This window comes from Muscardinus avellanarius, assembly GCF_963383645.1.
Source record: "Muscardinus avellanarius genome assembly, chromosome: 16".
NCBI lineage: Eukaryota > Metazoa > Chordata > Mammalia > Rodentia > Gliridae > Muscardinus > Muscardinus avellanarius.
Genome location: NC_137802.1, coordinates 36,315,069 through 36,386,118, shown reverse-complemented (window position 1 = coordinate 36,386,118; position 71,050 = coordinate 36,315,069). Strand labels below are relative to the sequence as shown.

The window sequence follows — 71,050 nt, the reverse complement described above, 5'->3', positions numbered from 1 at the left end:
GCTGAGGCTGTCCACTAATTGTGATCCTCCTGTCTCAGCTTCCTAAATGCTGGGATTACAAGCATGCGCCACCACGCCTGGCTTTGGAGATTTCTTAAATAGTATGAAAAAGCCATATTGGCAATGTGTACATCTCTGCTCAGTGTGCTAGGCTTGGTTCTCTATTAAGTCTACCTGTTGTTCCCATAAAGAGAAGAAATTCAGAAATTTTACATCCTACAACTTTCCTGTCCCTCACTCAGTTAATGGCACCACTAGATGATAGTTTAATAATTTCTAAAGAGCCAGGCCCTACGACTTAGCAAGGCCCCATTTCAAAACAAAAAAGGCTGAGATGTACCTCAGTGACAGTACTCCTCGGCTCAATCCTCGATACTACATTAAAGAAAGAAAAGATAACAATTTCTAAAATAAAATACATTCATCTTTGGGCTGGTAATGGTTGAGTAGTTAGACAGACAGCCAGCCTTTTGCCTCTTCCCCTTTTGACTCATGATTTTAGAAAGTCTGATTTCCAAATTCGAATTGTGGAAAGGCAGGACCCAGCCGCAGATACCAGAGTCTAGGGCCTGGGATTTATTTGAATTGGGAGAGGAAAGCCAAGGGCAGGCTGAGCGCTGAGCAAGGGGCTGTGCAGCAGATTTGGAATGGAGGGTTTGTACTTAGTTGGGGCCCCGGTGGTACCCTGGGGGTGGTACCCTGGGGGACTCGCTGCTCAAGAGGAATCAAGGTCACACAGTGCCCCTAGTCCAAAACCTTAATTTATTCAGCAGATATTTGAGTTTGGGGAACATAGAGACAGTCAAATCATCATCTCAGTATAAGTAAAAATGCAGCTGTCAATATTGCTGAATGTGTGGTATCGGGCCTGACTTAGTGGGAGAACCCCTGATCCCTGTGAGATAACTTCTGAAGATAGGCCATATTGCTAATCTTATTTTTTTTTTTTTAATAAGAACTGCTAAATGTCTGTTTTTCATTGTAGTTCAAGATAGCCCTGCCTGGGGTAGAGGAATAGGCCAGGTCTTTCTTTGGGTCACATACCACAAAAAATGTGATTCTTTTTCTTTTATTTTCCCCTCTCTTCTTCCTTTCTTCCTATCCTTTTTTCTTTCTTGGATTGAACCTGGGGGGTCTGAGCTACACCCCCACTCCTTTTTATCTTTTGTTTTGGTCTCTGTAGGTTGCTGAGAGTCTCACTAATTTACCAAGGCTGTCCTCTAACGAACCTGGCATCTTCCTGTCAGTAGTTAAGGCTGTGAACTGGGATTATCACCCCTGAGCAGGTCAGAGACAAAAGGACTGATGACTGAAAGGCACAGTCCCCTGGGGTTATAGGAAAAGGGCAGATTTGTTCCTCTCCCAGGTAGCGCAGAGGAAGGCTGAGGGAGTCTTTCCTCTCCTTGGCCTGAACCAAGTCTGGTCTTTTTTCTCTGAGTCTTGCCTAGAGCGGCAGTTCAGACGGCCCTGGGGATTTTGTGGGGACCACCCTGCAAGTACATACCCAGGCCAGAAGTCTGGGTACTTCTCGAGGGGTCTAGAAGTCACTGTGAGCCTCAGTAGGGTCACTTGGGAAGATACCCTACTGGGTACTGTAGAGTGTAGGGGCTAGGGGAGGCAGAACAGGAAATGTTTGTGATGTCAGACTGCAGCCAGGTAAAGCCATCAGAGGCTCCTGTGGTGAGAGGCTCCTGAGACAGGACCCCACAGCAGAGCTTCAGAGCCACCCACCAGCACCAGTGAGTAGGCATCATTGTAGTTTATTGGCTTTTTCTTCTTTTAAGAAAAAAAAAAAAAAACCACCTTTTTAGGGGTTGAACTCAGGAACATTTTACCTTTGAGCTACACTCCCAGCCCAATTTTAATTTTTTTGTTATTTTATTTATTTATTTATTTTTGGTGGTACTGGGGTTCCTGGAAGCCCTTCTACCTCCGGGCTACACTCCCAGACCTATTTTTACATTTTATTTGGAAACAGGGTCTCCTAAGCCAGCGCGCTCGGCTGGCTTCGAACCTGCGCGATCCTCCTGTCTCTGCCTCCCAAGTGCGGGGATTACAAGCGTGTGCCACCACGCCCGGCTTAATTTTTTGTTATTTTGAAATAGGGCCTTGCTAAATTGCTGAGGCTAGCCTCAAATTCACTATCTCCTGTCTCTCAGCCTCCCAAATTCTGGGATCACAGGTGTGTACTACATGCCTGGCTGGTTTACTGGTTTTTAACTTTGTGCAGTGTTAGTATAATGCTCAGAATTGGGTATTTTAAATGTACTGGATAGTGGCAAAGTGAGGGTGTGTGTGAGCGTGTGTGCGTGCACACGCGTGTGTGTGGTACCAGTGATTGAACCCAGGTGCATCTAACTCTGAGCTATATTCCCAGCCCTGATTTCTTTTTAATCCTTTATTTTAAAGCGGGGTCTCGCTAAGTTGCGAAGGATCTCACTAAGTAGCTGAGGCTGGCCATGAACCTGTGATCCTCCTGTCTCAGCCTCTCAAGTACTGGGATTACAAGCACGTGGCCACCATGCCCGGCTAAAGTGGGGAGCTTTTAAAAAGTACTGGCTTTATATGGAGCATGCTTTCACTGGTGGTCACTCATCTCAGTTAACTTTTTTTTTTTTTTTTCAATACTAGGAATTGAACCCAGGGACATTCTACCTCTGAGTACATCCCCAGCCCTATTTTATTTTTTTATATTGAAACAGGGTCTCAGTTAACATTTTTCAAGACTCTTCAATATGCTGGCTACCGAGTCCTGAGGAAAACACTGTGCAGGTGGGCCCTAAGACTGAATCTTGGACTGCAGAAAGTTGCCAGTTTGGGAAGACAGTCATGAACATTGAAATAAAACGCCATTCCAGAGGCAGTCTTTTGTGTGCTGGGAGAAGAGGCCACCAGCTCTGCTTTGGGTATTATGTGAATTGGATATTAAGGGATGAGCAAACTGGGCGTGGTGGCGGCACAGGCCTATAATCCCAGGCTTTGGGAGGCTGAGGCAGAAACATCACAGGTTCAAGGACACCCTCAGCAATGTAGTGAGACCCTATTTTTTTTTTTTTTTTTTTTTGGGTCTGGGGATGGAACCCAGAGGCATTTGACCTCCGAGCTACACCCCCTGCCCAATTTTGTATTCTTTATTTTGAAACAGGGTTTCACTGAGTTGCAGAGGGCCTCACTAAATAGCTGAGGCTATCAGCCAACCGCAGTCCTCAGGTCTCAGCCTCCTAAATGCTGGGATTACAAGCGTGCGCCCCCACGCCTGGCTGTGAGACCCTATTTCTGTACAAAAAAATAGCTCAGAGGTAGAATGTCCCTGGTTTCAGTCCTTAGTACTACACACGCACACAGGGGTGAGGGGGGATGAGCAAGCATTTGCCAGGCTTAAAAGATAGGTTAAGACACGGAAGGGGGCCAAAACAACTTGAGAAAAAGCACAGGCTAGTGCTGACTTGGTCTGTTGGGGGAAACAGGTGTGGAGTGGAGTAGGGATGGAGAGGGAGAATGTAAGGAGAGTTGGGCATGGGCTATGGTGCCACCTGAGGGTTGGACCACGTCCTGCCGGCTGCTAGGAAACCACTGGAGGTTTTGAAACACGAGAGAGATGTGATCAGATTGTGTTTTATAAATAGAATTCTAGAATGGGCTGGGAAGGTTGGAGCTGAGTCAGGGCGTCCAGTCAGGAAGCGAGCGGTAGTCGGCAGTGGCAGAGGATGGGGCTCCCACAGCACTGCTGGGGACTGAGGTCAGCTCTCTAGGGGCACAGGAGGCATGATGTAGAAGGGAGGGGGAAAGGGTGGCTCCTGCTTGGGCAGTGATTCCTTCAAGAAGGAACAGAGTCAGGGCAAAGGTGCGGGGAGCAGTGGGAGAGAAAGGATGCTGGCTCAGGAGGCCCAGGGTGGAGGTACATGCCTAGAATCCCAGCACTTGGGAGCCAAGACCTGAGGATTGCAGGTTCAAGGCCAGCCCCAGCAATTTACCAAGGCCCTGTTTCAGAATAAGCAAAAATGGGGCTGGGGTATAGCTCAGAGGTAGAATATCCCTGGTTTTAATCCCGAGTACCCAAACAAAACCAATCTACATGAATCTGTGTGTGTGTGTGTGTGTGTGTGTGTGTGTGTGTGTGTGTGTGCCAGTTGACCCCAGAGCCCTGAGCAAGCTAGGCCAGCACTGGCTTTGGGTGTGTTTAGGGTGCTTTCCTAGCTGCTTGATAGAGATGACTCTTGGCAAGGGGTCGCAGGTCTAGCAGCAGAAGGCACAAGTTTAGAAGGCTCGAGTGCCTAGAGGAGGATGTCCAGGGGAATGGGCTCAAGGTAGAAGCACCTGCTGGAAGGGCAGCTATGAGACTGAGGCTCGGAGAGTTAGGAGAAGGAGCGGGACGAGCATGGTGAAGCCATGTTTTGGGAGCGGCAGCTGAATCCTCACCGGGCTGTGTGGTGTTAGCCCTCAGAAGTGTCAGCGTTTGGACTTGCTGTGTTGCATACGGCCTCTAACTTTGTTACTCAAGATCCCGGTTGCAATAAATGATATTCCCAAGGTTTTGCCGGCAGCCTCTAGCTGGCCTGCTCCTCTCCAGAGTCTGTATTTTATCTCTGGGTCCAGCAGGATCCTCCGTGGTCCTTGTTTGTGATCCTGAGAACCCCTTTTACTCAGTTGTACTTGGATGTCTGTTATGCTGCGAGATTTTCACCTGGTTGGAATTCTGGAACGTTCTGTGTATCTCATCCACTGGGTTCTCATGGCCTCTTCTACAGCCATGAGAAATTTCCACAGGAAAATTTTAGAAAATCTATTCTGAACAACCAAGGTGCTTGTGTTTATAGAAAATAATAAACTCATAAGTGCCAACATTTTTTTTTTTTTGCTGATATTTTTTCTTTTTTCCTAGGAGCTCAAAGTCAAGGGGAACTTGAGTAATTATTTTGCAACTTAACAGCATACCTGTCTATGTCCAAACTTCCTTTTCTGTTACTAATTTTATTTTGCCATTCTGATTTCTTTTTTTTTCTTTTTCTTTTTTTTTCTTTTTTTTTTTTTTGCGGGTCTGGGGATGGAACCCAGGGGCATTTGACCTCCAAGCTACACCCCCTGCCCTGTTTTTCTTATTTTTTAAATATTTTGAAACAGGGTCTCACTGAGTTGGAAAGGGCCTCACTAAGTAACTGAGGCTATTTGGGAACCGCGGTCCTCTGGTCTCAGCCTCCCAAATGCTAGGATTACAAGCGTGCACCACCACGCCCAGCTCCATTCTAATTTCTTAATCAACTTTATTTTTATTTTATTTTTTGTGGTAATGGGGATTGAACACAGGGGCATTGTACATCTAAGCTATACCCCAGTCCTTTTTTTATTTTTATCTTAAAATAGGGTCTTGCCAGTTGGGTATGGTGACGCAAGCTTGTAATTCCAGAGCTTGGGAGGTTGAGACAGATCGCACAGGTTCGAAGCCAGCCTCAGTTACTTAGGCTCTCAGCAAGTTAGTGAGACCCTTTTTCCAAATAAAGTATAAAATAGGTCTGGGAGTATAGCCTGGAGGTTGAAAAGCCCCTGGGTTCCACCCCCAGTACTACAAAAATAAATAAAATAGGGTCTTGCTAGGTGGCTGAGAGTCTTGCTAAATTGTTGAGGGTGTCCTTGAACCTGTAAATCTCCCAAGAACTAGACTGCAGAGGTGCATCGCTCCATTCATCTTCTTGGTCTATTTTAAATCTTACCCTGTGTGTGTGTATTTGTAAGTAATCCTAAGGCTTGTTAGAGCTGAGATTTGTATCAGGAAACAGAAGGAAATCCACTGGTGAACTTTATTTAGCCAGCTGTCCTTACTAACCTACCCAGATAGATGGTTTGGGTCTTTTACATTATTATTTTTTTTTAAATTGAAATTGTAGGCAAATCTTTAGTAGTTGATTCTCTTGGTAGCCAGCCAGCCAGCTACTTTCTTATGTCTGCTGTAGGCCCTTCGAGGAGCACTGCCTCTTTTCCATGTACATGTTCTAACAGATGCAGGCCTCACGCGGAGGCCTCTTCAGGTACAGTACCAAACTGAGGGTCATGTAGTAAACACACAGCTCTGCGAGCAGATGTGACAGAGGCACTGTTCTCCGAATGGACTCTAAGGCAGGCGTGTTTCGTGAACTCACTAAAACCTAGGTCTTAACAGAATAAAATTGGTGGATGGGTACTTCACTCTGGGGCAGGATTCAGCTGGCAGACATCATCGCAGCACGGAATCAGGACTTTAAAGAGCCCAAGGAATCCTGGAGATCATGTAGGATTATTGTCCAACAGATAATCTCCCTGAAATCAAGACCAGACCCCGTATCCAGGGTCAAGGTGAATGGTCGGCTTTGTCTTTTAAGGAGATTGCCTTCTTGACTATCCAAGCTGGATTTTTATTATCGGCTAGGTGGATTTGAAGTGCCACCTGGGTCCAGTGCTGTAAAAGACGTATCTATAAAATGATGATATTGATTTTTCCTGCGTGTCTTGCACCTCAGCTTGTGGCAGTTTTAATAGGGGATTTTGAGCAGGGCCCCATCCTGAGATTAGTCAAGTCAGGACGGACTACTGAGGTAACTTCTGCAGTACGCTAAGTGATGGCGTATTTTGTTGTCTGGAATGACAGCAATATCAGGCCCCCAGCTAAACCACAAAGCCTCCTTAAGCCACAATGTGCCTTTAAGTGGATTAGTTGAGGCCCTAACCTCCTGACCACCACGTATTGACCCGGGGCCTGGGAGCACGTCCCGTTGCTCTCGTACGTAAGTACAAACACGGCACCTTCTCTCCCTGGCTGGGCAGGCTGATCGTAGCTTATGGAGATCACCGAGTATTTATTAACCAGGTGCCAGGTGCAGTGTTTGAGTGTCACACATGATCTCATCTGGTTTGTCTCCTCCAGGAGGTAGGCACCACTGTTGCCTCCTCTCAGGCAGTGTTCCCAGTGGTGATGCAGTTAGCATGAGGCCAGGGAACCTGGGGCTCTGGGTGCTGCCCTCTCTGGGCTCAGGGTTCTGATGTGATTAGGCTGGGTAAAGAGGACAGATCTCCTGGGATGAAGGCCTTCATCGCTCACTCTGTTTTTCTGATGTCCAGTCCCAGAATGGCTTGTCTGCTCCCTTTCCATGGCCACCACCATTTGTCAGGGCTTTTCTCATTCCTCATGGATGGTTGAACAGAACATGGTACTCAGTCATGTCCTGCTCTCCTGTCCTAAAGCTAAAGACCTTTCTGGCTTTCTAATGCTTGTTTGTTTTTGTGCTACTGGGAACTGAACTCAGAGGTGCTCTACCACTTAGGTACATACTCAATCCTTTGTACTTTGGGGGTGCAGTGCCTTGCTAAGTTGCGAGGATGGCATCCATCTCAGCCTGCTTTAGCCTCCCAAGTCGCTGGGATTTCAGGCTCGTGCCACTGTCATCTTCATCTCTTCCTTCCCCCCACAACAATGTAAAGAATAGATATGGGTGCTAATGACGAGCCTCTTTCTTATTCACACCCAGAATTGAAAAGGTCCTCTGTAGTCCACAGGAATCATGGTCTTCCTGGACATCTAAGCACAGGCGCTGAGTGAGGTTGTGAGGAAAGAATTGGACCCAGGGCCACTTTGCCTCCATTCTCAAGACTGGGGCGAGGGAGGGGCCTCTGGCACGCGTGCTACCTGCGCAGGTAGGTCACAGGTGCAGCCAGCAGCCCAGTGAGTAGCAGAGGGGCTCCGTCCATGATGTTGCTTGGCTCTTCATGTCCTGTGCTCCTGAGCTCGGGGGGAATCGAAAATGACAACACATTCTACCTGCTCCCTGAGCTTGTCTCCTCTACAGAACAGAGAGTCAGACAAACAGCGGGCCAGAGTCAGTGGGATTAAGATAGAAGAAAACACAGAAGGGGCCACTCTCACCACATGGGATGTGTGAGCTGATTTGTGTAGGACTCTGGGAATTGAACCCAGGAGTGCTGCTCCACCTCTGACCTACATCCCCAGCCTCCTTTTAAAAACATTTTTTTTGGCAGTTTTGGAGATTGAACCCAGGGGCATTTTACCTCTGAACTATACCCCCAGCCTTACTTTTTATTCTTTATTTTGGAACAGGGTCTCAGTAAGTTGTTGAGGGCCTCACTAAGTAGTTGAGCCTGGCCGCAAATTTGTGATCCTCCTGTCTCAGCCTCTGAAGTACTGGGATTACAAGCATGAGCCACTACACCCAGCTTTTTATTTATTTACTTTTGGGGGTACTGGAGATTGAGTTCAGGGGTATTCTACCTTCGAGCTATACCCCCCAGCCCTATTTTTTATTCTTTATTTTGAAACAGGGTGTCACTAAGTTGCAGAGGGTCTCACTAAGTAGCTGAGGCTGTCCATGAACCTGTGATCCTCCTGTCTCAGCCTTCCAAGTACTGAGATTACAAGTGTGCACCACCAGGCCCGGCTTTTTCTTTTCCTTCTTTCTTTCTTTCTTTCTTTTTTAATTTTAAGACAGGATTTCATTAAGTTGTCCCTGACCTCAAACTTGTGATCCTCCTGCCTCAGCCTCTCTAGTGGCTGGGATTACAGATGTGCATCACTGTGCCTGACACAGAGATGAGGTGTTTTTTTTTTTTTTTTTTTTTTTTTTTCTTTGTACTGGGGATTGAACCCAGGAGTATTCTACCTCTGAGCTACACCCCTCCAGTCCCGTGTGTGTGTGTGTGTGTGTGTGTTACTAGGGATAAAACCCAGGGGCATTCTACTTCCAAGCTACACCCCCAGCCCTATTCTTTATTTGGAAACAGGGTCTCACTAAGTTGAGAAGGGGCTCACTAGTAGCTGAGGCTGTCTGCGACCTGTAATCTTCCTGTCTTAGCCTTCCACGTACTGAGATTACAAACATGTGCCACCACCCCTGGCCCTTTTTAGTTTTTGTTTTGAAGTGGGGTCTTGCTAGGTTGCTAGGAGACTTACGAAGTTGCTGAGGCTGTTCTCGAACATGAGCTCCTTCTGACTCAGATACTTAGATTATAGGTGTGTGCCATCATGCCTGGCTTTTGTACTGGGGATTGAACCCAGAGGCTTTCTACTTCTGAGCTACACCCAGCCCTTTTCACTATTTTAGTATTGGGGTTTGAACCCCAGGTATTCTACCTCTGAGCTACTCCAGTTTTATTTTATTCTTTTTAAAAAATTATTACAAGTGTGCCACCATGTCCAGCTTTCATTTTTTAATTTTGAAACAGGGTTTAAGTTGCTGCGGCTGGCCTTGAATCTGCAATCCTCCTTTCTCATCCTCCCATGTACTGGGATCACAAGCGTGCACCACCACCCATACCTGGCTTGAGCTAAGTCTTTTTTTTTGTTTTTTTTTTTTTGGTGGTACTGGGGGTGGAACCCAGAGGCTTTCTACCTCTGGGCTATACTCCCAGACCTTTTTTTACATTTTATTTGGAAACAGGGTCTCACTAAGTTGCTGAAAGCCTCACTAAGTAGCTGAGGCTGGCTTCGAACCCGCGCGATCCTCCTGTCTCAGCCTCCCAAGTGCGGGGATTACAAGCGTGCACCACGATGCCCGGCTTGAGCTAAGTCTTAATGGACAATGAGGGTCTGGTGAGGAGAGTTGGGATGGATGTGTCAGATGGGGGCAATGTAATTAACCAAACTATGTAAATGGTGTGTTTTAGGGGCAGCTACAAGTTGCCAAATCTTAAGCACTTGAGAAAATTCTTGACATCTGGTTCAGTAAATGGCGTGCTGGGCCTGAAGTCTTTGTGGGCAAAGATGGTAACACACACCTGGAATTTGCAGTGTGGTTACAACATGTTAGGGACATATGCTGGGTGCTCTTTCTTTCTTTCTCTCTCTCTCTCCCCTCCATCCCTCCCCCCTTCTCTCTCTCTCTCTCTCTCTCTCTCTCTCTCTCTCTCTCTCTCTCTCTCTGTGGTATTGGAGATAGAACCCAGGGACATTCTACCTCTGAGCTACACCCTCAGCTCTATTTTTTATTCTTTATTTTGAAACAGCATCTCACTAAGTTGCAGAGGGCCTTAATAAGTAGCTGAGGCTGGCCAATCCTCCTACCTCAGCCTCCCAAGTAGAGGGATTATAATCATGAGCCACCATGCCTGCCTTCCTCTCCTCTCCTTTCTCTCTTTTTGCAGTACTGGGGATTGAACTCAGGGTCATTCTTCCTCGGAGTTATGCCCCAACCCTATTTTTTTTTTTATTCTTTATTTATTTACTCTTTTTTTTGTGTGGTACTGGGGATGGAACCTAGAGACTTCTAACTCTGAGTTACACTCTCAGACCTGTTTTATGTTTTATTTGGAAATAGAGTCTCAGTAAGTTGCAAATGGCCTCACTAAGTAGCTGAGGCTGGCTGCAAACCATGATCCTCCTGTCCCAGCCTACCAAATGCTGGGATAACAAGCCTGCACCATCACGCCCAGCTTTGTTCTTTATTTTGAAACGGGGTCTCACTAAGTAGCTGAGGTTGGCTGCAAACAAACCTGTGGTCCTCCTGTCTCAGCCTCCCAAGTGCTGGGATTACAAAGCTGTGTCACCACTCCCTGCTTCCTTTTTCTTTGTCTTTTTTTGCAGTTCTGGGTATGGAACCCAGGGTCCTTCTACCTCTGTGCTACACTCCCAGACCTATTTTATATTTCATTTGGAAACAGGGTCTCACTAAGTTGCTGAGAGCCTCAATAAGCTGCTGAGGCTGGCTTTGAACCTGTGTGATCCTCCTGTCTCAGCCTCCCAAGTCCTGGGATTACAAGTGTGCGCCACCACGCCCATCTCTATTTTTTCTTTCTTGTGAGTTAGTCATCACAAGAATCTCACATGGTAGAAATGGGGCAAAGTCTGAGGTCTGGAGATGCTAAGTAATTTGTCCAAGGTTATCCAAATAATAAACATTGGAGCTGAGATTTAAGGCAGCTTGTTCTGCTCTTGTTAGCCACTACCCTGTGTTGCCTTTTTGAAGGTTGTGAGAGCAGCTACAGAGTCACTTCTCCTTTTTCAAATAGACAATTGTGGCTGCGATGTAGAGGGGAGATCTGAGGGAGAAAGGCTCTAGAGCTTGCCAGGGCTGGGCAATCAGGTGCTCACCCCAGGGCTCTTAAGAGTAAGGGCCACTAAGGAAGCCAATCCTAGAAGGCTCTTAAACCAATACCTGCTGTGGTTCTTCAGTGCTATCCTTGCCTCTTCTCACCTGGAAGGGGTAATTCTAGGTTTGGAGAGATGTTGTTTCAGCAGTTCCATTTCTGAGACAGAACCGAGGGCCTAGTGGAGGAGCAGGCCCCATTCCACTGGGGCGAATCTGGCTACACTCCAGCTTTGGGCTGAAAGTGAATAGGAAGGCCTCTTTTCTTGCAGTATGGGGGGCTGGAACCCGGGGCATTCTACCTCCGAGCTATACCCCCAGCCCTGTTTTTTTATTCTTTGTTTTGAAACAGGGTCTCACTAACTTGCAGAGGGTTTCACTAAGCAGCTGATGCTGTGTGCAAACCATACTCCTCCTATTTCAGCCTCCCAAACACTGGGATTACAAGTGTGTGCCACCATGTGCAGCTCCCAGCCTGTTTTCTGTTAAGCAATAGTACCTGTTTTGTTTTTCATTGATCGCTAAAAAATTATAGCTTCAGTTTTGGTGTGTACTGTACGACAGCACTGTGTAAGCACGTAGAGCATCTCATTTAATAATTAGCACCCTATCTATGTAGCTGAGTGTTACTTGTATTGGAGATGGGGAGGTGGAGGGTCAGAGTGATGGAATGACTTGTCCAAAGTCACCCAGCTAGAAAGGAGTAGAACTGGTTTGTGCGATTCCAGAACCCACTTCTAAAGCAGTCTCCGCCTCCTCTCCAAAACACCCCATGAAAACAGCAGCACCAGGGCACACCTCAGGCCAGCCGCCCCTGGGGGAGGAGTGGCTTGTGTGTGGAGTCCCTCAGCGCGGCCAGCCTCTGTGGCTGTGTGCTAAGGGCCAGGTGGGATCCCACATCTCACCTCGGGTCCTTCATGGTTTAACTAGAGGACGCGTACCTGCCATCCTTTCTGCAAGGCTGTGTTCCAAGTTCCAGCTGCAGGGAGACGTCTCGTGAGAAAGGCCCATCTGTCCGGTGGTCAGCAGGGCTGGCGCGCTCCCCATGCATTTGGCTGGCGAGGTGCTGTGTCTAAGAACTTTGTTTTTAATCATAATGTTTCATGTTTTTTCTTCCCATGCTGAGCCAGCTGGGGGTGGTAGCAAATCTTCCTTTAATTTCCACTGCGATGGATTATTAGTTCACTGAAAATGCTGTTTAATTTGTGCATGTGCCCTGAGGCTTTTCAATATCCAGCTCATTTGATTATTGTTGGACATCAATTTGGACTGCACAAATGCTCAGTGAGCTGGACTCAGGAAGCGCACGGCCCTGTGGCTCCATTAACAGAGAGCAACGTCCAATATTAACATGCATTGAGTTCTGTAGCCCACACTTTTAATCCCCTCCTTTAAAAATCCACCTCTACGACTTTTCTCACTTGGGAGGCTGAGACAGGAGGATCACGCAGGTTCGAAGCCAGCCTCAGCTACTTAGGCTCTCAGCAACTTAGTGAGGCCCTGTTTCCAAATAAAATATAAAAATAGGTCTAGGAGGTAGAAAGCCCAAGGGTTCCATCCCAGTACCACACACAAACACCTACCAAAAAAAAAAAAAATCTACCTATATGACTTTCCAAGAGTCAATTCGAGGAAGCAGCTTTTAAATTTTTTCCCTTGAAAGGGAGGACATGGCACAGGTGATTCCTTTTCAGCCCTGGCTAAAGTCACTTCTCATCAGCTGCGCCTTCCTTCTCCCCAGCCCCACAGTCGCTTCACTTCACCTTTCTCTCTCCTGTTCCTCAGTCCCAGCTTGTCCTCCACCAGGTACCAAGAGGCATCTTCTTTTTTTTTTATTAATTTATTTTTTAAATTGGTGCATTGTAGTCATATATCAATCACATTGGAGTACAAGACCTGAGAGGATATACAAGCACACATCATCCAATTAGCCCTCCTCCAGCCCCCACCCCATTCCCTCCCCCTCCCTCCATCCCACGCTTCTTTGGTGATTAACTTTGATACATTTGTTTATGTACCTCCTGCGTTTTAAAGAGGCTCCGTCCTCCAGTAATACATACCCTCTGATTGGTCACATTAGTTGCTTCACTATAGGGCCCTTTCTATAGCTCAACCTCTTCCTGTTGCCCTTTTCCTCCTAGTTATTGCTGATTAAGAGAAGCGTCTGATTTATATTTTCTGCGATATTTCTCTGTGCATGCTGCATTGCAGGTACCTATCCCACTCTTGATGGTCCCAGTAGTGGCCTGGCTACTCAGTGGACTGATCCAGACCTCGCTGGCTCAAGCAGCGGCCTTGCCTCATGGGAGGCCCCAGTTATGGTCTCGCTGGCCCCTGCACCGGTCTAACCCCTAAGCTGGCTTTGGTCCCGGCCTTGGAGGCCGCAGGAGTGAACTTGCCTCACGCCAGGCTCCGATGCTGACCATTGGCCCCTGCACCGGCCTAACCCCTCGGCAGGATTCCAATCCCGGCCTCGGAGGCCCCAGCACCGGCCTAGCCTCACGGCAGGCTCCAATGCCGGCCTCGTTGGCCCCAGCACCGGCCTAACCCCTCGGCAGGTTCCGTTCCCGGCCTAGGAGGCCCCAGCACTGGCCATGTCTCACGGCAGGCTCCGATGCTGGCCTCGCCTCACGGCAGGCTCCGATGCCGGCCTCGCTGGCCCCAGCACCGGTCTAGCCCTTCGGCAGGTTGTTGTCCTGGCCTCGGAGGCCCAAGTACCGGCCTTGCCTCACGGCAGGCTCTGATGCCGGCCTCGCTGGCCCCAGCACCGGCCTAACCCCTCGGCAGGCTCTTATCCTGGCCTCGGAGGCCCCAGTACCGGCCTTGCCTCAAGGCAGGCTCCAATCCTGGCCTCGGAGGCCTCAGCACCGGCCTTGCCTCGCCGCAGGCTCCAATGCCGGCCTCGCTGGCCCCAGAACCGGCCTAACCCCTCGGCAGGCTCTTATCCTGGCCTCGGGGGCCCCAGTACCGGCCTTGCCTTATGGCAGGCTCCGATGCCGGCCTCGCTGGCCCAGCACCGGCCTAACCCCTCGGCCGGCTCCGATACTGGCCTCTGAGGTCTCAGCACCGGCCATGCCTCACGGCAGGCTGCGATGCCAGCCTCACTGGCTCCAGCACCGGCCTAACCCCTCGGCAGGCTCTTATCCTGGCCTAGGAGGCCCCAGTACCGGCCTTGCCTCAAGGCAGGCTCCGATGCCGGCTTCACTGGCCCCAGCACCGGCCTAACCCCTCGGCAGGCTCCGATCCCGGCAAGAGGCATCTTCTTTTCTTTTTTCCTTGCGGCACTGGGGATAGAATCCAGGAGCATTGTACCTCCAAGCCAGGCCCCTAGTCCTATTTTATTTTTTAATTTGAAACAGAGTCTCACTGAGTTGCTAAGGCTGGCTTCAAACTTTTGATTCTCCTATCTTAGCCTCCTAAGTACTGGGGTTACAGGCATGCACCACCACTACCGGCTAACCCAAACCCTATTTTATTTTATTGTTTTATTTGTGGTGCTAGAAATTTAACCCAGGGGCATTCTACTTCTGAGCTACACCCTCAGCCTTTTTTTCTTTTCTTTTTTTAATTTTTTGGGGTGGTACTGGAGTTCCTGGAAGCCCTTCTACCTCTGGGCTACACTCCCAGACCTATTTTTTAAAAAATATTTTTATTTGGAAACAGGGTCTTTTAAGCCAGCGCAGCTGGCTTCGAACCTGTGCGATCCTCCTGTCTCTGCCTCCCAAGCTCAGGGATTACAAGTGTGCGCCACCAGGCCCGGCAGCCTTCTTTTCTTTTCTTTTTTTATTTGGAAAGAGGGTCTTGCTAAATTGCTGAGGCTGAATTGCTTTGATCCTCCTGTCTCAGCCTCTCAAGTACTGGGATTACAGAACCAATCCACTATAAGATTGCAGTACCACCACACTCAGCTTCTATTTTAGTTTGAAACAAGGTTTCACTAAGTTGCAGAGGGTCTGGATAAGTTGCTGAGGCTGGCCTCAAACCTGCTATCCTTCTGTCTCAGCCTTCTAAATACTGGGATTTCAGATGTGCACCACCATGCCCAAGTACAAGATCTATTTTTTAACTGGGGGACATCATTCTACCTCCCAGCCACACCCTCTCAGCCCTTTTTTTTTTTTTGCGGGTCTGGGGATAGAACCCAAGGGGCATTTGACCTACACCTCATTGCCCTATTTATTATTCTTTATTTTGAAACAGGGTCTCACTAAGTTGCAGAGGGCCTCACTAAGTAGCTGAGGCTGTCCATGAACCTGTGATCCTCCTGTTTCAGCCTCCCAAGTACTGGCATTACCAGCGCCACCATGCCCAGCCAACTTACAAGATGTATTTTCAACAAGTCTTTCTTCTCAGAGAAGGAGCCACCTCTTTAGGATGCTGTGAATTTATATTAAATAGCAGAATGAAGGCTGGGGGTGTAACTCAATAGTAGAGCACTTACCTAGCATGCACAAGGCCCTGGGTTCCGTCCCCAGGACTGGGGAGAAAGTGAGCTGAGTGATCTGTCCAGGTCATGGCTGATGCCAGGGGCCCAGGCTTTTCTAGCACCCGCTGGCCTGAGCCCTTGCTCACATGGCAGCCTTTTGACTGGTCTGTTTCAGCTCTGAGGCATGGTGGTAGTGCGCGTCTGCACGTGGGTCTGTGGAGTGACAACGCTTATTTAATACAGACTATGAGTATGTGTTCTGCAGAAGATAGCCTTGAGTAAGTTTTGGGATTTGGATTTGAAGTTGAGCAGAGAAACCTCTGCCTGTGGACTTTTTTTGGGTTTCTGACAGAAGAGAAGAAAAATAATCCTACTCCAGGGAAGTGCACACTCTAGGATCTGTCTACGGGCATAAGAAACAGACGCTAGCTGCTCCGCATGCGAAGCAAAGCACAGGCGGCAGGGTTGCTGTGGCCCTCTTTCCCTGGGTGTTTGTGTAAGAGGGACCGGTGGTTCTTCCCACCAGGCAGCACAAACCTTCAGACGCCTTTGCCTGCGGGGGAGCCTACTGCTTACGCTTCTCTGTCTGTCTCTCCTCCTTCCTTACCCCCAACTTACCACCCAGTCCTTTCCCGGGAGTTCTATCCTTCCTGACAGTGGAACAAGAATGTTGGAAAGGCAGAGGAAACCCCAGGTAGGTGTGTGGCTGTGTCTACCACCTGGAGCCCTCAGCACTAGACAGCATTCGTCTCCCATGGCCTCTTTGCCCTCTCACCCCTCCTGCTACTTGGAGTAGGTTAGCTCCAAGCCACACCCCCAGCCCTATTTTATTTTGAAACAGGGTCTTTTACTAAGTTACAGAGGGACCTTGCCAAGTTGCTGAGGCTGGCCTTGAACCTGTGACCCTCCTGTCTCAGCCTCCCAAGTACTGGGATTACAGATATACAAGTATGTGACACCACGCCTGGCTAATTTCGCTATGTGTGTGTGTGTGTGTGTGTGTGTGTGTGTGTGTGTGTTACTAGGAATTGAACTCAGGGCTGTTCTGTATCCAAACTACCCTCTCAGCCCTATTTTATTTTATTTTTTATTTTAAAACAGGGTCTCAGAGTTCCATTTTCGGGCTCTCCAGCATGTGAGCCAGCATGCTGCTTTTTCCTTCTCTATTTCCTACTGGTTTTGTAGTAAAGATTTGTTCAAGCTGCAAAAAAACAAAACAAAACAAAACAAAAAAAACCCAGGGTCTCACAAGTTGCTGAGGGCTAAGTTGCCAAGGCTGGCCGCAAACCTGAGATCCTCCTGTCTCAGCCTCCCAAGACCTGGGATTACAGGTGTGTGCTACTATACCTGGCTGATTTCATGCCTCAGCATCTTAGACCTGTTTTAAAATTAAAAATAAAATAGGGTTGGCAGTGCAGCTCAGAGGTAGAATGCCCCTGAGTTCAATCCCAGGTACCCACTCTCCCCCCAAAGAAAGAAAATACGCAGAGGCCAAGGAGCTGGCTGCAGTGACTGTGGTGGGCGAAGGTGCCAGGGAGAGGGCCGCCTTCCTTTGGAAGACATGACTCCAGCGAGGTGTAGAGGAAAAGGGAGGTTATGAATTTGCTGGCTTTCTCTTAAGTGTCCAGATGGATCTCAGACACAATCCAGCAAGGGAGATCTGATTTTGTCCACCCTCTCCCGCTACCCCACCTCCAGTCTCTCTGAATAATTTCACCTTCAAAGCATGACACAGGTGTTAATTAACACTCAGGGCTCCGCTGGGAGGTAGGCAGGTGGGAACACCACCCCCATTAGTTAAGTCCAGGGAACAGGCAGGTGCCTCAGGTAGGGAAAGCACAGAGGAGCAGAGTGAGCTCAAGCTTTACCTGGGCTTGCCGGCTCGCCTGGTTATCCCGGGAGCCACCCCACTGTCTCAGTGTGCTTTTTCCCAACGGAGCCATGGGGGAGAGAGGCTAGGTATTGTGGGGTGAAGAATGGGAAACCTGATGGTTGGAAAGAAATGCAAAACTCACACGTCATCTTGACTTTCAGGTGTGGGGCTCTATGCCATTGATGCCTTTCATTCACTTAAAAAAATGTACTGGATGTGGTGGTGCCCCCCTGTAATTAGTACTTGGGAGGCTGAGATGGGAGGATTGCAGGTTTGAGGACAGCCTCGGCAATCTAGCAAACTACTCAGCAACTTAGGGAGTTGTTTAAAAAGAAAAAAATGTACTGGGTGTCTCCTTTTGAGCATGGCATTGCAGAGGGAGTCATTTCCCCTAAAGAGCTGGCTGGCCCTTAGCGCCCCTGCTTAATGGGAAAAGCTGATCCTTTGTATCCCGAGTCCACTCCGGAAGCCCAGGCTGGTATGGGGTTCGCTGCCTCTGCAGGTGGTAATAGCTTCAGTGTTGGAGTGCATCTGGAAATGGACGGTAAATGTGTTGAATGTGGTGAGTCCTTGGGACTGAACTCCTGACCACTCACCTTGGTTGGCTCAGGAGATGGGGTCCTCGGAGGTCCTTTGCCTGGGGACCGTGATGATGCCAGTTTGCTGAGCAACTGCTGAAATTGCTGAGTTGATACTCAGTCTGCAACTCGGCGGGGCAGCAAAGCTAGAGCAGTTTTGTTACTTGGGCATGGTTCAAGAAACTGAAGGGGATCATTTTATCCTGCAAGCGTTACCCTCACCCTGGGCGGCACCTCAACTCTGCTTGCTTTATTGGAAGCCTTGCTCCATCAGCTAATGCTGTTTTCCTTACCTTGCTTGTGCAGGCTGTTGAGAACCAGCCCTAGACCTCTGCTTGAGGGTCCTTCCTCCGAAGACGTCACCAGTGTGTGGAGCCTGCCCCACACCCACCCCCTGCCAAACCACGGCCTTTACCTGCGTCTTCCGGTGTTTCCCGTGCGACCCGTCCTGTGGGAGCGCCTCGTGGGCTGCCCCGGAGTTCACCCCACGCTCAGCGGCGCCAATGGTGAAGATGACAAGATCCAAGACTTTCCAGGCGTACCTGCCCTCCTGCCACCGGACCTACAGCTGCATCCACTGCAGAGCTCACTTGGCCAATCATGACGAACTAATCTCCAAGGTACAGGGTTCCCACGGGCCTTTCTTGCCTGCCCCTGGGGAGGGCACAGTGGTTCAGCTCCCCAGGGTGCAGAGAATTAAAGCTCTCCCAGAGACCAGGATATTTGTCCATTTTGGATTTTTGTACAGGGACGGCTGACCCACTTGACTGTCTCACTTAACTGAGAAATAACTCAAAGTTGCAGGGACAGAGAAGTGCTTTAATTTGTTAGTGTGGAAATGAGATGTCATCCTTGTTGGAGGCTTCGGGGGCTGGTAGCTTGCAGGCCAGAGAAGGGAGGGCTGCGGCCTACGTGGAACCTCTTGCTTGGCTTGTTTGGCTTAGTTTGGCAGATGAGTGCTGTCTTGGGAAGTGGATTCTAAGAGAGGTGGGGAGAAGAGGGTCTTGTGGAGGGTTTTGCTCGTTTTTCCAGCGCGGGGCATGGAACCCAGGGTCTTAAACCTGCTAGGCCAGCATTCCGCACCCCAGTGGAGAGGGGCTTATTGGCTAAGGTGAGACAGCCCCTGGCAAGCCCCAGGGAAAGTTGTGAGGCTATGGCATTACTAAAGCCAGTGGAGGAACAAAAGTGGCCTGGTGAAGAGATGACCCACTGTCTCACGGGGCCTCTGGGGCTCTTACACGAGGTAATGTGGAGTGACATTTGATTATAATCAAGAAAATGAACGAGACCCCGTTTTCCCTGAGGAGCCTTCACAACTGCTTCTAAAGTTGAGGCTGGGGTTTGATGATAAATAAACCCAACATCCCAGTAGTGTGATCCAGCAACTGGACCCTTCAGGCGGCATTCTCATGGGAACTACCTCCCTCCTGGCCGTAGATTCCCAGGGGAGGAGAAACAGGTTTTACTAGGCCGCATAACAAAGAGAAAAAAGATCGTGGGAGTCTTTTCCCTTAACGGCATCTTTCTCCAGAACCTGGACTTCAGGCCTTTAGAGTAAAAACAAATAAACCTCTATGCAGACCCAGATGAGGTTAAAAAAAAAAAAAATAGTATTCCCGACCTATTTGCAAGAACTTCTGGAAAAGGTGGCCATGCTTTCTTTGCCTCTGTGTTGGTAGCTGTGGCCAGAGTGGGCTGAGGGTTCCAGGCAGCAGTTAGATTAGCAGTTAGTTGTTGTGCAGCTGGCCTATCCGACATGGAAGTGAAGAAGGCCACCCACACAGCCACGTCTGTGCGAGTAGGGGTTCAAAACCAGGCCTGAGCTCTGAGTCCCTTGGTCTAGGTCTGTTCCAGGCTGTAGAATCACCATGAGCTTGATGCCCGGTGCCCTCAAAGACCTAGCTGGGCTTTCTCTCTGCCCCACTTTCCCTTCTCTATGTTTCTGAAAGTTATTCTCCTTTATTCTATTTATGTTTCAGGCAGCTTTTAGCTTCTTTCTGTATCCACACGTCCATCTTGTCTCTGATTCCCTTTGAGTTTGGGGGGAACCCTTTGTCTGGAAGTTTGGATGTGGGAGGCTGTGTCGGGGAGAGAAGAGAGCAGCCAGTCCCCTGGGTGTGGGAAGCGGGCCTGCAAACGTGGAGGGGAACCATGTCGTCCTTTTTTTGGAAGTCTCCAAAGAAAGCATTTGGCTGTATTGAGCAGGGAAGCCAAGGCACCATTTTAACACAAGGAAGAAGTGCAATGTATCATAAGAAACTAAGGGACCAATAAAGTGTATTTTAGCACCCCCGCTGCACTAGAAACTGCTACTTGACACTTTATAAAATGTTATCACACTTAACCCTCACAAGAAGTCTGTAAGGCAGGTGGTTAGTCATATTTATTACCAGTGGAAAAGCTGAGACTTAAAACAGTTGTCCAGGATCTGAAATTGGAGGGTCAGAGAAGAGAGAGTTGTTACTTGGAGCAGGTGTTGAGGAAGAATTTCTGGAAGAGGTGATTCTTGGGGCTGGAGTAGAAAATGAATATATAGAGACAGTAGCGGCCTTCAGCATTTATGTCTTGTCTGTTTGGCCTGGTGTCCAGGGACTTTGATGAGCGGGCAGAGCCTGGCTTGGGGGTTAGGCTCCTGCCTGTTTTCCTTGGTTTGTTTCAGCTGCTTGGAAGTAGGCAGCATTCTCTGAATACACAGCTCGGGCTTTTGCAGGCCCTGGACCTCTGGCGAGAGCATCCCTCCTCCACCGTGTCATGAGCTTTCACACCCACAGGCTGTGTCCTATCCAGATCAGAACTAGACCTCTGGCAAGAGCTTAGTGGATGATCACATAAAGGAATGGATGGTGCCGGAGCACTGGGGAAGACGACGAACGAGCCAAAGGGACTCTGTTGGCCGCATGGCCTCTCTCCTGCCCCTTTTGGGGCAGAACCGCGCATTCACGAGTGCTGGCCAAAGTCAGCACAAGCCTTGGTTTCATTGGCTGCAGCCGGTGCACAGATGGGGCGCATTAGAGCTCCATGATTTAAAGAGCGGGGAGAGATGGCTGATGGGGAAAGAGTGAGTGAGGGAACTGTGGCTGGCACCACACAAAGATTCCTTTATTTTCTCTCCGCAGCCACCCCCGGCATTAAATAATCTATAGATTCTTCTGCAGGTCCACTTAATGGAAAGATCATGGCCCCAGCCCCCTCCTTGGATGGAAAATGGGCCTTTCTTTTCATTTTTCCCCCCTTCCATTTAAGAAAGTTCAAGGAGAGAATGTCCCTCCTGTTCTCCTCTCTTGACTTAATCTCCTGTGGCTTCAGAATCCACCCAGTGGGAGTTAGAAACTGGGAAGCAGATGCTAGAGCCCAGGCAGCAGCAGCACAGTTCAGTGATATTTTGTACTTGTGCTAGGACCTTCGGCCTGAAAGCTGGACATTTGTTTGGCAAAAAAAAAAAAGTATACCATAAACTGGGTGACCTATAAACACCAGAAAGAGCTAGGCATGGTGGCAAATGCTTATAATCCCAGTACGTGGGAGGCCAAAACACGAGGATCACAGGTTTGAGGATAGCCTCAGCAAGTAGTGACAGTCTCATCAACCTAGCAAAGACCCTGTTTCAGAAATAAAAGTAAATGAGGGTTGAGGGTATAGCTCGAAGGTAGAATGCCTCTGAGTCCAATCCCCAGTGCCACATAAATAAACAACAAAAAGTTGCTTCTCAGTTCTGGAGGCCAGGGAGGCTGGGATCAAGAGGTTGCAGAGTTTGTGTCTGGCAGGGGCTCACTTTCTGGGTCACAGATGGCTGCTGCTCACCGTGCCCTCCTATGGTGGAGTCAGGGCTCTCTGTCTCTCTGGACTCCTTGTAAGGACTCTAATCCTGCTTATGAAGGCTCTGCCCTTACAACCTAAGAACCTTCCAAAGGTCCCATGTCCTAATACCATCATCTTGGGGGACACACACATTCAAGTCATAGCAGATGGACTTACCCCGTGCCATCCCTGCAGGTCCTCTGCAGAGGCGCACTCATGAGGAAGGGGCAGGCTTAACCTCATTGGATTGTCCTGAGGCTCAGATGAGATCATGGATGTGTGGGTGGCCTGCAAATTGCAAAGCTCTATGCAAATGTAATCCAGTGGTTTCCCTTGGCCTTACTGCACAGAAAAAGGGGTTGGGGGGTAGGTTCGAGGGGATATTTTTGCTGCTTTATACTAAGAAGATTTAGATTGATCAAAAGAGTTTCACTTTAGAGCCCAGAACCTAGGCATTGGTTAAGAGGAAGGGGCAATAGAAAGCTGAACAAGTCCAGCTAGGGGTATAGCTCACTGGTGAAGTGCTTGCCTAGCATGCCTAAGGCCATGGGTTCAATCCTCAGTACCAGCAGGGGAAAAAAGAAAAAGTTGAGTGTGCACCAGGGATGGTGGTGCGTGCCTACAATCACAGTACTTGGGAGGCTGAGACAGGAGGATTGTGCGTGCCTGCAATCACAGTACTTGGGAGGCTGAGACAGGAGGATTGCAGGTTCAAGGACAGCCTTAGCAGCATAGCAACTTTCAGCAATCTAGGGAGACACAGTTTCTAAATAAAAAATAAAGTGCCCCTGGGTTCAATCCCCAGCCCCCCCCATATGCTGAGTGTGTCTGTAGAAAGATAACAGTCCTTATTCTGTAGGAGGGTGGGGGGCTTTGAATTGATAATAGAACAATACAGGGAATGTGCTGAGGCGTCCTGCGATTTCTTTCATGGGGGTGTTGTGGTCTAAATGCTGGAGCGTTTGCTCGCAGAGGTATTTTGAGTTGGCACGAGAAATTGCTCACACTGTTGTTTCTTTCTTAATGGTGCCAGCTCCAGTATAAAAATATTCCTTGGCCATATGATAATAATAGCTGCAGTGGCAACAGTTACTGGCCCTGAGCAAGAATAATGTAAGTCCATGGCCAGCACGGATCGTGGAACCTGGGTGTTCCACACCGAGTCCTTCCCAAGTCCGTGCTCCTGCCAGCCCCGCCTAGGGGAGCAGGCCCCTTGGGAATGGTGAACTGCGTTAGTGTATTACAGGTGCACTTTGGGGACTTGTGGCTTTACTTGGAGACCCCGTTGCTCGGGTGCTCTGGGTTCGTAGAGAAAAAGGCCCTGCAGGAGGTGCTCAGGGTGGCGAAAGGAAGAAATGTTTTACTCACCCTTCAACACTGTTATTGTATGTCAGATCTTCTTCTGGAGGCTAACGCAGGATTCCCAGAAGTGCAGGTCCTCTCCTTCAGGAGGAAGCAGGCCTCTGAGGCCTCATGGCCTCACAACCCCCATCTGTGCTCCATGAGCCCTGAGCTGGCCTGGCTTCTTTGAAGCTCCGTGTGGATCCTCTTGAGCTTGCACTTAGGAGGCAGGTTGTTTTTGTTCCTTACGGGGTTCCCTGGGGCTTACAGTAGTGGCATTTTGGATTTTTTCTTCCCACTTAGAGATTAGAGGCAGCAATTCTTTGAGAAAAGAGGCAGCGGGTAAGAGGCGCTGAAACCTTGTATTGATCTAGCAGCTGCCAAAAGGCAGACTCTGTCCTCAGTTACCCCCTCTGCCTCTGAGCCCTCGTGCTGCACACCAGCTATTTCCCAAAAGGTCTGCACCCCAGTGCAGTGGCTCAGAAGTAGTGGGCCTGGCGGGGCTGGGCTGGTGGAGTACTGTGATCTGTCCAGACCCGCTGACTCTCCCGGCAGGAATTCTCACTGCCCACCAGGTTGTGCTGCTAATGTACAATAAAATGACTCTAAAATATTAATGTCCTAAAATTTTTATATAAAGAATAAATACAGGAACAGAGTTTCCCAAAAAAATCCTCTCGTTTCTTCTCTAGGTGTGCTGGAAAACGTTCTGGTGAGCACTGTTTGCATTTGTAGTGATAGTGAGGTTGCATCAAACAGCATAATTCATAAGGAGTATGGGCAGTGTCAGAAGTGGCTCTTGAAGATAATTATCCCATGAGCTTATCTAACTTGTGAAACTTGTTGAAGTCTAATTTTATTAATTGGGAGAGATTTTTGATATTCAGTGGCTAAGACATATATAAACAAAGTTTTATTCAAATTTTTATTCAAATCGGTTTCATTCAAATCTGATTTGAATAATTTGAATTTATTTACTTTTGTGACCCAGGGACATTCTACTTTTGAGCTACACCTCCAGCCCTATTTTTTAAATTTTTTTAATTTTTTTTTTTTGGTGGTACTGGTTCCTGGAAGCCCTTCTACCTTAGGGCTACACTCCCAGACCTATTTTATACTTTTATATTTGGAAACAGGGTCTCTTAGGCCAGTGCGGCTGGCTTCGAACGTGCACGATCCTCCTGTCTCTGCCTCCCAAGCGCGGGGATTTTTTAATTTTTAAAACAGGGTCTTAGGCCGGGCATATGGCGCACACTTCCAGTCCCAGTACTTGAGAAGCTGAGACAGGAGGATTGTGGTTTGTGGACAGCCTCAACTACTTAATGAGGGAGGCCCTCTGCAATTTAGTGAGATCTGTTTCAAAATAAAGAATAAAAAATTAGGTCTGGGGTGTAGCTTGGAGGTAGAATGTCCCTGGGTTCAACCCCAGTACTGCAAAAATAAATAAATAAAAATTAAGAGCCGGGCGTGGTAGTACATGCTTGTAATCCCCGTGCTTAGGAGGTGGAGACAGGAGGATCGCGCAGGTTCGAAGCCAGCCTCACTGGCTTAAGAGACCCTGTTTCCAAATAAAAATATAAAATAGGTCTGGGAGTGTAGCCCGGAGGTAGAAGGGTTTCCAGGAACCCCAGTACCACCAAAAAAGAAAAACAAAAATTAAGAAGAAAAAAAAAAAAGCCAGGTGTGGTGGCATATGCTTGTAATCCCAGCATTCAGGAGGTTGAGACTGGAGGATTGCCGTTTGCAGACAGCCTCAGCTAATTAGTGAGGCCCTCTGCAACTTAGTGAGACCCTGTTTCAAAATAAAGAATAAAAAATAGGGCAGGGGTGTAGCTTGGAGGTCGAATGCCCCTGGGTTCCATCCCCAGACCCACAAAAAAAAAAAAAAGAAAAGAAAAGAAAAGAAAAGAAAAAAATGGTTGAGGGTGTATTTTGGAGGCGGATCCTTAGTATCCCCCACACATACACCAACCAAACCAAACAAACACAAAGAAAAGCAGTATAAACAGAGGCGGCGGGCAGGGTGTGTGCAGACAGCAGTCATTCTTCTGGGTTAGATGTTGAGGGACGGTGTAACAACCAATAGAAAGAGTAGGGTAATGCAGATTGTGAGGATGAAGGTTCAGGACTTCATCCTGTTGGCAGTTTGGCGCTGCTGAAGACTGTTGAGTCCGTAATGACCTGGCAGCTAATGGTGAGCGTCGCTACCAGAAGATGAACTGCTGTGGAAGAGATTAGAAATGGGCACCTCAGATGTGTCCATTGCTATAGTCTGAATGTGTTCCAAACAGTGGTGGAATATTTGTGGGCCACTGCTTGGCAGAGAAATACAAGCACTCTATGGTTTTATTTTTTATTTATTTTTAATTTTTTTTTATTGGTGGTACTGGGGGTGGAACCCAGAGGCTTTCTACTTCCGGGCTATACTCCCAGATCCATTTTATATATTATTTGGACACAGGGTCTCACTAAGTTGCTGAGAGCCTCACTAAGTAGCTGAGGCTGGCTTTGAACCTGCGCAATACTCCTGTCTCAGCCTCCCAAGCTCAGGGATTACAAGCGTGCGCCACCACACCCAGCTGCACTCTATGGTTTTAAAGAAGTCTTTCTCATTTGCAGGCATGAACAAAAGGAATTGAGCCCAAGAAGTCCTCCTCCTTCTTCTTCTTCTTATTTGTATTGCCGATTGAACCCAGGGGCATACTACCTGTGAGCTGTACCCCCGGCCCTTTTTGAATTTTGAAACAGGGTCTTGCTAAATTTCTGAGGGTCTGAGTTGCTGAGGCTGGCTGCAAACCTCCCGTCTCAGTCTCCAAGTACTGGGATTCCGTGCCTGTGGCCTGGCACCTGGCTCAGGGAGCTGTGATCTTTGGATGGGAGGCAGCCCCGTCCCACAGCCGACGTGCTCACTGTGAGAATGAACGGTCGGGCACATGCAGAGGTGCTCATTCTCCAGGGAACTGCTGGGGACCAAGTCTGGTTTCTCATCTTTGGGTTTCTTTATTGCAGAATACAAGCAGCTGGAGCACAAATCTGCTCAAATGTTGATCCTTTCTGTGTGGTTACTTTAAATACCAAAAAAAAAAAAAAATGTTGACTTGAGCGATGAGGTGTATCCCTGAAAATTAACCCTGAGGTTTACAAATGCCGGTAAGGTTTTCATCTTAAGAGTGGTTTGTGCCGGGCGTGGTGGCACACGCTTGTAATCCCAGCATTCTGGAGGCTGAGACCTGGAGGATTGCAGTTCGCGGACAGCCTCAGCTACTTAGTGAGGCCCTCTGCAACTCAGTGAGACCCGGTTTCAAAATAAAGAATAGGGCAGGGGATGTAGTTCGGATGTCGAATGCCCCTGGGTTCCATCCCTAGACCCGCAAAAAAAAAAAAAAAAAAAAAAAAAAAAGAGTGGTTTGTACGTGAGCCTTTGACTTAGTAAGGACATAGGTGACTCCAAAGAAGTGTTTACCCTGGGAAGCAAGAAGTAGCTGCAGGACCCCTGCCCTGGGTTTTGTTTGTGCACGAGCTCCCTTTGGCCTCTTTGATGATAAAGTTGCACACTGCTGGTTTGTTTGTTGTATTTGGGGCCTGACCAGAATCTACCGTCATGCACCAGTTGTTCAGTTTAAAAATATTAGTCCTAACAACAGCATGCCAGGCCCTGGGCTACATGCTAGGGATAAGAAGATGAAGCCAGCATCATTGCTACACTCAGAGCTAATAATCTAGTCTGCCATCATGGTGCACACCTGTAATTCCAATATTTGGGAGCCTGCAGGATTCCCTCCCTCCTCTGAACCCACTGCCTGGTTGTTCTTTTGGGAACTAATGGCTGCCTTGTATGGTCTGTGGTTATGTGCACTTTTAACGTATAATTGCCCTTCTTCCTAACAAGATTCTAAATGTCCTGGAGTCATGGACTCTCAGAACTTGATCTGGAAGTGCCTTTGATCCTGGGAATTCTGGGTCAACTCATTTTACAGATTAAGGAAGCCAAGGCCCAGAGAGACCAAAGGAGGGCCTCTTCCTCATCTCACCCCTCACAGTCTTGTGCACAACAGGTGCTTGTTAAGTGCCGGAGGCAACCCTGGGAGAGGCCGGCAGCTGGGGAATGAGCACGCCACGCTTTGTGATCTTGTGAGCCTGTCCACCTCTCCAGCTCTCCTCTTTGTTCATCCATCCAAACAAGTGCAAAAGGATAGACACCTTCAGGTTCCTCTGTTGCCCCATCCTCAGATTCTAATGGAGTCTCATCAGGCGATACAGGGCAGCATAACTTAGTGGTTTGACAGCGTAACCTCTGTGCCAGCCTGCCTGCGCCCAAACCCTGCACTTTTCACTTGGGAGCTGAACACATCCAGTCACTCCTCTGTGTTGTATTGGCAAAGTGGGAATATGTATGGCAGATACTCGATAGACTTTTGTGGAGATTAGACCAAGTAGAGCCACGTAAGGTGCTGACAGGGTGCGACACCCGTAAACGTGAGTAGCTGCTGTTCTGTGAATATTGACTAAGTCAAACCACATGGAAAGTGGCACTCAAATATAATGAGGGTTGGTGCCCAGGCACATCCGGCCCTCCCCCTCTCTCGCGAGGCTTAGCTGTTGCTTGTTAGCCATCCATCCGGCTGTCCTCTGTAACCGTGAGTCTCTTGTTCCTTATAATTCCAAGGAGACCCCGCAGGTCCCCGAGGTAATTAAATAACACCAGCAGCACCTTCCCCTGCTGCTTTCCGGGCCTTACCTGCAAGCAGCTGTGTGGCCTCTCTTGAATTCAGATGGAAAAATCTGCCTCCAGCCCCACTCTTCTACTCCCTCAGGTGGTTCATTTTCCCTTCTGGCTCACAGGTCAGTGTCAAAGACTCCAACCCACGGTGTCACCAGCAGCCGGGCAGCTGGGAGGCGCCTGGTGTTGGAGGGTGGCAGGGAACGGCATGTCAGTTTGCTTCGTTCTATGAGGCTTCAGGGTGGGGGCAGGGTGGGATTCTTCTGAAAGGAGCCATTTTCCTTATCTTATTAAAAGCAAAAAAACTCAAAAAAGAAAAAAGAAAACCCCAATCTCTAATACCTTTGTCCCCAAAGCCCTCAGCAAAGCTCCCAAGGGGAGGGTTTGACCTGGTGACCCAGAGTATTATCTGTGGGGTCAGGACTGCCAAGCTCAGTGCTGCCCTCCCCTCCCCCCTCCCTGGCCTGTGGCTGGACTGTGAGTCAGAGCCAGAGGGAGGGGGAGAGGAAGAGAGGAGGAGATGGCTCTGCCAGCTGCTGCTAAGAACAACAGCAACATCTAATCGTCCATAGACTCCCTCCCTCCAACCACTGTGATGTAGAAGGGCAGAGCAGGTGGTGCTGGGGTCCCCTCCCCCTCCCTCTTCTCCCTGTCGCCCTTGGATCTTTGAAGGGGCAGTTTATTTACTTATTTTTGTGTGTGTCATATTGGGGATTGAACCTAGGGGCATTCTACCTCCAAGGTACACTCCTAGCCGGGGGAGCCTGGCCCTCACCAAGCTTGTACCTGGTGCACTTGAGTTACTGGAGCCGTAGAAAGGGCGCCTCCATCCCAGTGTTACCTGGGCGGCTGCGAAGCCAACATTTCCATGTTGCTTTCCATTCAGATGGCCTGCTTTTCCTGAGAGGTGCCTGCCCTGCCCTGCAGCGTCAGCGGAGCTAGCCCAGCCTGGTAATGTGGCCTGCTGCTCTTACATGTCATTGGAGGAATGTTGGTCCTCCCCAGACAGGCCTCTCTCCACTGGGTGGTGGCTGCTTTGTTTACACCCTGGGCCTTCTGAAAGCTGCCAACTTCACCCACAGCTGGCTCCTTCCCTTTAGATGCCAGATGTGCCAAATGCCAGGTAGGGCTCCAAGCAGGCCTTCAAGAATGCATTCCTGGACAAACTTACCCCTAAACCTGAGGAGTGGAGGCCAGTGAAACCAGACTTTACAGGTCTCCCCATATTTCCCCATCCCCCTCCCAAGGAGAAAGAAAAGCAAAATATATCTGTGGGGGAGGAAAGCTCCTCCCTGTCTGTCTCCTCTATAAAAACAGGCCAGTCTGCCCTAGGCACTGTGGGGGTAGGTGCTGGGCAAGTAGGAGGAAGGAGGAAAGCCGATAAGATAAGGCCTGACACATTGAGGTCACCAGGCTGCTGCCAGCCACCTGGGTGACTGGTCACCTTGCAGCTGACAGGAGGGAGGATGGACTTTGTTCAGGGACCAGACTGGCTGACTTCCCATGCCCTGGGCTTATTTATGCAGTAAACATTTATTGAGCGCCACCAGGTACCAGGCGGTGTGCTAAGTGGTACCAGGCCGTGTGCTAAGTATGCCTCTGTGTCTCTGACAGGCAAAATTCTCCTGGACCCCAGGGCTCTGACCAGTGCTAAACAAAGAAATGACTTCATTCAAAAGCCAGTCTGTGCACTAACTTCCAGAGCAGGGCAGCCGGTCCCATGGTAGGAGGGAGGGGCTGTTGGTGGAGTAGCGTCTCCCTGTTATTTGGGAGAGATCCAAGGGTCAGCCAAGCTTTTTCTGTAAAGGACAGATAGTGAATGTTAGGCTTTGCCAAGCATAAAGTCTTAGCGCCAGAATTCTGCAGCCACAGAGCACCATAAACAAATGAGCATGGCTTTGTTCCAGTGAAACTTTATTTACAAAACAGGTGAGAGTCCCAATTTGTGCCTGGGCTTATTTGCTGGGTTTACAAGCCCTGCTAACTCCTGGGCTAGATGATCGAAATGGCTATTGTGAAGTGTGAGTCGGAGAAATGGGTTTGTGTGATTTCCAGAGGAATCCCAAATCAGCATAGTGGCTTCCTTCGGTACGGATAGCTGAGGGGTTGAGGAACCTTGCCAGTTGACAAGGTGTAATAGATACTCTGGTGTCAGTTAGCACAGAATTCCGTTCCACCAGCCAGACTTCAACCTCAGCCATTTAGCACCCGTAGGTTCCCACCATAGGCTACTGGGCCACCAAGCCAGACTGTGCACATAGTTTCCTACAATCTCATCACCGATGGGCAAACAATGCGAGGCCCCGCTCGGGGAGAGTCGGCACCATCGTCAAAGCCCTGAGTGAGAAGGGATCCAGCCACCTCTGCGGGGTCTGGCTTTGCCCTCAGTTTTCAGTGTGGCATTGGACAATCTCCCTGATCATTCAGCACATATTGAATACTACCCTGCAAGGCTCTGAGGATACAGAGATGGATACGACAAAGCTCCTGCCCTTGGGCAGCTTCTGGTCTTGTGGGGAAAGCTGATAGTGGGGTGGACCATCGTAAACTGGGGTGAGACAGGCTTGGGTAGGTGATCGTTCAGTATGCTGTGGGGGAAAGGAGAATAATGAGTGCTTACTGAGCGAACGAGATAGAGCAGCCCATTCCAAGTAGGAGGCGTCATGGGGGAGAGCCAACCCAGGACACAGACAGAGGAGGGTGTGTTTGAGGAAAGCTGGGGGCAGCAGGGGCCGGTCATGCAAGCACAGAAAGCCAGGCTGTGGGTGAAGACTCGGTTCTGCATGCTGTGGGGAGCCACAAAAGGCTTCCAGCAAGGAGGTATTAGGATTTGATTAGGATTGGGTGAGAATATAACATGGCCTGTTTTGGAAAATCAGCTTCTTTCTAGCTTCTATAAACAGTGCATCCTTGAGCTTTGTTGATATTGTACAGCAGTTAATATACACTGATAGTGTGCTGTTTACAGTTAATGGCTGTTCATAATTAATAACCAGGCGCAGTCTCTCCCTGGTGAAGCTGTCAGCTAACCAGCAAGCCGGTTAATCATTGGCAAACTACAAACAGCCATAACTTGGTAGAGTTTCCTTATGAAGTCGGGCCTCTGTGAGTCCTTGAAGCCTGTCTCCCCAGACATCTGTCTTTTCCAGTGGGACTCACTGAATTATTGAAAGCTGGCAATTGCAGCTTTACACTAATGAGGTATTTTGCCATTTTGTTTTATTATTTTTGCAGTGCTGAGGTTAAGCAGCAGGGCCTTGCTCATGCTATGTAAGTGCTCTTTGAGCCACACCCATGGCCATCTATATTGTCTGTATTTTTTATTTTTGTGGTACTGGAGATTGAACCCAAGCCATTCTACTGCTGAGCTATACTCATAGCCCTATTCTATGTTTTTGTTGTTGTTGTTGTTGTTGTTTTTTAAAAACAGAGTCTTGCTGGGTTGATAGACTCTCACTACTTGCTGAGGCGGTCCTCAAACCTATAATCCTCCCATCTCAGCCTCCCAAGTACTGGAATTACAGGTGTGCACGACCGTACTTGGCTTTTTCTGTTAATTTAAGGGAACAAACTGCAGAATTCGGGTGTTTTGGTGTAGCCATGAGGTTTGAGAAGGCCAAGTGAAGAGGGAAATAAGTGGCTTCTGTAGTCTTCCTTTAGGACATACCTAAGAGTAGAAATTGAAATTGGCATTATTATTGGAGTCCTAGGCCAGAGGCCTGACTCTGGGAAACTGGCAGGTCAAGTTCTACCACTCGTCTCCAGAACCAAACAGAGAAGATGATGATGAAAAGCACGAGGAGAGTTTCAATGAGTGCAGCCATCCGGGGAAGACAGGCCTTCCCCTTCCTTAGCCCTTTCTTCCAGGTGCTGGCAATGGCGCTGAGGTTTTATAGAAAAAAGAATGAGGGCACGGGCTGGGGGCTGCCTAGCCGGAGGCTCTGCACAGCTGCCGGAGCAGGTGGTCTTGATCAGGTTGTGGTCTCCCGTATCATTTCAGGGTCGGTCAGGCGGGGCCTTGACAGCAATAGAAGAGTCGCTGTTGCTGGGACGTAGCTTCCACTCCTCAAGAGATGTTTATCCACGGTGACTCAGAACAAAGGAGACAGATGCAAAATGGAGGCAGAGATGCCAAGCCTTTAATCCTGCTTTTAGCCACTACTGGATATATATTTGTGGGGGAAAATGAAGGGTCCAAGTTCTTGTTACAACATGGAGAAGTTAGGGTTTCCTGGGCAGTGACTCCCAACCCTGACAGCACACCGGAACTACCTGGAATCCATAGGCCACATCCCCAGACATCCCTAGTCTGCAAGTCTGAGTGTGCTAGGGAGTCTGGGCCCTGTCTGGCCAAGGGAAGCCCTGTCATCTAGAACATAGGGTTCAGGGAGGCACCTTAGAGTGGGTGCCTCCATTAATTTTGTGTTCTGGCTTCAGGCTGACCCTACCCTAGTCCCCGTCCTACTGGGGACGTCGCTATCTGTCTATCCAGCTACCAATATCTCTGTCTCTATATTTTTTGTGTGGTGCTAGGAATTCAACCCAGGGGTATTCTACCTCAGAGCTACACTTCCGATTTTTTCTATTTTGTAATTTGAAACTGGGTGTCACCTAAGTTGTGGAGGGCCTTGCTAAATTCCTGAGATTGGTCTCAAACTTGCAATCCTCCTGTCTCAGCCTCTCAAGTGCTGGGATTACAGTCACGCACCACCACACTTGGCTGAGGATCTGTATTTTTAACAACACTGCCCTCTTTTGTGATACAACTAATACTAATATTTGGAAACCACTACTCTCAGACCAGTGTTTTCAGTACTTGGAAGATCCCTACATATACTGTCCCCACTCTCTGATCTCTAGCCCTTCCTACTCATACTAACTCCCTGAAGGGCTAGAGGTGGTTATGACTGACATTTGTTTAAAAACAAAAGCAGCTCTCTGGAGGCCTTCAAATGACAGTGCAGCTTGTATCACTTTATGGTTTACTGAATGCCAAGCAGGCTCTGTGCTGGACACTTCAGATATGAATCATATCTTTTGATTCATGCCAACCCAGAGAGAGAGGGAGATAAACTACTGTTGTCCCCATTTTCAGATGGAGAGAGTGAGGCTTAGACTGAGTTGACCAGTGCAGCCCAGCTGGTAAATGGCAGAGCAAGAATTTGAATTTGAACCTGAGCCCAGTGTCCAAGCCCTTCAGCACTCTATCACCCAACCTAGTTCTTGCTCTGAGTAAGTCGAAAAATCCAGCTCAGAACCTTTTGGTCCTTCCCAGGATGCTCTCCTGGCTCTGAGATTTCTAGGAAGCCCTCTTTATTCTTGGGAATTTATCCTCAAACCAAACATGGCACCCCAAGTTTTTTCTGTTTGTTGTGGTGCTGGGGCTTGAACCCAGGGGCTCTGGGCTACATCATAGTCTTTTTTATATTGAGACAGGGTCTTGCTGAGTCACCTAAGCTGACCTTTTATCTGCCTTCCTGTGTGTGTTTGTTAATGGGCTTTTCTGGCCCATAAAGCTCTAGCAAGCAGAGGAAAGGATGGAGCAAGAGTCCTCAGCAGGGCAGAGTCACTCTTTCTCAAGCTGTTTGCTGATTAACTCTGTCTCTCCTGAAACCAGACAAGAAGAGGAGCTCAGGAGGCAGCAGGGCTCAAAGCCCTTATTAATTTGTGGTCCAACTGGGTCAGGGGGAGTGACCCTGTGCAGTGGCCTTTTTCCTCCCCCCACCCCCAGGGACATGTGCGCCCCAGCTCACTAGAGCAGAGTTCCCCTGCACTGGGGGAGGGATGCCAGTCCCCGCCATGGGAGTTGGTGCTCCTGAGAAGCACATGCCTCCCACTTTGGCCCTTCCTCCTTGGACCTCTGACCAGGCTCAGGCTGGTGTTAAGTTGCCCACATACCTGGTCTCCTATTTCACATCCTCAGGCAGAGATCCCACAGCCAAGGTGCCCTTTCAGCTTAGCTTTCCCACCGGCTGCTCACCGGAAGATACGCTCCTAAGGAGGGAAGAGGGAGGGCGGATAGGTGGACAAAACTCAAGCAGACCCCTCTGTCGGCGGGCACAGTGGGCCCTGCAGCTCCGCAGGACTGTATGGGGTGGGGCAGGCCTGGGTGGTGGCTAGCTGCCCAGCCCCAAGCCCTTCCTGGCAGATAGAACTTGGCTTGGCTGGGACTCAGTTGAACATATGCTTAGGCTTTACCTTAGGGTGGAAATTGGAGGCTGAAAGTTTATAAGTGTCAAGAGACAAGGAAATTCTGTGTTGACTTTGTAGGCCAGGAGAAGACAGGGGCTGCCTGAGCCAGGTTCTGTTTCTGCATAATCTGCCCTGGCTGCGCCAGACTCCCTATCCAGGCCGCCCAGAGATGTTTCATTTCTTGGGTTGGATTGAACTGAGACATGAGTGGACAGAATGTTCCTGTGCTTGGATGGGCCAGCCGTGGTGCAGGCCGGGTCCTTGGGAATTGAAATGAAACCTCTCCCCTCCTCTAGCCGCCCCACATATTGAGTAATAAATGATTTGTTGCCCGGATGAACTGGTTTTAATTTACCTTTCTGAAGTGATAAATATGGGTGGGATAAAAATGGGAGTGAGAGGCTGTTTGCAGAGACCTCCTCTCCTCTCGAGTCTCGCTTCTCTGGGGAATGGCCATGTACTCCTGGACCTAAGGTCCCACTTCTTCCCCGTCACTTGCAACCAATGCAAGGACCTGGGACCTAGTTAGAGGGGTTATCAGGTTGTGTGGAGTTAGTTGATCTCCCAGACTGTCTCAGATCATTTCCCCAAGGACTGTCCCCAGCCCTGCCTTCCAGAGATGACCTTGTGGGTGGGTACCAGAGTGACAGAACCTAAGAACTAGGCCTCTGTGTGTTAAGTCAGCCTTGAGTATCCAGAGACGATTTTCAAATGTGTATAGAAAGGTAGCAATTAAATGTTTGTCTTGGAATAACACTGGCCTCTGTATCCTCCCAGGAGCCCTAGCCTAGGGAAGATGATTAAAAATAGATCTGAGTAGCACTTCCTGCTTGGCAGACGGCTGATAGCAAATGCGAGGGCTCACGCCTGACCTTTCCTTTCTGAAATCTGCTCTGTGTTTCCATGATGCTAATTGAGTCCGTCTCTAGACCTAATCAAAGACTCTTTAGCTGGCTGCAAAAAGAGAAGAAAAAGACCTACGCTTGCTCTTCTGGCTGGGCTGAGTTCGTGGAGCACTGCGAAAGCCCTGGAATTTTCATGGAAACACCCACTCTGAGGTCCAACTGGCTGATCCTTGTTTAAAAACTAACAAGTTCTGCTTTCAGCTGTACTGCCCTTCTGTTAAGGATCCCACACGCTCCCCGCCCCCGTCATAAGGAAAGAGTAGGGTCAGGGAGTGAGAAGTGGCCTGTGTTCGGATGTGTGCACGACCCACAGTGTTCACAGTACAAAGTCTTCGGAGAGAGGCAGGGGCTCTGCGAGATCTGTGTTCCGGGAGTGGCTCCATTCCCATCCACTGCGGGCTTTCCTCCCCGACAGAGCGCAGCCAGTCCTGCCTGCCTGCGGATCCCCATGGGTTGTGAGAAGCAAAAGGAAATTGTGCTTAGGACAGTCCCCCCAGGCCTTCAGATTATAGAAAATACAAGATATCATTATCTGTTTTGTTGTGTCACGGTTGACTTCTCCATATATTCTTTGCCCCCAAGGAGATGGGGTGCAGACATTTAACGGCAATATGTGGGCACTCCAGTTGCATCATCCGCCATCAGTGGGGCACTTGCCTGGATTTCTGCTCTTTCAAGGCCCCATGGCTTCTTCAGCCCTACTTCCTTTCCAAAGAAAGCCCTCTGCGGTGACCAGCCCACACACAGCGCTGGGTTCTCGGCCTCCCTGGTCCCACCACTTTCTCTTAACTCCTTAATGTCTATAATTTATTTTTATTTTATTTTATTTATTTGTGTATTTTTGGTGGTTCTGGGATTCCTGGAAGCCCTTCTACCTCCAGGTTACACTCCCAGACCTATTTTTACATTTTTATTTGGAAACAGGGTCTCCTAAGCCAGCGTGCAGCTGGCTTGAACCTGCGCAATCCTCCTGTCTCTGCCTCCCAAGCGCGGGGATTACAAGCGTGCGCCACCATGCCCGGCTAATGTCTATAATTTAACACAGTGCATTGCATTGCTTTATTCTTTATGTCTGCTAGTCCTGTTTTCTAGTAGGCCAGCTGTATCCTTTGTGGTACCCAGCCCATCTCGAGGTATGGCTGTGCACTCAATGTTGGTTGCTTTGTAATCATGGAGACATAGTATTTGTTCATGTGATCACACCATGAGATTCTGAGCCATTCTCTAATTATTACACATTTAGATTTCCGCCCAGTTTTTTTTTTTTTTTTTTTTTTTTTTTTTTTTTTAGTGCTGGGCATGGAACCCAGAGGCATTCTACCTCCAAGCTACACACCCAGCCCTATTTTTTGTTCTTTATTTGAAACAGGGTCTGCAAAGGGCCTCACTAAGTAGCTGAGGCTGTCTTTGATCCTCGATCCTCCTGTCTCAAACCTTCCAAATGCTGGGATTACAAGTGTGCATCACCATGCCTGGCTCACTGACACAATTTTTGTCTAAGAGACAATTTTCTTTTGCTTTCCTGCCTGTCTTCTTTCTTTCCTTCTTTTTTGTAGCAATTTGGGGATTGAAGTCGAGGCATTCTACCTTTGAGCTACACCTCCAGCCCGATTTTTTATTTATTTGAAAACTAGATTAATGAATCTCACTACTTGTTGAAACTGTTTTAAGCCTGTGATCCTCTTGTCTCAGCCTCCCAAGTGCTGGGTTTATAAGCGTGCACCACCATACCCAGCTAGAGATGATTTTCTAATGCCTGACATTTCACAAAGAACCCATTTTCATGTTGGTGGAAGAAGAAGGTTGAGGATTAAAATAATATACAGAAGGAATTTAAGGTTTTACATCTTGAGAATGCGCCACCACACCCGGCACCACACCCGAGAGACCCTGTTTTCAAATAAATAGGTCTGGGAGTGTGGCCTGGAGGGAGAAGTCCCCTGGGTTCCATTCCCAGTACCACAAAAAAGAAATTTTTTATTTTGAGACAAGTTCTCACTAAGTCACCTAGGCTGGTCTTGAACTTGTGATCCTACTGCTTCAGCCTCCTGAGCTGGGAGAGAATGAAAATCTTAAAGCAAGGAAATCAGCAGATAAGCAAGGTCAGCCAATGAGCAGAAAAGACCTGCTTTTTACTCACATACACAGGAAGTTTAACAAGATGAGAGAGGATCTCTGAGTCAGAAACGCTTGCTTACTGTGTGGGGCGTCTGACTCTCTTGAGAATATGGACTCACAGAACATTCCCCCTTGTAGGAGGCCTCACTCAACCCCCATTTCACAGATGACGCAACCCCAGCTCGGAGCAGCAGGGACCTGCCCGAGGACGGCACCCTGGTTGGAGGCAAGTTCCCCAGCCTGGCCTGGCAGGGCTGGGAGTGTGTGGGCTGGCTGTCCCCACCCAGTTTTGTTCTGTTTCTAGAGGGAATACCAGGAGTCATGTGCCAGCTTCTGTCCCCTGGTCTGCCCCTCCTGCTCAAATCCTTTTGTTTTTGTTTTTGAAAGAGAGAGAGAAAGGGAAAGATAGACGTGGTCAAGTCTGACATTTATGTTCTCCTTGCTTTTTCCTAAGTGCTCTTGGGCTTTGAATTTTTTCAGTCCCTACCATGACTCTTATTATCATGGCCCTTTTAAGTAGCATTATCTTTTTCTTTGTAAATGTCTCATCTAACTTTCTTTGTTTTTTGGCAGTACTGGGGATTGAACACAGAGCTTTCTACCTCCGAGATATACTCCCAACACTTTTTATTTTGAAACAGGGTCTTGCTAGATTGCTAAGGGCCTCACCAAGTTCCTGAGGCTGGCCTTGAACCTGTGATCCTCCTGAGCATCCCAAGTACTATGATTATAGGTGTGCAACACCACGCACAGCTCCAACTCAACTCTGTGTGTGTGTGTGTGTGTGTGTGTGTGTGTGTGTGTGTGTGTGTTGGGGGTACTGGAGATTGAACCCAGGGGCCTTCTGCCTCCAAGCTACATCCCCAGTCTTTTTTAATTTTTGTTTTGAAATAGGGTCTCTCTAGGTTTCTGAGAGTCTTGCTAAATTGCTGAGAGCTAGGGTTAGTTGAGCTCATGTAAGGGATTTGGGCAGTGTTGGAGTGATTGGTGTAAAATGGGCTTCCTCAAGAGGGAGTAAGTTTTCTACCACTGAAAGTTGTAAGGAGAGGTTTGATAGAAATGTGGACAAGAACCATGCTTCATCCAAGTGATTAATCTTTGGGATCCTTTGAGTCCCAATGGTCTGTGAGTCTATGCAGTAAAAACTGGACAACTGACAGGAGGCAAGGCCGCTACTGGGGCCTCTGAGGCCGGGATTGGAGCCTGCTGAGGGGTTAGGCCGGTGCTGGGGCCAGCGAGGCTGGGATTGGAGCCTGCTGTGAGGCTAGGATGGTGCTGGGGCCTCCGAGGCCTGGATCGGAGTCTGCCGAGGGGTTAGGCCGGTGCCGGGGCCAATGGCCAGCATTGGAGCCTGCAGTGAGGCAAGGCCGCTACTGGGGCCTCCAAGGCCAGAGTTGGAGCCAGCTGAGGGGTTAGGCTGGTGTCGGGGCCAGCGAGACCAGAATCGGGGCCTCCCATGAGGCAAGGCCCGCTGCTTGAGCCAGCGAGGTCTGGATCAGTCCACTGAGTAGCCAGGCCACTACTGGGGCCGTCAAGAGTGGGATCGGTACTTGCAACAACGCGGCATGCACAGAGAAATATTGCAGAAGATAAAAATCAGATGCTTCCCCTAATCAGCAAAAACTAGGAGGAAAGAGGCAACAGGAAGAGGTCGAGCTATAGAAAGGGCCCTATAGTGAAGCAACTAAGGTGACCAATCAGAGGGTATGGAATAGGGGAGGATGGAGCCTCTTTAAAACGCAGGAGGTGCATAAACAAATGTATCAAAGTTAATCACCAAACAAGCATGGGATCAAGGGAGGGGGAGGGAATGGGATGGGGGCTGGATGAGGGCTAATTGGATGATGTGTGCTTGTATATCCTCTCAAGTCTTGTATTCCATTATGATATATGATTACAATGCACCAATAAAATTTAAAAAAAAACTGGACAAAGTAAGTATACAGGCTTGGTGGTACATGCCCGTAACTCCAGTACTCGTGAGGTTGAGACAGGAGAATTGCAGGTTTGAGGACAGCCTGAGCAATGTAACACGATTCTCAGTAATCTAGAGAGACCCTGTTTTACATTTAAAAAAAAAGCTGACAGTGTAGCTTGGAGGTAGAACAACACTTCTGGATTCAATTCCCAGCAAAGTGTGCATGCATGCATACACATACACACAGAGTAAGTAAGTATACTCTAAGGAAACTACAACCTACTGCATAAGATCAGCAGTCTGCGGTTACCACAAACATTTCTCTTTCTGCAGCTCTCTAGGCCTTCTTCTTCTAATCATTCTTTACCGTGAAGTCCAGAAGGTATTTTTAAGGAACCTCTTAGCTTTCCTCTTCACCAAGGTTGTTAAGTAAGAGCCCTTCATTCACTCGTTCACTCATTCACTCTGTAGTGAGCTGGAAAAATGTTTTAGTCAGCAGCAGCTCAGAACATTCACACGCTGGTCCTCAGTCAGCCTTAACCATCGTAGATCTTCATAGGAAGTTTTTCCTCATTCACTCCCGAGTGACTGAGCTCTAGTGAAGTGATTCACCATAAAACAACTCACAGGAAGCTAACCAGTAAGCCGGAATTCTAATTCATTAATTTACAGAGAAGCACATAATCCTGAAAGCTCAGACCGTGTGTTATCTTCCTTGAAGGTAAACCCACTCGAGCGAGAGAATTAAATTTAGACAGTTGCTAAGTAAATATGGAATCGGAGCAGAGGAATTTGAATAGCCAGTGAGATTTTCATCAGTTCTGACAGATTGATCCATCCTTCTTCATTTAAGAGACAGATTTTTTCAAGTGAATACCCAGTTGAAAAATCTTGGGACTTGAAGTCAAAAGCCTAAGGTGTAAGTTCTGACCTTGACTTCCAAGTTTAGTGAAATGGGGGGAAGTTACTGGAATAGCTCCGGGCGTCAGTCTTCTCCGTTGTTTTGGAGGTAGAATCACTAGTGGGTAAAAGTCCTTTGTACATTCTGACCTCTTCTGCAAATGTCTGTTGTGTCTAGTTCTGCCCAGCTCTCTTCTGTTTCGGAAGGCACTTACACAACACCCTTGCTACCCCATCTTTACCTTCTCTAGGGAGATCTCTTAACCTCTTTGCTTTCCTTTCTTCCTGTGTAAACTGGGAAGTATGATTGTACCTTCCTTGTTGAATTGTTGGAAAGATTAAATTACTTTGCCTTGAATTACAGTGTGAATCTCTCCTGGCACACAGCAGGCACACCATATCCATGTGAGCAGTTACTTTTGTTACTTTACAATTTCCAATCTATTTTAATGAGCCACCTCCATCTCATCTATAAACCCTCTTCAAATTCACTGTAGTGATTGATTGTTAGACAATACCGAGAAGTAGTCCTTTCTGTAGTATGTGGCCACAGCCTTGGAAGGTGACTTTCTTTGTTCTTTTTCTCAGGCTGGTTGCAAGGAGGGACTTAGTACTTAGGGGGGGGGGGTCTGGAGGTTTTACTCACAAACTCCACGGATCTCCTCTGTATTATAAAGACAGTGTAAGGACATTTTCATTTGCCAATACCCTGTTGGCTTGGAGAATAAAAGTATAGACTGAACTATAGCTGTGTGTGTGGGGGGGGGAGGGAGGGAGAGAGAGAGAGAGAGGGAGGGAGAGAGAGAGAGGGAGGGAGGGAGGGAGGGAAAAGAGAGAGGGGGGAGGGAGGGAGAGAGAGAGAGGGAGGGAAGAGAGAGAGAGAGGGAAGAGAGAGAGAGAGAGAGAGAGAGAGAGAGAGAGAGAGAGAGAGAGAAAGAGAAAGAAAGAGACTGGGGATTCAATACAGAGGTGGTCTTACCTCCAAGCTACACTACTATAAAAACATTTATTTTTATTTTGAAGCAGGGTATTTCTGGGTTAACGAGTCTCACGATTTGCTGAGGCTGTTCTTGAACCTGCAATCCTCCTGTCTCAGCCTCCCAGGTACTGGTATTTCAAGCATACGCCTCCATGCCCAGCTTGCATTAACTTTTTTGTTTTAAAACAATAGCAATTATGAATTGTTTTCCAAGGCTTTATGACTTCAAGAGAAATTTGAGCTCCAACACAAAAGCCCTCTTAAAGTTTTAGTTCTATACTTGGTAGGCTAAGACAGGAGGATCGCAAGTTCAAAGACAGCCTCAGCAAGTAGTGAGACTCTCATCAGTCTAGTGAGACCCTGCTTCAAAACTAAAATAGAGCTGGGGGTGAAGCCTGGAGGTGGAATGCCCAGTTACACACACACACACACACACACACACACACACACACTTCTCTATTTGAACTGCAAAGGGCCGAGCCATCAGTGATCAGCCACCACTGCATCCTGATTGCACTACCCCTGGTGTCTAACCTGGAAGCCAGCCTCCCTAAACAGACCGAGTGAGGGTGACTTGCCAGCCCTTGTTCTGTAGGGGAGGGGCTCTCTGACCATGGGTGCCCTCCTCTCCCTCCCTGTGAGAGAGCATATTTTCCAGGCTTCCCTCCATGGAGGGAGGAGGGAGCACAGGATGTCGGGAGCTGGCAGCATCTGTTTCCCACTGGCTGCCTGTTTACACTGGCAGCTCTCTCCTAACCTGCTACGGCAGACTAGAGAGGCTTATCCTTCGTGGTCCATCAGTGAACTAGCACGCTGCCCAAGCCCGCCCAGGCCCACGGGCCAGCTGGGAACGGAGCCCGTGGGGCCTCTGGCTGGAGGGGCATTGGACAGGAGCCTGGAAGACTTGGTAGGACAGCTCAGCTCCTCCAGACTATTCACGCAGCTCCTATTTTAAACCCTGAAGGTCTGCACTGGTGTAAAAGGAACCAAACATTTATAAATGCTTTTTGTGAACCAGACTTTCTGCTTCATATACTGAATTAAGTGTGTTCACTGAATCTTTGTAACATCCAGAAACCGGGCGCACACCTGTACCCCAAATACTGGGGCAGCAGAAGCAGAAGGGTTGTAGGTTTGAGACTAGTCTCAGCAACTTAGGGAGACTCTAGCAAGACCCTGTTTCAAAACAAAAAATAATATAGGGCCAGGGATGTAGCTTGGAGGTAGAAAGCTCTGGGTTCCATTCCCAGTACCACATATACTGTGTGTGTGTGTGTGTGTGTGTGTGTGTGTGTGTGTACGTGCGTGTGTACATATACACACATTTCCCCCCCTCTGACATCCCTCTAGAATAGGACACTTTGGAATAAGCATTGTATTGCTCTTGTTCATGGGCCTGAGGCTCAGAAAGAGGAAGTGACTTGCCAGAGGATACAGAGCTCTGAAGGGCTGGGCCCAGGGCCTCCCTGGCTGCAAGGCTTGCCTCCTTCCCACTGAACCTCAGACAGACTTGGCACCACGAGGGAGCAGGCCTCCGAGGATCTTTCTCTGTCCCATCCCCTAGGCCCAGCCCTGGTGCGTCCAGGTCACACAGGCCAAGTGAAGGTGAACGCGGAGACCCGATCACTACGTGTCTCAGATCCCAGGCTCTCCCCTTTCAGTAATAAACTCAGCTCTCCTCACCACCTTTTGTTTTTGCAGCTCTAGGCATCACAAATGCTCCCATGCCCTTGGAATTCTATGACTCCACATAGCAGATATTTCCTCCAGAGCCAGTCTTCCCTGCCCCTCCCTCCATCTGTCCAGGGAATGTGCGGGAGAACCAACCCACCAGAGCTGGGTCACACAGGGAGCCTAAGAAAGCCATCCTCTGCCCCCGGCAGCACATGTGGCTTTTCACTCTGTCCCAGAGGCTTCTAGATGAGCTGTGGAAGGTCTCGGTCACACATAAACACTACGCGTGGCTCTGTTCTATCCCGGTCTTTCCTAGTGACCTGTGTCCCAGGATGGCAGTCACAGTCAGGAAATTCTCCCTTTAATTAACCCAAGTCTCATTTCCATGTAAGTTCATTTCCTCCCATTCTTATTATAGAGAAGATGGAAGAGCCCCTCTCTCGCCTCGTTTCCTCTTAGCTCAGCCTTCGGTGTTTTTAAATGGTGCTCCTGTTCTCATTCTGGGGGTTCCCAGCATCGTTCTGTGTTACCACTCCTCTGACCTTCTCCATATGTTTCTTCAAGGCTGACATCCGGGTGGGATACAGTGCTGTTTCGCTTGAGTGTCAACCTTCTGGCATGGAGGCTGTGGCTTACTTGGACCCTAAAAACGCTCACAGGCCTAAGCACAGTCAGAAAAGAATAAGGAGTGGGAAGGGGGCTGTGTGACCCTTCCCTGCCTGGGGCGCTGTTGAGCTGGGGGTGGCAGCCAGTACCCAAGGTCAAGGATCTCACTGATCCTCCTGAACACCTCTACCTAAACGCTTCTGCTACCTTCCCACAGAGATGCCCAGAAGTACTAAAAGGAAAGTAATTGCAGTCATCCCTTAAAATGTATTGTGCCTTAAACAGATTCATAGAGATGGAAAGTAGATTTGTGGTTGCCAGAGGCTGGGGACAAGGGAGATCGGGGGTGACTGCTGATAGTGTGAGGTTTCTTTTTGGAGTATGAAAATGTTCTGGAATTAGATAATGGTAATCGTTGCACAATCTTGTGAATAGACCAGGATTCACTGAAAAGGATGGTGGTAATGTGAATTATATCTCAAATTTTAGAAACTCAATTCTAGATTTGTACCTATAAATTCTTTTATAGCTGTGAAATAGAAACACGTTCTAATAAAATACATCACATCTTGAAGTTTGAAACACTTTCTTACACAGTTGCCTGCTCTCATCTGAATCTGGTGTGAAAGGACTTTACAGATTGGGAAACCGAGGCTCAGGGACTCTCATTGGTTAGTCCAGCTTAATAGCATACTACTACATGGCAAAGCCAGGATTTGTATCCTGGCAACCTAACTCTTTGAAGCCCAGGCAAGTAATGCTGTGTATGTGAGTGGTAGGTTCGAGAAGCAAGAGCCAAGGGCCACTCCAGGATGGGGTCACAGAATATTGTTGGGAGAGTATCATGGGGAACCTCACTCCCATCCTCCATTCTTTTTTTTTTTTTTTTTTTTTTGGTGGTACTGGGGGTGGAGCCCAGGGGCCTTCTACCTCCAGGCTCTACTCCCAGACCTATTTTATATTTTGATTTGGGAACAGGGTCTCACTAAGTTGCTGAGAGCCTCACTGAGTAGCTGAGGCTGGCTTAGAATGCGCGATCCTCCTGTCTCAGCCTCCCAAGCGCGGGGATTACGAGCGTGCGCCACCGCGCCCGGCCCATCCTCTATTCTTATGAGGACAGAGTTGCCAGAGGAGAAACCTGCATTTTGGCATGGTAGGAAAGAAGGAGGAAGACCAAAGCCACCGAAGAAACGAGGTTGGAAGAACCCCGTGAGTCTGGGCCCCCTTTCCATCTCTTTCCAAGCTCCCAGAAAGGAAAGATAAGGGCCTTTCTACTCTGCACCTTGTTTTCTTCTGTCCTTAACAACCCTATGAAGTAGACATGGTTTCCATTTAGAGATAAAAAACAAAAATGAAAACACATGTGGACGCTGAGAGAGGTTAGAACATTCTTCCAAGGTCAAGTAGCTAGTAAGCTGAAAACCCGGGATTTGAACCTGGAACTTCTGATGCCAAGACTAGGTCCTCCTCTCCTACACAGACATCTAGCTCCCAGATGTTATAGATGGTTAGGAGGGTGGTGTCTGTCTGCTTCTGTCGTCTCTCTGCTCAGTTGATCCTGGCTGACCTCCCTGGTGAGTGGCGGGCTGGGGTTGGGGGAGGCTGTGTCCCTTCGCTGGGTCCTTCCTGCTGGCAGAAGTCTGTTCCGGTGTGCAGGACTCCTACCTATCACCAAACGCAAGGAACCCACATGTTTCTCTGTGGCCACCTCCCACCCAAAATACCCATTTTTCAGTGGTTCTCCTCCTTTTAAAAGGAGTTGCTGCCTTCCAGACTTTCAAAGAGGCCAGAAATCAGTGGTTTTGGCTACTAAACAGGAAACTCAAAGCCCTTTCCGTTCCTTTGAGCTGGCTGGAAGGGCTGGGCCTGGAACTATTACTTTGCTTGAAAAAACAGAAGAAAAGTCTTGTGTAGCTTGAAAACACAAAACCAAACCTCTTTCCTGGAGGCCTGCACACTAGCCTTGGTTGATACACAACACAGAAAAGAACTGCCGCGTTGCCTGGCAGTAATGACAGCAAACTAATGTGTCTGACGGTCTGCTTGGCATCTCCTGGTCTCAAATTCTGTTTGCTGCCTCTAATTGCTTCCTTCACTTCCTTTCAGTCTCCCCACCTTGGGTACCACCCTCACTCCAGGGAGCGCCAGGCTGTGCCAGGTTGCGCCAGGCTGGGTCGGGCCCCACAGGATAGAGCCGCCCAGCCGGGACTGTTCTCGGCTGTGTCTACTGCAAGACGCCTGTTGTTCTCCGTGGCTGTTTTTCCCATCATAAATGTTGACTTGGCAGGGGCCCCAGGGTGGAAGCCACTGTGAAGGAGCTTCCAGAGCTCCGCCTCAGAAAACGCAGCTGGTTCCAAGCGCCAGGCCGAGGACGCACGGGCCTCTCTTGGGGACATGGGGAGGTCTTGCCACCACCACTACTGGCTGGCTGCAGTACCCTGTGCAGAGCGTGGGCCGCCGCCTGGTGTTAGCCCAGCCTGGGAGGCGCCGCTGGGCCTGGCTGGTGCTTCTCTTCTCTGCCATGCACCCGCCCCTCACCCCTGCTCTCTCTAGGAATTCTAATCTGTGTCAAGCTGCAGAATGGTACTTCTAGGCTGTGCCCCGAAGCACACTGGAACCCCTAGGGCAGTGACCGATCAGTAATATAATATGCATATTCTTATAAATTGTATATACATGAATTTTTATGTAGTATGTGTATACACACACACACAGCACACACACACACACACATTGTGTGTGTGTGTGTGCTGTGTGTGTGTGTTGCTAGGGATGGAACCCAAAGATGTTCTATTTCTGAGCTGCACCCCCAGCCCTTTTGGTTTGGAGCAGCATGTTACAAGGTTGCTGAGAGTGTCACTATATTGCTGAAGTTGGCTTTGAACCTATGATCCTCTTGTTTTAGTCTCCCACATACTGGGATTACAGGCATGTGTCACCATGCCTGGCTGTAAAATTGCCCCCCCCCCAGTATGGAACTATACCTTTTTTTTTTGGTACTGGGGATGGAACCTAAGGGCTTTCTACCTCTGGACTATACTCCCAGACCTATTTTATATTTTATTTGGAAACAGGGTCTCACTAAGTTGCTGAAAGCCTAAGTATCTGAGGCTGGCTTTGAATCTGTGCAATTTTCCTGTCTCGGCCCCCAAGTACTAAGATTACAAGCGTGCGCCACCATTATACCTTTAAAAAATTGTTTTTAAAGACAGGGTTTCACTAAATTGCTCGGGCTGGCCTTGAACTTTTGATCCTCCTGCCTCTGTCTCCAAGTTATTGAGATTATAGGCATGTACCACTGTGCCCACCTCATATAATCATTTTAAGCCAGATATCATTAAAAATAAAAACATTGCCAAATACCACTTCTCTACAGATCACAAGCTTCAGGTACTTTGCTGGAGGCGATCCTCTTTGTGATGCACATGCTTAAAAAAATTTACAGAGATCCTGCTGTCTGGTGCTCTATTTATAATGCCAACCTCGTTATTATCATCTGGTAGTACAGTAGCACTATTCATAATGCACTAAAAGCAAAGGCAGAAGAAGTGTGCCCTGCCTCTCCCCCCCCCCACCCCGCCGTCCAGGCACCCGAGTGTTCAGCACACATGCTCGTCCAGGGACTGTCCCCGACTGTCCCCGTGGCAGTCCATCTGTTGCCACTGCTCAGTGAAACTTAAATTTTTAGGTTTTAAAAAAACGGATAAAATTTCTAGAATTTTCTCCTGGAGGGTCGCCTCACAGACCTTCTGGGGATACTGGGAAGCCTTACCATGTTGCTTCCTTGTGCTCCTGGAATGTTTGAGGAATAAATAAACGTGTTCTTCAAGGCCTTTTCCTGTCATAAATGGTAAAGCCACACTGCTTCTTGTTATATTCCTGCAGGATTTGTCTTCCTGTAGCCACCTTTCTCTGAGTTGTGAACTTGAAGATCTTGGTAAATGTGTTTTAGAAAATGGCACACCTGGTTGCACTTACTTTAAGACTATGGAATCATAAGAGGATATAATTTGGGAGCTGGAGGGGGACTTGGAGTTCAACTAGAGCAAAGCTCTCATTAAAATCAGGCCCAAAGCTGGGCGTGGCTATGCAGACCTGTCATCCCAGCACTTGAGAGGTTGAGGCTGGAGGATCTTGGGTTCTTGGCCAGCCTTAGCAACTTGGGAGACTCTCAGCAACCTAGTGCTACCTTGTTTCCAAATGAAAATTTAGAAAGGCCTGAGGACTTAGCCTGGAAGTAGAATGCCCTAGGTTCAATCCCCAGTACCGCCAAAAAAAGAAAAGAAAAAAAAAAAAAAAAAAACAAGAAGAAAAAGGGAAGAGCGGTTATGCTGAGTGAAAAAAAAGCCAAACACAAAATACTGCATACTGTGTGGTTTAACACTACATACTGTATGATTTTATTTATATAAACTTTAGAACATGCAAGTGAGTGGCAAAAAGCAGTGGTTGGCTGTGGATCCACAATTAGGGAGGAAGAGATGAGAAAGGGAGGAAAAACTGAATGGATTGGGGAGCATGGAGAAATGTTTGGGTCTGATAATATAATCCATACTCTTGGGGTGATGGTCTCACAGGCCCATGGAGATATCAAAACTCCTTCAGTGTACCCTTTAAATATGTATGGCTTGTTGCTTATAGAAACCAGGCAAATCATTTGTGGAATAAATAGTAAATGAATGCCTATTGTATTCACATATATGTGCTGAGGGTTCAGAGAGATTGAAGACATGGCCTATGCCTTGAGGGCGCTCACAAGTGACTGAGGCAGATGGATTGTAGGTTCAAAGCTAGCCTCAGCAGCTTAGTGAGGCTCTCAGCAACTTAAGACATAACTAAATAATAATAAATAAATAAAACATAACAAAATAGGCCTGGGGGTGTAGCCCGGAGGCAGAAGGCCCCTGGGTTTCATCTCCAGTACCACACATACACACAAAGTATTTAAGCCCATGATGTGCTAAGAAAAACTCAGAACAAGAGGAGTCCAGAATACAGTGTCTATGGTGGATCTTCCCAGGGCATCAGGAAGAGCCTTACAGAAGAGTAGGGCTGGGCTGGGGCTTCGACTTGCCCGGGGGCAAGAGCCTCCTCATCCACGGGAAGAGTGTGGACAGAGCCAGTGAGAGGCCACCAGAGCCCGTGGCCTGTTCTCCAGAGCAAAGGGCTTCATGGGGAAGTAGCCAGAGAAGAGGCTGGAGAGGTGGGTGGGGCTAGAGGTGAAGCTGTTGCTGCCTGGAAGCCCTGAGGTGTCTTGGTGCTCCAAGGCTCAACCATCGGTTTAAATCTAGTCCTGTGTCACCGGGACACTGTCATATCAAAATACTTGGCTTGGACCTCCAGGTTTCAAGTTGTGACACTTGGGCTCAGTTGTGCGTGGGAGCTCCTGTATCCCAGGGATGATTCAAGAACCAAAAAAGGAGAGGGTTTGTTTTTTTTCCGGGCAGCAGCTGGGGAACATCCGCTTGCTCCATACAGCTGCACCTGGAACTACAGGCATCCGGTGCATCCAAATGCTGGAGGCAGCCGACACTCCACTGCCTCACAGGCAGGTCTTGCACAAGTAAAGGATCTGGCCCTTCTCCGTGGCTGCCCAGCACCAGTCCCTGTGCAGTCCTGCACATCTGATGGACACAGTGACTGTCCCATGCACAGTGAGCCGGTCCTGTCTGGTGCTCTTACCCACTGATGATTTGTTAGCCAGTCACTCCCAGATTTCTTTAGTCCTTTTTTTATTCGCTTCTTGGGGTTGTTTTTAGAAAGGTGTTCAGAGCAGACTAGGATGTTAAATTCAGGATACAGTGGTCATGCCACATTAAAAATGCAGACATCAGTGCTGAACATGCCTGGCTCATGTCAGCCAGACAGCTCCGTGTAACCAGAGGAGGAGGGCATGGCCAAGGCTTGTGTCAGCGGAAGGGGATGCCAGATTGCATGGCAGCCCCAGCTCCTGTGTCCTCTTTCCTGCCACCCTCCACCGGAAGAAAACTCACACTGCAGAGAGAGGTTAAAATGGGATTTCTGCTCAGCAAGTGTTTCTGTGATCTAGAGATGGAGTTGCTCGCAGCTCAGATGGGAAGGGTGTGACTGTCGTGGCGGTCAGGATCTACCAGGAGGCACGAGCAAGCACTGTGGGTCTGATAATTTTTTTTTTCCTGTGCTGGGAGTCTTTGCTGCCTTCCATAGGGTGGGGCCAAGAGAGCAGGCAGAAGTGCCTATCCTGGCTTCCCTGCCCCCGCCAGCATGGGAAAACTGTGGCCAGCACAGATGGCTGAACTCCAGTGGGACCAGGAAAGGCGAGTGTGAATCAACTGTCTGGAGCGGATTTATTATACCAGGCAGTGTTAGGAGGGAAGTTTTTGGTGGCCTGATGGGGTTTGGTGTCGTTCTCCCCTCTTCTCACATGAGCTGGCGAATACAGTGCCCGTGTGGGCTGGCCCCAGCTCTGTGGCTCTGTGGACAGCGCCTTCTCCTCCCCCTCCGTGCCATCTGCCAGCTGGCCCCTTAGCAGGCTTACAGCTCCCTTCTGCTGCCGGGCGGAAGGTCGTGCTCACTCTCGTGTGGGGATTGATTATCCAGATGGGTAGGTGACATGGATTGCTAACTATCGATTTGTGTTCTTGCATTTCAGTCCTTCCAAGGAAGTCAAGGACGAGCATACCTCTTTAACTCAGTGTGAGTGTCTGCCTGGGGCGTCCGTGGTTCAGTATGAACTTGAGCGGCAGGAGCAAGCATTTCTCAGGGTTTCCACAGTGGACCTGCCTTCACTGCCCTAGCTCAGGATGGGCTCCCCTCCTGACATGGTAGTCGGGTAGTCAGTGACCTTTGGGGAATTCTTCTTTTTTTTTTGTACTGGGGATTGAACCCGGGGACATTCTATATCCAAGGTACACCCCCAGCCCTATTTTTTTTTTATTCTTTATTTAGAAACAGGGTCTCACTAAGTTACAGAGGGCCTCACTAAGTAACTGAGGCTGGCCACAACCTGTGATCCTCCTGTCTCAGCCTCCCAAGTACTGGGATTATGAGCGTGTACCACCACGCTCAGCTCTGAGACTGGTCTTGAACCCGAAATCCTCTTCTCTCAGCCTCCCAAGTATTGGGAGCTCAGGCGTGTGCCACCACTCTGGGCAGGGGAGTCATTTTGGCAGCATGTCTGACTGAGAACAGTCTGTTCACGACACTGTCCTCTGTGGGCACACAGGAAGGCAGAAGAGCCATAAGGAAGACGCACAGAACTTCTGAGAGAGCTCAGCATGGAGGCCTCATAACCCGGCCTGGGACGTGTGTGATAAAAGATCCTCTCGCTCTCTGTCTCCACCCCCTGTTGCAACTGCACAGTGTCCACAGCCCCCAGCCATCACCAGGCATGTGATTTATAACCTCTTCCTGGGAAAGGAAGGCAAAACACACATAAACCTGATGGGCTGTAAAATAGACGCGAGTGCATTTGACTTGGGGCAGGAGCTCTGGGAAGGAGGATGGCACGTTCAGTGTTTCAGGCCCCCTCAACCTCGAGAAGGCCGAGACTGGGCTATTCATGTTTGACATCTTTGTTGTGACTCCATCCTCAGCCAGCTTTGAAGTGCTCATGGCTCAGATTTTACAGTGCGATTGTTATTCCTTCCCCTTAAGTACAAGATTTCAAGCATTGGTTAAAAAAATTAGGAACCAGGCATGGTGGCACATGCTTGTAATCCCAGTACTTGGGAGGCTGAGACAGGAAAATCACAGGTTCGCAGCTAGTCTCAGCTACTTAATGAGGCTCTCAGCAACTGAGTGAGACCCTGTTTCCAAATAAAATATAAATTAGGGCTGAGAGGATAGCCTGGAGGTAGACTGCCCCTTGATTCAATCCCCCCAAAAAAAATTAAGTCCTAAGCAACACCTCAACTATTTTAGTATTCCGGTTGAACCTATACTATTTCCGTTTTAGACCAGCTCCTTCCCTGCATTGACTTCCCTTGGGGCAGCCTTGTCCAGTTAGATTTTTGCTGGAAGCTCAGCTTGAACAACTAATGATGTGTGCATGTGACTAACTGCCGCTCTCTCTTTCTCTGCTTTTGGCATAGAGTTAACGTGGGCTGTGGGCCCGCAGAAGAGCGCGTTTTGCTAACGGGACTGCATGCAGTTGCAGACATTTACTGTGAAAACTGCAAAACCACCCTGGGCTGGAAATATGTAAGTACAGAGGAATCTGGTTGGGAGAGGGCTCTGAAGGGACGAGCAGAGGGCCTCGTGCTGGAGGATGCTTCCCTTGCTTCCCATGGTCCTTGTTGACCAGGAGGGAGACTGAGCTCAAAGAGCAGTGCCTGGCACAGCTGCCATACTCGTGCCACTCACTCTTCCCCTCTCTGACACTTCCTTCTTCTTGTTCGTGCCGTCTGTCTGTCTGTCTGTCTGTCTGTCTGTCTGTCTCTCTCTCTCTCTCTCTCTCTCTCTCTCTCTCTCTCTCTTTGTGGTACTGATGATGGAACTCGGGGACATTACCCAGCTCTATTTGAGTTTTATTTTGAAACAGGGTCTCTATAGGTTGAGTCTCACTACTTGCTGAGGCTGTCCTTAAACTTGTGATCCTCAGACTTAGTAAATAATAATATTAATAGCATATAAACTTTCCTGACAGTTTATTGTATGCTAGGAATCCATTCTTTTCTCTTTGTCTTTCTTTCTCTCTCTCTCTCTCTCTCTCTCTGTCTGTCTGTCTGTCTGTCTGTCTGTCTCGTCTGTCTGACTCTGTCTCTTTTGTACTGGGAATTGAACAAAAGGATATTTCACTGCTGAGCTACACCCCAGCTCTATTTTCTGATTGATTGAGGTACTGGAGCTTGAACTCAGGCAGGCCACCTCTGAACTACACCCCCCGACCCTGTTTTATTTTGTATTTTGAAACAGGGTTTAACTAAGTTGTTGAGGCTGGCCACGAATGTGTGATCCTCCTGTCCCCATCCCCCAAGTACTGAGATTACAGGTGTATGCCACCAACCCCAGCCTTCTTTCTTTCACTCCTTTTCTTTCTCTTTCTTTCTCTCTCCTTTTCCTTCCTTTCTCTCTTTCTCCTTTCCTTTCTGCCCCTTTCTCTCTTCCTTTCTCTCTCCCTCCCTCCCTTCCTTCCTTCCTCCCCCTCCCTCCCTCCCTTCCTTCCCCTCCCTCCCTCCTCCCTCCCTTTCTTTCTTTCTTTCTTTCTTTCTTTCTTTCTTTCTTTCTTTCTTATACTAGAGATTGAACCCAGGGATATTCTACCTCTACCTCAAAACTACATCCCTCAGCCCTATTTTTTATTCTTTATTTTATTTTGAAACAGGGTCTCAATAAGTTGTGGAGGACCTCACTAAGTAGCTGAGTCTGGTCATGAACCTGAAATCCTCCTGTCTTGGCCTCCTAAGTACTCAAATGACAAGCATGAGTCATCATGTCTGGCTTTATTTCTTATTTTGAAATAGGGCCTTGCTAAGTTGCTGAGGCTGGCCTCAAACCTACAACCCTCCTGTCTCAGCTTTACAAGTAGTGGGATTACAGGTATCACCACCACACCCGGCTTATTTACTCTTTATTTCATCCCTAGATGTTATTTATGTCCCTATTTTATGGATGGGGCTGAAGCAGGCATGGTGGTGCATGCTTATAATCTCAGTATTTGAGAGGCTGAGACAGGAGGATCACAGGTTCTCAGCAAGCCTCAGCCATTTAGGCCATCCTCAACTTAATGAGACCCTGTTTCAAAATAAAAAATAAAATAGGGCTTGGGGTTTAGCTTTAGAGGTAGAAGGCCCCTGGGTTCAATCCTAAGTCACACACACACACACACACACACACACACACACACACACACAGTATGTTCAAGGTTATTCAACTATCAAATGGCCAAATCAGGAAAGGAATCCATCTAGGGGTCTTACTTCAGAGCTCTTGAACATGCTTTGATATTCCTAGAATATCACCAAGATCCTGGGCCATACGCCAAACCTCATCAAACATTAAAGTCCACTGAAGATACAGTCATAGCTGGACTCTCCCAAATGGCCAATCATTCTTTTATTGTTTAACTCAACATCTTGAGGTCCCTTTGGACCTTGGAAGAGTGAGCACGTCGTTGCCAGGTTGAGAGAAGGGAGGTTAGAGATCTGCTGCTTTAAAAACACTGAGGACTGGACATTCTCACACACACACACACACACACACACACTGAGGTCGCCACACGGCCACAGACACAGCCCCACGCACCTCTGGCTAGTGGCTAAGTACCATCCAGTGACTTAGAGTCAGTTTCAGATTTGTACTCCAGTACCTAGTGTGGCGTATGCCTGGAATTCCAGTACTTGGGAGGCTGAGACAGGAGAAATGCAGGTTTGAGGATAGCTCTCAGTAGCTTAGCAAGATCCTGTTTCAAAATAAAAAAGCCAAGCCGGGTGTGGTGGCACATGCTTGTAATCCCCGTGCTTGGGAGGCGGAGACAGGAGGATCGCGCAGGTTCAAAGCCAGCCGCACTGGCTTAAGAGACCCTGTTTCCAAATAAAAATATAAAAATAGGTCTGTGAGTGTAGCCCGGAGGTAGAAGGGTTTTCAGGAACCCCAAACCACCAAAATAAATAAATAAATAAATAAATAAATAAATAAATAAATAAATAAATAAAATGGCCAAGGGGTGTAGCTCAAAGTAGAATGCCCCTGGGTTCAATCCCCAGCACTGCAAAGTAAAAAAAAAAAAAAAAAAAAAAAATTGAAGCCGGGCGTGGTGGCACACACTTGTAATACCAGTGCTTGGGAGGCTGAGACAGGATCGCACGGGTTCAAAGCCAGCCTCAGCTACTTAGTGAGGCTCTCAGCAACTTAGTGAGACCCTGTTTCCAAATAAAATATAAAAAGGGTCTGGGAGTATAGCCCGGAGGTAGAAAAGCCTCTGTGTTCCACCCCCAGTACCACCACCACCAAAAAAAAAAAAAAAAAATTGAGCTCTGTCACTGACTTGGCTGTGTGCCCTTGGACAAGCTGCTTCTCTTCTGTGCCTTTTTCCCCTCATACCTAGAGAATTATTTGAGCATCAAATAGAATAAGGACTCTAAAAATACTTAGGTCATTACTTGGCATGTAGTATATGTTCAGTGAAAACAACATTGTTGTTGCTATTGGCAGCTCTTTTTCAGCCAGCATTTGTACCTCCGTGCATAGCACCTCATTTCCCCCCATTTGTCAGACTGCGAGGATATTTAAAAATTGGTCTTTCTGTGGGAGGGCAACTTATTCTGTGTAATATGTCTCAAATACCCCATCCTGTCTATGGCTCATAACCAGCTATTGGCTTGGAAAAGAGCCTGAGGGGGGTTTCAGATCATCAGGGTTGCTGATGTTGGTTTATCGGTTATGACAAACCTCTCTGAGATTCTGACAGTAGGGGATTCTGGGTGGGTATATGAGAAATCCTTATACTTTGTGCTCAGTTTTGCCATGAAATTAATATAACTAAAAATATAGTTTATTGAGGGCAGTACATAAAATAATATGAGTAATGGATACCAGATACAGAAGTGTAATCCCATTTAAATCACATTTGAAAATGTGCCTGTCATTAAAAAATATATAAAATAAAAACTGCAAGCCAGGCGCGGTGGTGCACACTTGTAATCCCAGCATTCAGGAGGCTGAGACTGGAGGATCGCGGTTCCCGGACAGCCTCAGCTACTTAGTGAGGCCCTTTGCAACTCAGTGAGACCCTATTTCAAAATAAGGAATAAAAACTAGGGCAGCCTCGGCTACTTAGTGAGACCCTTCGCAATTTAGTGAGACCCTGTTTCAAAATAAAGAATAAAATAGGGCTAGAGGTATAGCTCAGAGGTGGAATGCCTCTGGGTTCAATCCCCAATATCACAAAAATAAAGGAAAAAAATTCACTTACTTGGCAAAGTTTTTTTTAAAAGCCTCTGACGGATACGAAAGTGAATGAGGACGTGGGGTGTAGCCCAGTGGTAGAACGCTTGCCCAGTGTGCACATGGTCATGGGTTCAATCCTGAACACATGCACAAAAAGTAGTGAATGAACCTAGGCATGGTGGCCCATGCCTGTAATCTCAGTACTTGGAAGCTGAGACAGAAGGATTGTGATGTGCACAGCTTACAACTCCCCATATATTTATTGACCACCTAACCTCTGTGTGCAAGACCTAATGCTCCATTCTTTTGTTTAATTATTCCTTCTGACCCTCAAAATAATCCCATGAGCCAGGTGTGGTGGTGCATCCCTGTAATCCCAGTACTTGGGAGGCTGAGACAGGAAGGATCACAAGTTCAAAGCCAGCCTCAGCAACTCAGTGAAGTTCACATCAACCTAGTGAGACCCTGTTTCCAAATAAAAAATAAAGTAGGGATAGGGATGTAACTCAGAGGTAGAATGCCCCCGGGTTCAATTCCTAGCACCATGCACACACATACACACACACATATATACTCACTCACTCATGGTGGCACACATCTCTAATCCCAGCACTTGGGAGACTGAGGCAAGAGAATTGCAGATTTGAGGCCAATCTGGTCAATGCACACACTTTAATCCTCAAAATAATCCAATTTTAGCTGGGCATGGTAATGACTGCTTGTAATCCCAGCATTCAGGAGGCTGAGACAGGAGGATCACGGTTTGCAGACAGCCTCAGCTACTTAGGCCCTCTGCAACTCAGTGGGACCTGTTTCAAAATAAAGAATAAAATCTGGGCTTGGAGGGGGGTGTAGCTCAGAAGTAGAATGCCCCTGAGTATTGCAAAAAAAAAAAAAAAATCCAATTCTGTGATTGAAGAGAAAATCAGGTGGGTAAGTGCCACTGAAGTCTAGTCCTGACATTTTACAAGTACAGGGGCAGATGAGTTTTTATTTTCTTTGCTTTTCTTTCTTTTCTATCTCTCTCTCTCTCTCTCTCTTCCTTTCTCCATGCTAGGCAAGTACCCTACCACTGAGCTACATCTCCAGCTTTCTTTTTCTTAATAGAAAAACTCTTACTCTTTTAATTCTCCTCCCCTCTACCCTGAACACATTAGGGAGCAGTAAATGTTTTTGCCAAACCACATTTTTCTGGTGTGTGCGTGCATAGACGTGGCATCCATACATTCTCTAGTCTCTCTTGGTTCCCCTCCCCTCCCCCTCTCTACTTGGTGGAACGATTGCTCTTTCAACAAGGGACCCAGGTCTGAACTCCTTCTGAAACCCAGAAGCCCTGGGGCTCTGGAACAGAAGGTACAGTTCATACGGATGCTGCCTGAGCCTACCAACCGTGGTCTAGTTCACAGACAGTACACCGGGGTATTTTTAGGTATCTGTTGCTGCAAATGAAATAGCCCTTATCCTGCGCCTCTGCAGGACTGCTTCTGCATTCTGTGGGACTCAGTAATTGGGCGAGCCACAGTGCTCTAAGTTTAGAAAGTAACCTGTCAGGTATTTGTATTGAGTTTTCCTTCTGGAAGCCTGGCAGATGGGTGGGGTTTGAGGGCTGCCAGGTTCTCCAACCTAGGGTTTTATAGCACCCATCTGCCTGGAGAAAGACAGTGAAAGAAAAACATGCTTGATTCATCTGATGGGGAAACAAGAACAAAGAAATAAGGTGGAAACCTGTCTGGCCTCATAGAACATGGTCTCTCTTGCTATCTTTCTTATAAGCCTAATAAGTATAGCTTAAAATTATAACTGGAAGCCAGGTGTGGTGGTGTACACCTGTAATTCCAGTACTTGGGAGACTGAGACAATAGGATCACAAATTTAAGGACAGCCTTGAGAACCTAATGAGGTCCCTCAGCAACATAGCTAGACTCTGTTGCCCTCCCAGCACCAGAAAAAAAGATAGGGCTGGGGGTATAGCCCGAAGATAGAATGCCTCTGGGTTTAATCTCCAGTACCAAAAACAAAAACAAACCAAACTTAAAAAGGGGGGGGGGGAGCTGGAGGTGTAGTGTGTTGGTAAAGTGCTCACAGGTTCAGTCCCCAGTACCACACACATTAAAAAAAAAAAAAAAAGAAGAAGAAGAAGAAGCAGCCAGGCGTGGTGGCACATGCTTGTAATCCCAGTACTTGGGAGGCTGAGACAGGAGGATCCAGGTTCTCAAGCCTTAGCTACATAGTGAGGCCTTCTGCAATTTAGTGAGACCTTCAAAATAAAGAATAAGAAATAGGGCTAGGGGTGTAGCTGGGAGGTAGCATGCTTCTGGGTTCCATCCCCAGTTCCACACAAAAAAAGAAAAAATATATAAATATATAAAACCAGATTTTCCTATGTTCCTAGAAACTAGCAGGGATAACACAGAAACTTTGTGGATATAGCCATTGGACTTCAAGTTAACATCAGAAATCAAGGTCCCCTAAGATAGATAGATATAGATACATAGATAGAGATATATACATATATTCATACTAGATGGTGTATTTATATATGTAGTTTATGTGTTGTTATAATGGTATATAAAATGTGCATACATTTTTATATTTTATATAAAGGTATATTAATTTAGCACTTACCTATTGAAGGTCTGTTATGTACCTGGCAGTCTTCATGAGCAAAACATGAAAATATCTCCATTCCATAAAGTATGGTCAAGGTAGATAATAAACGGAAATACACATTATACCATATATGGGGAAATGATAGGTACTGTGGATAAAGTTAAGTTGGGCAGGGGAAGGGGTGCTGGGGACTGTGAGTAGAGTCCCTGGAGGGACCTTGCTGAGACAGTGACCCTTGAGCAAGACCCTAACACAGCTCTGTTGTGGCTTTGAAGTCCTGGTGTTGCCTGGCTCTGCAGGTAAGTGATGCTGAGCGGTGGATCCTGTCGGAGAGTCAAGGTGAAGCCCGCCCCAGGCCTCCGTGGTCCTGAGGGTCCTGATGCCCTTCACTAGCAACGCCTCTGCTTCTAAGCTACAAAAGTGAGCTGTTTTTTGAGGACAGCCTCAGCAAGTAGTGAGACGCTCATCAACCTAGTGAGATCTTTCAAAATAAAAATACATATCATCTGTTTGTCTTTGGTCACTCAGTGCCTTTTTGTCCCCCTCTCTTTTTCATAGGAACATGCTTTCGAAAGCAGCCAGAAATATAAAGAAGGCAAATACATCATTGAACTAGCACACATGATCAAGGACAATGGCTGGGACTGAAGGGACAGTGTCCACCCAACCCAGTGTCCACGTGCACGCCATCAACTGAACATTCTACCCCAGCGTGAGAGAGTGACTGAACACTTGGTCCATCCACTTAGGGGCCTTGCCATCTGGGGCATCCCCCACACTGACGCCATCTTTATGGTGACCGGCCTCTGAATCGCTGTCTCTCTGTCTCTTTGCTTTGTATCTGTTTGTGAGTTGATCCTGGCTTCTCTCTCTGTTCTAGTGTTGGCTGAAAACAAAACAACAGGAACAGATCCTTGGCCGCAGGGCGGCAGCCCACCTTGAGAAGGGCCCAGGGCCCGTGCAGGAGCTGCGTGCCGGCCTCTTGTCAGGAGAGCAGGGGCACGCAGGCACAAGCAGGAGGGAAGGGGAGACCCTGGGGGTCCCGGGTGGGCCGGGGCGGGAGGGGGAGGTAAGGAACAAAGTTGCGCTGCTCCTGGGGACCTGGTAACTTAGGCTTGAAATAACCAACTTGTCTAAAAGGACAAAGAGAAAAAAAAAATACCTCATGACTGCATTGTCTCCGATCAGAAGCCTCTGTCCCTGACACCGAGTGTGTCGGGGTAGCAAACGAGCACAAAGTGTCCAGATTCACGCGACAGGCAGGGGCCCGGTTCCCTTGGAACCAGGAGCTGGTTGCTGTCCCTGCGGGAGTGAGCTGGGTAAAGCCCTGCTGGGTTCCACGTCTGATGCCTCTGAGCAGTCGTCCTCTCTGCCTCCGCAGCACTGCAGGTGAGGGCAGGGCCCTGCCGCTTGCAATGAGCACAAGATGCCAATCGCAAAGGCTTTGACCCACAACCCGGTGAAATCCGTAATTAGGGAGAGCAGGGAAGGAGAAGGAGCTGCAAGGTGGGAGCTCCTGAAGAAAAAAAGGAGAACCAGGTAGCAATCCTGACTGCCCATTTTTCCTGACCCTTAGAAAAAGGAACGTGGTTTGGGGCGGGCGTAGGAGCGGGCGTATAGGACCTGAACACTCAGCGCTGACCCGCACAGCGAGGTGCGTCTTCCCTCGTTGGACATCCAGTGGCTCCAGTGGAATCTCGACGCTTTGTTCGTAGCATTTCAGGGTTTTTTCTCCATTTCTATCACTGTCGACTCTGGCAAACAAAGGCCTCGGGCTTTGGGCTCAGGGATTAGGTGGTCAGGACCTCTCAAGCTTCTGGTGCCCTTCTTGGCCTGGATGTCTCCTGTGGAGAGGACCCTCCTGTCTGCGTGGCCCAGGGTCGGGGAGGGCTCACAAGTTCCAATATTTACCTGCCCTGCCTCCCGTGCCTCCTCATTGTATTAGGAAAGCGGGGAGCAGATCCTAATAAGGCTCACGAGAGACAGAGGAGTTTGTTACACGTAATCAGCACTGTGAATCCTGTTCTACAGCGGTCCAGCCAGTACACGTGGCATGACCAGAACTCCTTTAACTGAGTTAATTTCATTTCTGAGACTGCAAATATTATTGTTCCGATAAGTGTGTCTTAGGGAGTTCTCAGCATCTCATTTTCCGAGTAGGTTGCTTCTAAAGGAACATTTACCTTAAAATCTCACAAGAGTGATTTCATGGCGATAAGAATCCGTAAGAATCAACTAGCCAAGATTAAAGCAGCCAACCCAGGAAAATGGCCTGTGTCTCTCTGTGTGAGTGGCAGGATGGGAACTTGGAGACAGGCACGGTGCTGCCCTGCCAGTGGCAGATGGCTGGACGACAGGGAACAGGGTGGCTCTGTGTTTAGCAGCATCAGGCCTCTCCTCCGTAAACAAAAGGATTCCTAGAAATTGAGTCACGTTCCCCAGGGCTCTGGGCCAGGCCTTTCCAGTGCCCCAGCAGCCTGGAGATGAAGTTGTTTTTCCCACTTTACTGCGAGGCAGACTGAGGCTCAGAAGGATTTAATTCCTGCTCCAGAGAAACTCCTCTGGCCCCAGCCCCAAAGTTCTTAGTAAATGTCCTTCCACTTTCACATTCCTAAACTGGCTCACCAGCACAGAAATCATGGATTTCCCTCTCTATCCCTCCCAAATAAAGTGGCCTTCATTATGGATTTGATTAGACCCTTTGCTCAGGGAATGTCCTGGCTACTAAGAGTCCATTACATTAAAAAAAAAAAAATGTGAGTTAAACACAGGTAGGTGTTTTGTCTTTAAAACAACAATTAGGAGCCGGGCATGGTGGCCCACACCTGTAATCCCAGCATTTGGGAGGCTGAGACCAGAGGATCGCGGTTCCCGGACAGCCTCAGCTACTTAGTGAGGCCCTGTGCAACTCAGTGAGACCTGGTTTCAAAACAAAGAAAAATAGAGCAGGGGGTATAGCTCAGAGGTCGAATGCCCCCGGGTTCCATCCCCAGACCCGCAAAAAAAAAAAAAAGCCAAAAAACAAAAAAACAATTAGAAGCCGGGCATGGTGGCACACGCCTGTAATCCCAGTACTTGGGAGGCTGAGAGAGGAGGATTGTGGATTTAAGGACAGTCTCAGCAACTTGCTGAGACTTTCAGTGTAAAAGTAAAATAGGGCTAGAGATGTTGCTCAGAGGTAGAATACCCCGGGGTTCAATCCTCAGCACCACAGATAAAACAAATTAAAAAAAACTACAATTGGAATGTGGTGACAAATAGAAACTGGACATGGGGTGCCCTCGAATTGTCAAGGGGCAGAAAAGACCAATGTACCCCTCTTCTTCCTTGAGGGCGGGGCCTTGTTGTTTGGAGCAGAGCAGGCTCCAGTCAGACTCGGGTTCTGAGTTCTTTTTAGTTCTCTCTGTTGAGCCTCCAGTGGGTGCGTGGTACCATGGCGGGAGTGGAAGGTTTCAGTAGAGTGTTGATTTTTCCACGGTTCTGGGGAGGGGGCACAACAGCTCATTGGGCTTCCCTTCATGACAGTGAAACCCAAAGTGTTTATTATAAATGGCTCCATCCCACTGGTCGACACATGGCGGTCAGTATTGGAGAGGCCGAGACTGAGTGGTGGAAACCACCAACCCATGGCCTCTGGCAGTTTATTCTTTAATTTTCTCACCAAATTAACGACTCAGAGCATAACCAAAGACCTCATCCGTTCACCCCAGGTGGGCTCAGGGACTTGGAGTTGTGGGTTAAACTTGTGTGAGGGAGGGGGTGCAGGGAGCAGGGAAGGGGGAAGGGAAGTGAGAAAGGGGAAGGCAGACATCTATCTGGACCTCAGACAGCAGCCACCTTCATTTTGAACTGAAGTCCAGTTAGCACACTGGAGTTCTATCTCCCCAGGCCCCCTAGGTCACACGGCGGGGCCCACCCTGGAGTGTGCCCAGCCTCCCAGGAATGTTAATCTCAGGCTGCCAAGGGTTGATTTGGTGGGAATCAAAGAGCCAAGCTTGACACCCACAGGTTCCCTGACTAAGCACTGCCCCGGCTCCCACAACAGTGCGATGCATAGCGGGCAGAAAGCAAATCTTTACTGGTGGGTCAGCGTGTGAGGAAGAGGTGTCCCCTTTATAAGAAGATTTTCAAGTAGATATAAATATATATATATATATATATAAACAGTTGCTTGTGAAATATACTTTTGTAAATAATATTTAATTTTTTAAATAATATATTTGGTGCTGTTTTCTCAGAGCCCCTGAGAGCACTTTTTATTTTCATTTTAAATTCTCTGGTTTTCTCTGCATTTCTCGAAGTATATTTTAAGGGAAACGGTCATCACCAATGTGGTTTTTTTTAATATGTCTATTACTTTAATTTGGATCGAGGCTTTAAAGTAACGCCCGTCTGCATTTCTCCCCAATGGAATAGACTCTCTCTGTAAGTGGTCAGGTTGACGACTGAAATATTTTCTTGCACCAGTATTGACTAGAAGAGAAAATAAGTGAAACCAAGTAAAATTAGTAGTAACGACCTAGCGTGATTACTCCTGTTGGAACCACTTCCAACAAATTGGAATCTTGTTTTTAAGTGCGTGCGTGCGTGCGTGCGTGTGTGTGTGTGTAAAAGCACATTGCATCATGCCTTCTGTTTTCTTTTCTACCGGGTACACTATCACTACAGTTTACACCTTGGGCACATAAGGTTTTCTTCTTTCTCTCCGCCGTTTTTGTCTGCGAGTGGACCGGCAGCACAGACTGCGAGGATTTTGCTTTCCTGAGCATGGGGCTGTTGCCAGTCTGCTCACCAGCATGTTCCTTTTTCCTCTGTGCGCTCAGCTTGTATGGGCTGTGAAGGAGACCTGTTTGTGGTGATCAAGCAGAGTCAACTCTATGCTTCTGAGATATGAGTGCATTTATCCCATACCCAGGGCTCTAGTTACTTTAGAAGCCACATCATGTTAATCATTGACTGGTTTGGGTTAAAAGAACATTAATACCATAAGACACATACCTGGTAAGGAAACAGTTTTTTTGTTTGTTTTTTTTTAAGGTCAGATTGCCTCAGGTCCAGGAAGAAGCTGGGAAATCAAATTTTGAACACAATTAGCTCATTGATACATTTTTAAAAAATCTGCCTCAAATGGGAGAGCATGCAGGTAAAGAAAAGATTTTTCAAAAATTAAAATATAGTCACGAAATATATCTGCAGTAAAAGATAAAGCCGAGAGGAAGGAAGCTATTTCTCATGCCCAGATCTACCTGCCCGTATCTGTGTTGGTGAAAGTGGGAGGTGGCCTCCTGTCCCCAGCCCGCAGAGATCGCGGTACACAATCTGTCGTGCTGGTGTTTACGGACTGTGCTGGTTGGGGTTGGGTTGTCTTGTTTTGTTTTCTTTGGTGGCTTTTTTTTTTTTTTAAGGTCACTTTGCTTCAATAACAAAGGCATTTGTTTTCAAGTAATTTGTCTTCACCTTCCTGTGTCTGTACATAGTGATTCAGTATTCCGTCACATTTCTGATCTGTGTTGGTGCTCATTTGAGAAAATAAAGTTTTCAAATATTAACTCTTCTGAGAGCTTATCCGTCGTCATTGACCCAGTATGTTTTTGTTTGCTTGCTTGATTGGTTTTATTGTTGTTTTGAGGGTTTTATTGTTGTTGGTGTGGGGGGTTTGGGGCCCTGGGAATTGAACCCAGAGGTGTTTACCTCTGAGTTACACCCCCATTTTATTTTTTTATTTGGAAATAGGATCTCACTAAGTTACTGAGGCTGACCTTGAACCTGCAAACCTGCGATCCTCCTATCTCTGCCTCCCAAGTACTGGGATTATAGGTGCATATCACCACCACGCCTGGCTCCTTTCAGTACTTTAAAATGTTAAGAGTGTGCATGGCGGTGCACACTTGTAATCCCAGTATTTGGGAGGCTGAAACAGGAGGATCGCAGTTCACGGGCAGCCTCAGCTACTTAGTGAGGCCCCTTGCAACCCAGTGAGACCCTGTTTCAAAAATAAAGAATAAAAAATAGGGCTGGGGGTGTAGCTCGGAGATAGAATACCCCCGAGTTCAATCCCCAGCACCACAAAAATAAATAAATACATAAATACATAAACAAATATAAATAAATAGATGTAATGAAAGGCCTGCAGGAGAGCATCTGTTTAACCCCAGGCACAGACCTCTCAGCTGAGACACTTTCTTTCCTGCTGATCTGCAAACGCTTCTCAAATGGTCCGCAGAGCCTGAGCAGCCCTTATCCAGTGATCTGCACCCAGCCACAGGTCCTGGGACTCTGCAAGCTTTCCTCATGACGCCTATTTCTTGGCAGACATAAGATGACCTAAAGTAAAGGGGAGGGGAGTAAAGCAACAAGATCATGTCAAAAGAGGTGGGTGGTACCTCCAACTGATTGGCTCACAAAGGGAGATAAATATTTACAGTGACGCTCTATGGAAAATAAAAGGTCTCGCTTAGTCAACAAACAGCTATCTAATAAATATTAGATTTTCAGGCACTGGCTGAGGCAATTCTATTGTCCTCATCAGCTGTTTTTGTTTTCTAAGTACTCTTCTTTCAGTCTTCCCATATCCAGTTGTTTATGTGCAGTTTTATGTTTTGATGTCTTTGTTTAGCAAGGTTAAATATTTTTATCATATATATATATATATATATATATATATATATATATTTTTTTTTTTTTTTCGGTACTGGGGATGGAACCCAGGGGCATTCTCCTTCTGAGCTATCCCTCAGCCCTATATTTATTCTTTCTTTCTTTCTTTCTTTCTTTCTTTCTTTCTTTCTTTCTTTCTTTCTTTCTTGTGGTACTGGGGATGGAACCCATGGGCTTTCTACCTCTGAGCTACACCCTCAGCCTTATTTTTTTTATTCTTTATTTTGAAACAGGGTCTCTCTGAGTTGCAAAGTGCCTCACTAAGTAGTAGCCTTGAACCTGTGATCCTCCTGTCTCAGCCTCCCAAGCACTAGGATTACAAGCTTGTGCCTCCATGCCTGGTTTACATTATATTTTATTTTTTATTATTATTATTATTATTATTATTATTATTATTATTATTATGTGATACTGGGGTTCCTGAAAACCCTTCTACCTCCAGGCTACACTCCCAGACCTATTTTTTATACTTTTTTATTTGGAAACAGGGTCTCTTAGGCCAGCATGGCTGGCTTCAAACCTGCGTGATCCTCCTGTCTCCACCTCCCAAGTGCAGGGATTACAAGCGTGCACCACCATGCCCAGCCTATATTTTAAAGTAACTTTCCACCAGGCATGGTGGCACAATGCCTATGACTTCAGTACTTTTGTGCCTGAGACAGGAGGATTGCAGGTACCAGGACAGCCTTAGCAACTTAGTGAGACTCTCAACTAATGAGATCCTGTTTCAAAACAAATAAATAAGGAGATGTAATTCAAAGATAGAATGCCTCTGGGTTTGATCCCTAGTACTACACACACAGTAGGTAACTTTTCAAATACTTGCTCCCAAATCTCATATAGTCCCACCTCGTCCAGGCAGTCTAAATAGCAAAGAGATGATTTAAAAACCACACGAGTAAGCTGGGCATGGTGGCATACTCTTGTAATCCTAGTACTTAGGAGGCAGAGACAGGAGGATGGCAGGTACTAGAACACCCTCAGCAACTTAGTGAGACCCTGTTTCAAAATAAAATAGGGCTGAGAGTATAAAGCAGAGGTAGAATGTCTCTGGGTACCACACACCAAAAAAAGAAAACATTTATTCTTTTTTTTTTTTTTGGTGGTACTGGGGGTGAAACCCAGAGGCTTTCTACCTCCGGGCTATACTCCCAGACCTTTATATATATTTTTTATTTGGAAACAGGGTCTCACTAAGTTGCTGAAAGCCTCACTAAGTAGCTGAGGCTGGTTTCGAACCCATGCGATCCTCCTGTCTCAGCCTCCCAAGCACAGGGATTACAAGTGTGCGCCACCACGCCCGGCAGAAAACATTTATTCTATAAAAACGAAAAAAGAAAAATGCCTCCCCTGTTTCCCATGAATTTTCACCTTCCCTTTCTGGGCCCAGCTGCAGTCGACTTTTATTTGTCATTGAATGTATTATCTTCTTCCTGTGACCTGTTTTGCTTCAGTGGACCTGCCTGTTATCAGTTCATTCTTGTTTGCCTTTTGCAGACAGGGACAAGAGGAACACACACACACACACACACACACACACACACACACACACACACACACACACGAAACAACCAGTCTTAAGCCTGCTATCCTGATGCTCCTCAGCTCCTGTTCTACGTGGTGGCTGACCAGGAGATGAAGAACAGAGGGCCACTGGGTGCCTGGGTGTCCAGTGGGTGCCTGGGGCTGTGCGGACCCTGTGTCCGTTGCTGCTTTGCACCCATGACCTCCGGCAGGGTCCTCGCAATGAGGTCCCTCCTCAGGTCATCCTAGGAGTCCTTGCTATCCTGTAGCCAAGCAGTGACACATGCTGGCTTTGTAGATGATGAGATCGAGGTCTGGCAAGCTGTCATGACTAGCCACGGGGTCAGGAATGGTAGCCCGCCCTTAGGTCATATTCCAAGTGTCAATCTCTTTCCTCCAGCCTTGTCAATTCTGCTACGGCTTTATAGGACACTTCCCCAGTCTGTCCAGCTTAATTATTTAATAAGTAAGGTCTGCTGGAATGCAATTAGAAAATTAACATAAACATAACACCTACCAAAGGCAATGCTACCTGAAAAGTTTTGTGTATTCCATAGTTAATATAAGCTTGAAGCTGGGCATGGTGGTGCTTGCCTGTAATTCCAGTACTTGGGAAGCCGAGACAGGAGGATCACAGTTTCAAAGCCAGTGTCAGTAATATAGCGAGGCCCTCAGAAACCTAGTGAAACCCTGTTTCAAAATGAAAACTAGCCGGGTGTGGTGGCGCACGCTTGTAATCCCCGTGCTTGGGAGGCAGAGACAGGAGGATCATGCAGGTTCGAAGCCAGCCTCTATGGCTTAAGAGATCCTGTTTCCAAATAAAAAAAAAGTATAAAATAGGTCTGGGAGTGTAGCCCGGAGGTAGAAGGGCTTCCAGGAACCTCAGTACCATCAAAAAAATAAATAAATAAAAAATAAAAATAAATAAATAAATAAAAACTAAAGCCAGGCGTGGTGGCGCACGCTTGTAATCCCTGCATTTGGGAGGCTGAGACAGGAGGATCACAGATCACAGACAGGCTCAGATACTTAGGCCCTTTGCAACTCAGTGAGACCCTGTTTAAAGAATAAAAAATAGGGCTGGGAGTGTAGCTCAGAGGTAGAATGCCCCTGGGTTCCATCCCCAGTACCTAAAATAAGAAAAGTTTTATACATAAGGTCACTGGTTGCACCATTAGCGATCAGTATTATTTGCAGTTCTTTATTCAACAAGCATGTCGGGAGACACCCACTGTGTGCATAGTCTAGTGGGGAAATCATCCCCAGGGAGCAGAAAGTCAGTGGTTCGGTTCTGATTATGCAGAATGGGAGGATGGGGTTGAGACCTGGCCCTCTCTTCACTATTGACCCAAACCCAGCACAGCAGCAAGTCCTGGAGCTGGACCCTCCCAGACAGTTGCTTTCTGCAGAAGCAATGGCTCAGGAATCCTTTCGTCTGAACCTGAGAAACTTGACCCTGAGCAGAGCACAGTGCAGGCTCTGGAGCTAGAGCACCTGGGTTTGTTCAAGCGCTGGCTTCCTCTAGAAAGAATCTATAGGAAAGGCTCTGCCAGTGCCTGGCTGGGGAGGGGGGTGCACACCTGTGGTCCCAGCGACTCAGGAGGCTGAGACAGGAGGATCACTTGAGTCTGGGCTCAAGTGATCCTGCCCAGACTTGAGACCAGCCTGGGCAATACAGTGAGAGCCTGACTCAGGGAGGGGGTACCTGGAAATTGTTACTATTACCAATTTCTCAAGTCTCTTCTATTTTTTGTTATTAAATATTTATTTATTTATTTTTATTTTTTTTGGGGGGTGGTACTGGGGTTCCTGGAAGCCCTTCCACCTCCGGGCTACACTCCCAGACCTATTTTTACATTTTTATTTGGAAACAGGGTCTCCTAAGTCAGCGCGCGCGGCTGGCTTCGAACCTGCGCGATCCTCCTGTATCCGCCTCCCAAGCGCGGGGATTACAAGCGTGCGCCACCACGCCCGGCTATGTTATTAAATATTTAACCCAGGGCATTTACCTCTGAGCTACATCACCATATGCTTTTTTTTGTTTTGTTTTTGTTTAGAAGTGGTCTTACTAAGCCAGGTGTGGTGGCGCACGCTTGTAATCCCAGCATTTGGGAGGCTGAGACCTGAGGATCGTGGTTCGTGGACAGCCTCTGCTACTTAGTGAGGCCCTCTGCAACTCAGTGAGACCCTGTTTCAAAATAAAGAATAAAAAAATAGGGCTGGGGGTGTAGCTCGGAGGTCGAATGCCCCTGGGTTCCATCCCCAGACCCGAAAAAAAAAAAAAAAAAAAAGTGGTCTTATTAGATTGCTGAAAGTCTCAATTCATTGCTGAGGCTGTCCTCAAACTTTATATTCTCCCGTCTCAGCCTCCCAAGTACTGACTGGGATTACAAGTGTTCACCACCATGCCCAGCTTCAAGTCTCTTTTGAATTGAGAGTGAGATGAAGACCATTATATTTATCTTTATGTACATTATTTAATTTTGATAATTTTCCATTTTACAGATGAGGAAGCTGAGGCTCTGAGAATATAACATGCCTCTGGAAAAGCTGGGATTTTAAGTACTCTGATTCTGAAGCCCCACAGCCTGTCTGTAACCTCAGCCTGCAGTGAATATCTATTATATAGAATTTTTTGGCAAATCTAAAACACACCAAAAATGTCACGGCTAAACCAGCCGTGCTGATGCATGCCTGTAATCCAAGTACTGGGAAGGCTAAGACAAGAGGGTCACAGGTTTGAAGCTAGCCTCAGCAACTTAGCAAGACTCTGTTTCCAAGTTAAAAAAAAAAAAAATAGGAGCCAGGCATGTTGGCGCACACTTGTAATCCCTGTACTTGGGAGGCTGAGACAGGAGGATGGCAGGTTCAAAGTCAGCCTTGGTAACTTAGGGAGGCTCTCAGCAACCTAGTTAGGAAGACCTTGTTTCCAAATAAAAAATAAAAAATTGGGCTGGGGGTGTAACATGGAAGTAGAATGCCTCTGAGCTCCATCCCCAGTTTTTAAAAAATGGGCTGGGTGTGGTGGCACATGCCTATAATCCCAGTACTTGGGAGGCTGAGACAGGAGGATCGAAGGTTCACGGCCAGCCTCAGCTACTTAGGGAGGCCCTCCACAACTTACTGAGACCCTGTTTCCAAATAAAGAATAAAAAATAGGGCTGGGGGTGTAGCTTGAGTCAGAATAGCCCTGGGTTCCATCCCAGCAGCCCTCCCCCCCAAAAAAAGTCATGGCTATTCTCTCACGTTTTATTTTTTTCATAAAATGGAAATCCTGGCCTTTCCAGCAGTGAAAGCACAGAGCTTAGCCCCGAGGAAAAGTTGAGTTATACATTTGTTTTACAGGGTTTTAGGCCAGTTGGTCACAGCACTATGGTTTTATATTTCTTCTGAGGGGAGAGTTTGCTTTCAGTGGGCCGGAGTGGTTTGGCTGGATAAAAACCCCCGCTTGCCCAGGTGTAAGTGTCGGAGGTGTCCACACCTGGCAGCAGCATCTCCACGTGGCCCCCGTGTGCCTCGCCATCATGGGGAAGGAGCCGAGGATTCGAAGTGTGTCTTGCATGAAGATACTTCTCATTCCTGGGGGATACAGGATCAGTTTTGTAGGAGACAGATTAGCCAGATGAACTGAGGTTTTGAAGGCTTAGCAAATTATTTGAACCTTGTGACAGGACAATTGAGGTATATTTACTTTTGAATGAAAGTAATGCTAATGATTTAGCCCAAGCTCCTGGGCTCAGTAATTAGCGTCAGGTAGAGAGCACTGGCTTTGGCGTTAGACCGATGGGGACTGGAAGCCTGACTTCGTGCTCACAGTCATCACTTTGACAAAGTCACTTTTTTTTTTTTCTGTACCAGAGATTGAACCTAGAGACATTCTACCTCTGAGCTCTATTTTATTCCCAGCCCTATTTTATATTTTTATTGGGAAACAGGGTCTTGCTAAGTTGCTGAGGCTGTCCTTGAACCTGTGATCCTCCTGTCTCAGCCTTCCAAGTACTGGGAATATAGGTGTGCACCACCACGCCTGGCTATCAGGACTAGTTTTATCATCTGTTAATTAGAAATGCCAGCAGCAAGGTAAGTGAGGACAAATAAGATGATGCCCATAAGTGCCCAGCACAAACAGGTCCTGAGCAGGTGTCACTTTCTTTTCTGAGGAATAAGAACTCAGGGGGATGGGCACTGCTGGATCGCAGGTTACAGTGTTCATCTCCCCAGCCACACCTCTGCAAGGACACTGACACCTGAGTGTAAGTAACCCCGTTACTGGATCTGGTAAGGAGCAGTGCTGGGAATTGAACTCAGAACACCTAGGTATTCAGGCTGGTGGTGCCTGCACCGCACAACTTGCCTTGACTTCTAAAGGAGTGTGTGTACAAAGGGAGAGAGGGCACTGGATAGAAAATTCATCCTCTAATTTTTTTTTTTTTTTTTTGTGTGTGTGTGTGCTGCTGGGGATTGAACCCAGGGGCATTCCACTTCCAAGCCACACCCCCAGCCCTATTTTATTCTTAATTTTTAAACAGGATCTCACTAAGTTCGGAAGACTTCACAAGTTGCTGAGGCTGGCTGCAAACCTGCGATCCTCCTGTCTCAGCCTCCCAAGTACTGGGATTACAAGCGAGCGCGTGAACCAGCATGCCCGGCTCCGCCCAGCCCTTTTCTGTTCTTTGAAACAGGAGCTCACTGGGTACTGAGGTTCTCACCAAATTGCTGAGGCTGGTCTCAGACCTTCAGTTCCTCGTCTTAGCCTCCCAAGTACTAGGATTACAGGTGTGGGCCGCCACTCCAGGCTCTTTATCTTTGGTAAACATTTTTGGTGGTCTTCAATATAGCAAAATTTGCTTATTGTCCTTGCATTGCGGTGGGGGTGCAGCACCAAACTGGAGAGGCAGGGCTGAAAGCTCTCTAGCTCGCCTCCCCGGCCTCCCCTGGCCTGCCTGCCTCAAATTCTGGGCCACGTTTCCAGAGCAAGGCTATGCGAGCAAAGCAGCCAAGCCATCAAATCGGGGATGTTTTATTTATGGCTTTAATAATGGAGTCTCTTGGGGAAATTTTGTTTTCCCATTCCCAGAAGCAAAAATGCTTCTGTAGAATGTTCTTGGTATTTATTGCCACTTATTTTTTTTTCCCCCTACCACAGTCTTTGAGCCACCTTCATGGAGTTTAAAATGGACCTTCACGAAAGCAGGCAAAATGATCCGAGCTGCTGTTCATCTGTTGGACGTATTCCGTCCCGAGCCAGCATCCTACAGAAAGTGGAGACCATAGGTGGATTCTGTGTCTGCTGACGCCAT

At 47.9% G+C, this 71,050-nt stretch overlaps 1 protein-coding gene and 1 pseudogene across 2 annotated transcripts in view; one reads left to right on the top strand and one right to left on the bottom strand.

Moving 5' to 3' along the window:
* Window positions 1-18,443: 18,443 nt before the first annotated feature.
* Window positions 18,444-58,217, top strand: YPEL2 (yippee like 2; the record flags this gene model as incomplete). Its single annotated transcript, XM_080712932.1, has 4 exons — window positions 18,444-18,560; window positions 49,723-49,766; window positions 51,164-51,272; window positions 58,128-58,217. 4 exons carry the CDS (start codon window positions 18,444-18,446, stop codon window positions 58,215-58,217), a joined length of 360 nt encoding a protein of 119 aa, XP_080569058.1.
* Window positions 58,218-69,112: 10,895 nt separating this feature from the next.
* The window catches only part of LOC308275672 (small ribosomal subunit protein uS12-like), a 4,833-nt pseudogene continuing 2,895 nt past the window's right edge, over window positions 69,113-71,050 (bottom strand). Inside the window, exon 2 of the transcript in view lies at window positions 69,113-69,329. The product of the transcript in view is annotated as a small ribosomal subunit protein uS12-like (transcript). The remainder of the gene's footprint in view (window positions 69,330-71,050) is intronic.